The 72,089-nt window shown below is 45.0% G+C and overlaps 2 protein-coding genes and 1 non-coding gene across 3 annotated transcripts; 1 reads left to right on the forward strand and 2 right to left on the reverse strand.

Annotated features, from left to right (window-relative positions):
• Positions 1-28,113: 28,113 nt before the first annotated feature.
• On the forward strand, positions 28,114-29,836 carry LOC137376688 (probable G-protein coupled receptor 139). The gene is made up of 2 exons (XM_068045662.1): positions 28,114-28,183; positions 28,941-29,836. The coding sequence occupies exons 1-2, from the start codon at positions 28,114-28,116 to the stop codon at positions 29,834-29,836; spliced, it is 966 nt and encodes a 321-aa protein (XP_067901763.1).
• A 7,318-nt stretch (positions 29,837-37,154) lies between these two features.
• LOC137376812 (U5 spliceosomal RNA) lies at positions 37,155-37,267 on the reverse strand. Its single transcript, XR_010976309.1, has one exon. It is a non-coding gene; the product is annotated as a U5 spliceosomal RNA (small nuclear RNA).
• A 24,504-nt stretch (positions 37,268-61,771) lies between these two features.
• Positions 61,772-66,227, reverse strand: LOC137376689 (probable G-protein coupled receptor 139). Its single transcript, XM_068045663.1, has 3 exons — positions 66,095-66,227; positions 62,733-63,600; positions 61,772-61,889 (listed from the first exon to the last, which is right to left on the reverse strand). Exons 1-3 carry the CDS (start codon positions 66,225-66,227, stop codon positions 61,772-61,774), a joined length of 1,119 nt encoding a protein of 372 aa, XP_067901764.1.
• Between the last annotated feature and the right edge of the window lie 5,862 nt (positions 66,228-72,089).

The raw sequence follows: 72,089 nt of genomic DNA on the forward strand, positions 1-72,089 counted from the left end.
GACATCTATTGTTCTGCTTTACACATGGGGCTATGTCCGCTTAGGATCACTTAAAGCCGTCCCTCATTTAAAGGTCATTTTCCTGCTCTATACTTAGTTACTAGTTAATTCATGGCTTTCCCCTTTAAATTTGAGTGTGTTTTTTTATTCTTTATGTGGGCCCACCCAAGAATTCAAATTCTGTAATCCTTATTGTTTTGAAACACTCACTCAAGCTTATCGTTTGTTTTGATCTGCGAATTACACAATAACAAATTGATGACTCATCAGAAGTTGTTATACTTTGTGGATTATGCTTTATTTGTGCCCACAATTACAGATTTGAAACAGGCAAAAATTTAAAATGATTACAGAAAATGATTACGGATTTAACAGGTTGAGAAATAGAAAAGAAAATAATTTTAAAAATGCATTTTTACTCTGCCCCCAGCAAATAAATGCTTCAACAATATCTAGTATCAGAATGCTCAAATATATTTCCAGTAATTAATCATACAATCACCTCGAAGGGGCCAGCTCCTGATGATTGCAGATCTCCTTCCGACACATGTTGGGATCCTGCCTGTTGACTGCAGTAAAGGTCTCTGATGTGTTCACTCTTTTATGTCCCTTCTCAGGGTATGGACCTGGGTTACTATAGTGACAGACCATACTATGAAGCTTCTCTTCAAAACACAATGCCCAGCCATATTCTGATTTTTTATTGTTTAGACCATAGGGTATGAATCCACCCAGAATGTTGTCCATCTTTCTTTAGCTTTCTTTCAGCAATTTTCCATCATGTGTAACCCCTGTAGTCAACCTTCTAGAAAAAGATGTTTATTAGGAAAATACTAGCTTCCATCATATCGAAGTTGTATAGCCTACAAGGTCTATTCCTCATATCCAAATACTAACGTCTCTCTTCGCCTGATCTATCTTTGTTCCTTCCCAATAACATTTGTTTAGTTTCACTGCCTTACCACAGCTCAGCAAGTTTAATTTTAAAAGACTGAAAAACTAGAATTTCTTTCGTCAGCACTGTTTCCAGCTTCCCAAGGCATGCTGGTTGAATGTTTGGCTAATAATTTTGTCAAATTGTTTCCTTTCCTTCGCCTTTCTGTGAGTCAGGAAACTGTTTGAAATTTGCTGATAGTCTAAGTAATGCACAAGAAAGGAGTGGGCTCCTTTCTAAAGACCCTAACTGAAGGGAACCCAGGCCAAAGCATGAAAAGGACATGTCTTAAATTTCACTGCACAGAGTCACCATCTCTACCTCAACCAACGGGCCTGCAAGACCTCTCCCTCCTGCTCCCACCCCTCACCATCTGAGCCTGCTGTTCTTACATGTTGAGCTATTTTCTCAGCAGTTTGGAATCCTGCAAAAAAATGAGCCATAATCCAGTGTTCGATTACAAAGATCTTCACAGTTTATTTAGAATCATTGACGCACCATGTTAAAAAAAGACTTGTCTTTCTATAGTATCTTTCATGCCCTCAGCACGTCCAAGGTGTTTTACAGCCAATTAAGGACTCTTGAACAGTAGTCACTGTTGCAGTGTAGGAAATGCAGTAGCCAAGTTGTGCACAGCAAGCTCCCAGAAACACCAATGAGAGACATGACTAGATACATTGTTTCGGGTGGTGTTGGTAGAGGGATAAATATTGGCCAGGACACTGGGAACAACATCCCTGCTCTTCTTGAAAAGTAAAATTGGATCTTTTACATTAACTTGAATGGGCAGGTGGGATCTCGGTTTAATGTCTCATCTGAATGATGGGACCTCCAACTGTGCTGCATTCTCTCAGTACAGCACTGATTGTCAGCCTGGATTATGTCATGTGTTCAAATTTCTCTAGCCACACCTTCTGATTCAGAGGTGAGCTCGCTGCCATTGAGTGAAGACTGACACCCATGTAAGCTAGAACATATGGGAAGACACTTGAAACAAGAATATCGCTCACTTATCTTATTCCACAACAGTAACTGGAATGCACCATTCACCATCATTCATGTGAATTGGACAGAGGGTTTAAGTGAACACTAGTGAATGTGAGAGGTGGAAAATGGGTCTAAGGGGAGACTTCAGCCAACCTAAAGTACACTGGGAATATCCAAGTGACTTTGAGTCAGAGTTGACTAATGTGGTACATGACTGCTTCTTGACCCAGTATGTCAAGGGAACCACGAGAAGCAATTGCTAATAACGCAAAAAATATACAGCAAACGGAAGTGGGTGATAGCAACCACAGAGTGATGAGGGTTCACATGATCTGTGAAGTCAGAAATACCTAAGACCAAAACATAGGTACATAATTTTAGACCTCGGAGCCTGTGAGCTGAATTTTCCTTCTGGGAGCAGGAAACATAAGTCGGGACTGTTCCCGGGTCCCAAAACCACCCCCCGAGGGAGGCAGTCAATCATTGGGAATTTCACAGGTAGCCCCCTTAATTGGCATAGAGGCAGGTTTTCTGTCCAATTAAGCACAGTGGGCGGGTTCCCAACTCTGGAGGGCCAATCACAAGCCCTCCAGCTTGAGAGCAATGGAAGGTAAGTAAGAGAGAGGTCGCTTCAATATGGAGGCACCCTTTATCCAACATTTTTAAACCTTTCGTTCAAAAATAGATTCAGCAACCAGGCTACTGTAGGTGGTGGGTGGTAGGGAATTCCTCTACAGTGCAGCCTATGGTTGCTTTTGCACCCAGGCAGGCAGGGGCAGCCTCTAATCCTGCGTGAATTGCTGACATTGTGGCCTGTGTCCTGGTACCTGCCTGTCGATAAGTAAACTGGACCCCGTTGGAGTGAAAACCTTGAGGCTGATTGGAAAATCCCAGTCGACTTTCTTTAATTGGCTTAATTTATGCCTTTAATGAGTCTAATCAGCTACCTGCTGTGTGTGGGTGGGTAGCCCTGCCAGCCATGATCTCGCCTCCGCATAAATGGCCTTTCGGCGGGATGGAGCAGGGGAACTGGCACGTTAGCTAACGAAGCAAATTTTTTGCCCTGTCCATCTCCAATCCCAGCCCTGGTGGGGCCCAAAAGTCCAGCCGGTAGACTCAACGCCAAATATCTCTAAACAACGCAGAGCAACAATCAATAAAGACAATAGGATATTACACTACAATAGTCATACCAGTAGAATATGAGTTAACGAAACAAATGATCAAACTGTCTGGTGTTCTTTTCAGACTGCACCATGAATATTGTGTCCATTTCTGGTCACCTTCAAACAAGCGTAAAATGGGAATTACTTTCAGTGGAGCTGGAGATTGGGAAGTGAGCACATTGGAACACCTCGGATATGACACTATCATAAGATCACAATACCTCCAAAGAAGGAAGTCTTTCCTTTTGTGATTTATCCCAGGAAAATAACAGACACTCACTTGGTAAAAGCTTGTGTACTCTATCTTCAAACAGTTGCATTGAACAATGTTACTGTATTACATAAATATATATTGGTCAGGAGACTGGGGAGAATGCCATTGCTGCTCCTCAAACTACTGCCATGGGATACTTTCCGCCCTCAGTTATTATCTCATCTGAAAGTACACCTCTAACAGTAGAGCTCCAGCCTCTGTTGTGATTATTTTTAAATTCAATCCTGGGATGTGGGCAGGTGGTCGTGCCACCAGGTGACTGCCACCCTTGCTCTAGGTGGTAGAGGTTGCAGGTTTGGAACGTGCTGTCAAAGGAGCCTTGGTGAGTGGCTGCAGTGCATTTTGTTGATGGTACACACTGCTACCACAGGGAGTGAACATTTAAGATACTAGTCCTGGATGGTGCTGAACTTGGTGAGTGTTGAAGCTGCAACAGTCTGGCAAGTGGGGAGTATTCCATCACACACCTAACCTGTGCCTTATAGATGTTGGACAAGATTTGGGGAGTCAGGAGATGAATTACTGCCTGCAGAATTTCCAGCCTGCTCTTGCAGCCACAGTATTTATGTGGCTGTTCCTGTTCAGTTTCTGGTCAATGGTGACCGCCCAGGATATTGATGGTGGGGATTCAGCAATCATAATCCTGTTGAACATCAAGGTGAGATGTTTAGATTCTCTCTTGTTAGAGATAGTCATTGCCTGGCACTTGTGTGGTGCAAATGTTTCTTGCTCCTTATCAACCCAAGCCTGAATGTTGTCCAGGACTTTCTGCATGTGGGCAGGGATTGCTTCAGTACCTGAGTAGTGAATGGAACAGAACACTGCTTGAACACATGTCCTTCTGACACAGAGGTGAGAGTACGACCACTGATCCAAAACTGTTACTTGAGAAATAAGTATCATGTTTCGAGGACAAAATTCAAGGTAGAATTCAGTAGAACACTATGATTGTTGTGCTGCTTTGTTTCCAGTTTTGATTTATTTGGTATATTTAATAACAGAAAAAAATGGATACAATATTGCATTTCTCAACTTTTCTCTGAATTTAGTCTGTGCCAGTGCATAAATACACGTGTTTGTACAGGAGCTCAGCAGCTGAAACATATCTCCGGTGTACTCTGCGATAAGAAAGGGATCTGTGTATTCATTTGGCTCGTACTGACTGTCTGTAATTCTGGAAACAAGGAAAAATACAACTTAAGACATCCACAGCACTATAAAAGTGCCGCAAATGGAGAACAGTAAAATGATGGATTTCCTTCGGCTCTGCATCTCTGGATCATCGCTGTTCTGGTTGTTGCGTTGACCTTGCAGTGCTCTGCGGGTTCGATTAGCCATCACAATGTGTCTAACAGTCAGAGTGTTGAGCAATAAAATCAGAAAGTACGGCAACAATGGGTTTAAAATTGTTCCAAGCCAGTCAAAAGTGACCCATCCTGGCAAGGTGTAATAGGTTGGTTTGAACTGAGCGCCCCACTCCACATTGTTAATTATATAGATAGGGTCAAAAGCAAAATACAGGGGGATGTTTTTGAAGCAGAACACGACACACACAGTCACTATAACCAAAGCTGCAGTTTTCTCCCTGCAATACTTCTCTCTGAACTTTGGAGAGCAAATGAGGACAAAGCGATTGACAGTGAAAGCAACCGTCAACCAGACAGAGCAGTCAATAAACATGTTGTTGATAACCTCATTAATGCTAGTTATGGAAGTGTAGTCTAGAGGTGAAAATGGTAAGTACTAACAAAGCATGTAATAGATTATCATGTTGAAAATAACGACCAGTAGGTCTGCTATCGTCATACCCACCAGGTAAAGAGTGACCCCTTTGGACAGACCACAGCCTCCTCGGGACAGAAGGACAATTGTCAGGTAGTTAGCTACAAAGGAAAGAACAACATCTCCAAATTATTTACTCAGCATTACTTGGAAATTACAGCACAGAATCAGGTCATTCTTCCAATGGGTCTATGCCGCTATGATCACTGGGAAATGCTCATCAAACCACAAACTGGAACTGTTCAACTTTCAGAGGAACAAAGGTCACCCATTGGTGGAAAAGGCTGATAGTGTCAGTAATTGCACATTTAGTGAGCCATGTTATAGCTAGGGAACACTAGTGAGCAGGAGAGTCACAACTACACGTGCATCACAGGGGGAACAGGTTTGTTTGTGGGGGAGGGGGTTGCTGGGGGTGGTGGTGGTGTTCACATCCTATCATGTGCTTTCTCTGTCCTGTCTTTGTGTCAGTCCTGGCTCAGTTGGTAGCACTCTCCCCTATGAATCACAAGGTTCTGGATTTATGTCCCACTCCAGGCCCCCAGCAGATAAATCAAGGCTGACACTCCAGTACATTACTGATGGAGTGCTGCAGTGTTGGAAGTGCCATTCTTCAGATGAGGCGTTAAACCGAGGCCCCATCTGCCTGCATACATGGATGTAAAAGATCCAATGGCACAATTTCAATGAAGAACAGTTATCTCTTGTGTACTGGCCAATATTTATCCCACAATCAACATCACTGTAATGTAGTCTAGTGGTAACTTCACCTTTAAGAAATCATACCTTTAAGAGACAAGGCCACTGATGCAACTGATGACATCATCATACATGCAGACGGAGGAGACACCATTATGAGACACACTGAACACATAGCTGGCAGACAAAACACACACACCAGCGAGAAAAAGACATGGACCTCAGCAATGTGTACAGCTGATGAAATGTAGATAAGTAAGACAATAAAAAATGTTTGTGTTGAATACAGATATAAAGCCTGCAGTTATCATTTAATGAAGATTGCAAAAACACAGAAAAAAAAACAGTCACGAATAGAGGTTGTCTGGTCATTATGACATTTCTGTTTGTAGGAGTTTACTGTGCGCAACTTGGCTGCTGTATTTTCTACATTATGTTATGACCAAGGTGGGAGTAATGCACAGTTAATTTAGTCCCACCACTCCGCAGGTCACAGCATATTAATTAAGTTTCCCACCTACAGGAAATTAGCCAAATTAAACACTTTATTTATCCCCGGGATAAAGCACATCAAACCAGGTTTCTTTAAACAACAACAAAATTAACTATTTATTTAATAAACTAAAATCTGAAACAAGAATGGTATAAATCTATTTCTGAAAAAATTTTACAACTCCTTATTCTTCCTAACCCTCATGCACAAACACATACTTTCAAAGATTGGTTAATGGGGGAAAAAGGGTGTTTTGAGTTGCCATGGTTTCTGTGGAGTAATAAAATAATTGGATGTCACAGTCTGGTAGGATATTTCCAGATCGGTGAGGTGTCCCAGAGTTGAATAGTCGGATGCCACTCAAAGTCTCTCCAGGCGTGTTTGATGAACAGTCTGTGATCGGTAGGCATTCAAGGCAATTCATCTGCAGCAGGCTTCACAGAGATCTTTCAGCAAAAGGGTGTAGCGGGTCTACCTGGCATTTGAAATAACAGTCAAACAATAGAAGCTTTCTTGAGATTTCAGGCTCTCTCAAAAACACAAAAGGCAACAGGAATCACTTTTGAGGCAGAGATTTTCTCGGACATTGGAGACAATAGGAATTTGCTACCTTTAACAATGTAGCGCCTCCTCTCAGCAAAGGAGCCTTTCTCCACAGAGAGCAGCAACTGCTCTTTCTCTGGGTCTTTTGTGCTCCAGGTGCTTTATTCTCTCTCCAGGCAGAACACAGCCACAACTCAAATATAGAATTTCATTTTACAAGAGAGGCAATCTTTCTTTTCCAGGGAGAAGTCGTTTTATCTGGTCTGCAAAATGCACAGGTCCCAGCCAGTGTGTTCTGCCTCCTGCCTGCCCAGACTGGTCTTTCACAAAGCAAAAGTGAAACTGAACTCTTAACAATAAGTCATGTGACCCGTCATTTCCCTTGCTATTGTTTGGAAACGGGTTGCCTTGCAGTCTGTGCCCCACCCAGTTCAGCATTCAATGTTCTGAGAGAAAAATCCTTTCTTCTCAATCTTTCATAACACTGAACTCCAAGTTTTCTTTTTGAAAACAAAGCACTTAAAACAATTACAACAGTGACTGCGCTTCAATGGAGTACTTAATTGGCTGTAAAGAGCTTTGAGATGTCTGGTAGTCATGAAAAGTGCTAGATAAATGCAAGTTGCTCTTTCTATATTTATTTTTCACAAGGGCCTCCTCCTACTTCATCCCACCATATCAAGCTTTCCTTCTATTCCTTCCTCATGTTTTTATTGAGCTTCCCCTAACTGACAAACTGACAATATCAGTGAGGATGTGATACTACTGCACAGATCGAAAGGAAGCAAATTCCTCTCTCAAACCAGAAAATGTTGGGAACATGACCTGAGTGCAGAGGAATTGATTGAGGAAAAAAGAGCAAACTCTATCTAGTTTACCTTCTACCATCCTGGTATTCACTTGATGCAAGGATAATGGACTTGTTGATGAACCATAGCATTCAATCTCTATGAATGAATCTACATATGAACGTACAAGGCATGTGAATTAGGAGCAGGAGTAGGCTACTCAGTCCCTCGAGCCTGCTCCGCCATTCAATAAGATCATGGCTGATCTGATTGTAACCTCAACAAACCCAGAGTGAGACAAGGAAAACCCCCAGTGGTGGAGAGCTTTGGGAACCATAGGTGTGAAAACTCCTGTTCCTCCCAAACATGGAACATTTCCCACATGTCATGTCTCAAATTACTCATGTACTGTATCCCAAGAAGTTTTCTGAAAGAACATAAACTTAATAAATAGCAGAAAGTGCTGTTTATTGAAGGAACACCTGAAAGTGGATTCAGCATGATGAGAGACAGTCCGAGGTTTCAGATGTCGAGAGATAAATCAAGAGCAAGAACAGAGTTAAAGAGTGATCAAAAAAACAAAAACAACCAGCTTCAGCTTCTTACCGAAAACTCCGAAGATTGCAAGAAAATGATAGTAAATGAAAGCTGTCTGTTCAATTGTTGATAGTTCCATTTTCAGAGAGAGGAGACGACACCAATCAGAGATAACAGAACTGAAACACCAGACGTTCTTCATTCATGACAACCCCTTATATAAAGCAACTCAATCCCCCTGTGATTCAATTAGGTTGCAGAGGGAGTGGAATTAGTTTACGGTCTTTGAACAAACAGGTGTAATTAATTTTATCAGTTATTAGACGATACAATTTTTTCAAACACAGGAACATTGAAGCCAAACAATTCAATTGAAGAATATTGTTCTGAAAACATTAATACAGTGAATTAATATCTGTTTATCCATACTAAATGGGAGTTTTATGAATTGGAAGAGGAAAGTTCGGTCTTTAGCACGGCAAGGGTTAAAATCTATCTGTTCTTGGGAATACATTAACCTATTAAAGCTGGAATTTTAAGCAGAGAATAATTGATGTTCTTGGCAGGTATTGGGGGTAATTGTGTCCTGTATCAATATAAATTCTCAGAGAAATTAACAACAAATACAACCATTAGGGATAGATTTTATTGAGAGTGTCATTAGCATTTTGCTTGAGATGACCAATTAGTGGATCGCCTCTGCGATATCTATCCAATTACGGATGGCAAGTGAAATCAGGGGACGGAAGCTGCAAGTGGCGCCTGTCAGCCTTCAAAATAGATGCTACCAGATAGTGTCAGCTCTGAGGGAGCAGGCTTTCAGAGTATTAACATGGCAGTGTGTCGTGGTAGGGCAGCCCCAGGGTTCAGCAACACCTCCCTGGAGGTCATGCTAGAGACAGTGAGAGCCAGAAAGAATATTTCATTTCCAGAAAGTGGCAGGAAGAGGCCAGTGAGGCAGACTAAACAGACATGGCCGGAGAGTGCCAGAGAGATCAGCAGCCACAGTGTGGTTAGCAGGATGTGGGTCCAGTGCAGGAAGCGTTTCAATGTCCCTCTGTGGTGTGGTAAGGTGAGTAACATGCAAAACCAAACCAGCAGCCAGGAGGGTTTTAATGGGACTGCACACCTCTGAGCAGCAGGACCTCATGGTAGGCAGTATATAGGAACACTGAGGTGAAGTGTGTCCAGTGCTGCCCCTCATCTGAGGGAAAGGCTCAAACCAACCTAGATTTGGGAGGATGGTGATGAAGCCCAGTGACAGCACATTGCCAGGATCATCACATGTGAATGTGGATCATGATGGTCAGATGAGAAGGTTAACTGGAGCTGAACTCTTCATCCTCACATTACGGGAGAAACGATCACACAACGTCAGTGAAGGGAGTCATTCTGGGGTGGAACGGCCAAGTTGGCAACTTTAATGCCCATGGAGGAGAAACCCTTGACCTTGGCAGGGTGGCCGCACTGCGGGCAGTCGATGACGGTGAGATTGGTGTCCGGTGGAGAGAGGGTGAAAGTTTATTGAATGCTCCATGAATGCGCCTTGGAGCAACTTCCTACTTTGTGAAGTCGTATCCAGTAGATCCCATTTGATATGCTGCCAGGTTCTGAAGAAGCAGCTGCTGAGCTGAAGGAGGGCGATCAGCAATGGGAGCAGCATTTAAACAGACAAAAAAAATGCAAATTAATGTCTTAAATACTGAGCCGCTCCCGCCATCCCTTCCGGTGCCATTATTGGTGGCGGCGGCCAACACTCCCGCGTCTTCGGATCTCCCTTGTGAACTTTGGTGGGGGACAGGTCAGATACAGAATTTAAGTATTTTGCGGGGGGAAGAGGGCAAGGAATTAAATATACAAAGTGATTCCTGACAACAGAGCGGCCTGCTGACGTCATCAGAGTGCGCCAAGCTACATCTTGCCTGGACTACGTGGCGCATGTGCGGGATGATGTCATGACGTAGCGCCAACATCATCGCATGCGCGATAAAGAGTCATCGGCTACCCAGCCCCCAACTTGGCTGCAGGAAGCATCTGAATGGGGAACTTTGAGGCTGGAGCTCGATCCCCATTTCTTGCTCCTGCCCCACTGGCTGCTCTCCCTCTCGGCAACTCGCTCCAGGCCTTGACGCCTCCTCACCTCAGCCGCTTGCTCCAGACCTTGCTGCTCCCACCACCCCCCCACTCCCCTGGACGATTGTTCTTCACTTCATGCCACCTTGCTCTCCGGCTGCTCGCTCCTCACTTCCCCCCCCGCGCCCCCCTCCAGTCACTAGCTCTACGTTGCGCTGCTTCCCTCCACTCGGCCACTCGCTCCTATGTCTCCCCGTTACCCCGCGCGGCCTGAGAGGAGGGAAGTGGTGTGGCCTAGAACTAGCATCTGGGCAGGGTGGGGGGAAGCGAGCGACCGACCAGAGAGCGGGGTGGTGCGAACGTAGAGCAATCAGCCAGGGGAGTAGGGGGGAGCAGTGAGGTCTGGAGCGAGCGGCTGAGGGGGGAGAAGCGGCCAGTGGGGAGATGGGGGAGAATGCGAGTTGTTGAGGGGTGAGAGCAGCCAGTGGGGCAGGAGCTAGTAGCTGCGTTCGGGTGAAATCAGTCCTGATCAGTCCCATAAATGAATCACGATAACGAATTGGCAGCACATTTTATACTCTGCCCGATTTTCTCTTCCATCGATCGGGTTGCCAATTCACTGTCTTCCAATGGAAATGCAATCATAAAATTCCTTTTGTATTTAATAGGATTACTGGGATATTAAACGGAACTGAGGATTACAGTTAATATCCTATAACTACACAGTAGCATATTCCTGGGCTTCCATCCAACTTAATGTCAGGTTAGTTTGCTAGAACGATGCAACCATAAGCATTTCCTGTGATAAATTGGCAGGTGCTTGAACATCGCAGACACTGACGTTCCAGTTGAAGAGTCTGCATTCGTGCATGTGCAAGTACTGCGCCACCTAGTGGTTGCCTTGTCATGCTTGTTGCTTGGCGGTGGGAGAGGGACTAGATCAGTAAATTTTATCTTTTCAAAAAATGTCCCTTTAAAAATTCAAATTGTAATGTCGGACTCAAAGCCCTTTAAAAATGGCTGTGCAATGGCACTGGATGCCATTGCCGGGGATGGACCACCTACCCCCTCCGTCTCATTGGGGGTTGGGGAGGATAATCTGCCCCGGGGAGATTAAATCAGCCGCCATGAGATCGGCGGCGAGCTTGTAAAATTCAGCCCTACATGTGATCAGGAGCAGGTGATGGAGGTTGAGGCAGCTGTGGGCATTCCCCAATGGAGGACGAAGGGCAGCTCTAGCCATGCTTACCCAGCTGGAGGTGCTGAACCTTGGGGGTCTTATACAAAGCTGTGTGGAGATGGAGATGTGTGTGCATCTGTCAGAGTTTCCTGAGGCAATGCAGATATTTACACAGAAATGAAGGAGTTCCTTCATGGCACAAGCACCGCGATTTCTCAGGCATATGAGCGCATGAGCTCCTCCATTGAAAGAGTGACCACTCTCACGGTCAGTCATAAGATACAGAACCCCGAGTAGAAGCAGGATCACTGAACTGGCATGAACAGGAAGTATGATGCATTCTATGTCGTTGACCAGTCCATTACAGTGCTAGTGCACAGATACGTGCATTCCCAATCAGGTGCTCTCCCTCTCCTGATAAGAGCACATGTGCAGGTGAGCCATGAAAGGGCTGAGGCAGGAAGGGATGATGTCGAGGGCACCTCTCCTCATGGGGCCCCATCTTCTGACGCTGAACCCCTGCTGCTCTGACTGAGACACACATAAGCCTCACGTCCCCATGACCGAGGCCATCCCTGCACAAATGCAGCTGGCACTGCGACCCCAAGGAAGGGTGTCATGGGCATCTCAGCCACCTGGACACCCTGTTGAGTAGCCTCCCTCCACATCACTCCAGACGCAGGGGGAGCACCATGTAGGAACTTGCATAAGAGAGCAGAGAAGCACCGGTAGCATCACATTGGGTTTCAACTTGGTGCATATTTTAAAGTTTTTGTTCAATGCATGCACTTTAACGTAATGAAAAGGGCTGTGGTCGATACCAACATGTGTCATGAGGTTTTTTTTTGAGGAAATTGCCAACTCGTCATTAGATCCTACTTGTGTGTGAGGTCTGAGAGGGTCATGTGACAATGTGCAGGAGACTTGCTGCATCAGGAGTGTTAAACCCCATGAGAAGTGGATCTGACGCTGGATTCTGAATAGGGGCCGCTATATATAAACTGGATGTCTGGATTAGATGCTTCCATCAGAGGATCTGCTCTCATCAGGAGAATTGTTCCTGGATCAGGGCGTTTCGGGATTCCCTGCCACCCTGCTCAATGTGTTGCCACAGGATGCTGAGTTCTGGATAGTGATGTGAGCTGCTGGCTGGTCCTCTTCAAAATCCTCATCCTCTGACGAGGTGGCACACTTTTCCCCAGGGACCTCCTCCGGGTCTGCCCCTCTCTGTAAGGGCATGTTGTGCAGAGTGTAGCAGACCAAAATGATGCAGGAAATCCTTGAATGAGGATATTGGAGGGTGGCCCTCCCCACTGCACCCTCCTCCCCCAACTGGTCAAGGCACTGGAACTGCATCTTCAGGAGGCTAATGGCCTGGTCTTGTGGAGCTAGTTGTGAGATGGCCGTGTTTGTATCGCTCCAGTGCCTCAGTTGTGGGTTTCCCACCAGATTCAGCAGCCATCTCTTCACCGAGTATCCCTTGTCGTCAGGAGCCATCCATGGAGTCTGTCTGATAGGATAAGGAGCTGTGGTACCTGCGACTGCCTCAGGGTGAAAGAATTATGGCAGCTGCCAGGAAACCTAGTTCCACCTGCAGGAACCGCTTACAATGGTCACACAACAGCTGCATGTTCAATGAACGAAAACCCTTCCTGTTGATGAATGATCCGGCCTGAGACAATGGGGCTTTGATGGTCACATGGGTGTAGTCGATCACTCCCTGCACCTGAGGGAATCCTGGCATTGAGGCAAACCCCATGTCCCCCTGTGCCTGAATGGCCGCATCTGTGTTGAAGGCGGCAAATTCCAACGCCCTCTCAAAAAGTGCATCTGTCACCTGAGAAATGCAGCTGTGGGCGGCCGATTGCGAGATTCCACAGAGTTCCACTGCTGACCCCTGAAATGACTAGAAAGTTCAAGGTTATTGTCAGTTTGATAGCTACTGGTAGAGGCTGCCCCTCTGTGCCTTGAGGCCTAAGGCTGTCCTCCAGGAGTACGCACAACTCCACCACCATCTGCCTCGATAGGCACAGCCGCCAGCACCACTGCTGCTCCGAAATGCTCAGGAAGCTGATCCTCTGGCTATACACTCGATTCTGCGGGTATCACCTTCTGCCCCTCCTGCCCCTCAGCCAGCACCTCTGTGTCCCTCTGCACCAGGTGCTGTCTGTGTTGCTGCACATGCTGTTCCTCATCACTGCTCCAGTCCAGTTCTGAGTAGGTGGCCCCCATCTCCTGATACAGCCACAATCACAAGCTCCTTAGATGCAGAAATAACCTGGCACCTTATTGTGACCACGATTAAGCACAACTGCAATTACCCCGCTCTCTTTCAGCACACTCAATAGGACAGCTCCACCTCCTCAGTGCTAAGTCTGTTGCTATCCGTGGGCTTCTCATTACCTCTTCACCTTATTAAAAAAAAATCTCGCACAACTCAATGGCCTCTTGCTCTGCAGCCGCCTCATCTACTTGGACAAGTCTCTGATACAGTGTGGGCTCCGTGCACATTTGGAAAAATTGCAGATGAGAGGAATTAGACCAGTTAATTGAATTAATAATGAGTCTAATTGATGTTCCGTCACTTCCCAGTGGGCATCCCTCATCCCCGAGATGCCACCTCTGGAAAAATCACATGGAGGCGACAACATGTTGGGCAACTGGCACACTGTTCTCCAACACAAATTTTCCAGCTCCCCCACCTCCTAACTGGCCTCTGCTTCTGTGGCAAAATCCAGCCCCAGGTTTCTGTTCCCCCAAAGCAGTTGTTCAACTTCAAAACTGAAGCATCGTGCCAGAAATTCTTATCTGCCACAAATGTAGTGTATTATTCATTTATTGTTCATTTGATATGTAGTGTATTGTTCATTTGAGGTCACCGGACATGCTTGGTGTAGCTTGTGCAGTGAGCCACTAGTGGGAGTTGATAATAAAGTTTCAGTTTTCAGCAACAATCCAGAAGGTAGGGCTGTGTTTCTTCCAGAGATTTACAACAGCAGAGCCACAATGTGAGATCTTACAATGGTGACAAGGACAGAATCTGCATTTACTTGATAGCCAGGTATAATTCACTGTGCTTTTAGTCATGAACTCCAGGTAATACAGATTGTCAAATACAGACAGTGTTGAGGTTTGTGCAAAGCAGGTCTTGTATCTTTGTGCAACTAATGCAGGATTATTATTTTGTCTCATACACCAATGCAGCGGTCGTTTGGTCAGCTTAAACCTTAGAGAAGAATTTATTGCAGGATTGTGGTCTTCCACGAAATGTGCATTTGTTTCTTCCACCTGCCATTATTACTTTGACGATGACTGGGTTATTGAGCCTGTGGAACGCTATCCTGGATCCTTAATCACTGCACTGACCATCAAGATGGTGATGGCTATGCCCAACCTATCACATTTTGACGTGCACTCCGAGCCCTTATCTGTATTCCTGTTATGCTGGGCCCCAACCTGCCAAGAATGAGGCATATTAATTTTGTCAAGAACATTGATTTTAAACTGTTACTGGAGTGAGGAAAGGATCTGTTAAACAGATCAGCCATGACTGGAAAAGATATTTGCATATTAACAGACAGTGATTGGAAAGGCATAGGACCATTCCCTGACGTATTCAATGGACACAATGGACCTTGATCACCAGGTATTGTGTGCAAGAGGAGCATTCCAGAGACTGCTAAACTGATGCAATCCAAGATGTGGTCAGACCAGATAGTCATATGACAAACCTGCTTGGCAACCAGGGGTTTTCTGAATTGTACAAACAGTTTGAACTCAGAAAGATTGTTTGCTCCTGGATTGAGAAGATCTCTCCTGCCTATTCCCATCTCTCTCTCAAAAGCCTCTGAATCCACTGAAGACACATGAACCCCAAAAGAGAAAAGTCTCCAACAGTGAACAAGGTCTCAGAAGAATACTGGGCCCCAATGAAAAGCAAGATCTACCTGCAATCAAGGACTCTACAGTGAGCTCGAAGAACCGTAACAAAACTCTTCAGACAGTGCCTCAAGCTTGTCCACTTTATTTCTTCTACTCTTTTCTGTCTCCATCTGCATGTGTGTATCGCATGTGCATGGTAGCGTGGGCATGTCTTGTATATGTAGGTGTTAACCAAATTAGAGTTTAAGTTTAAATTTAATAAATTTCAAACTTTTCCTGTTTAAACCTAAGAAAACCTGGTTCTGCTGGTTTCTTTGCCTTATAATTGGAAAGTGGTTAACAAGGATTCAGAAAGAGGGAGCTAAAAACATGGAGTATTTAAAACGTAAACCTTGTTACAGCAAGACCTGGTGAAGACTGACAGGGACCCCCACACAATTTTCTCAACTGGTCATAACATTTCCCATATTGGCAGAAGTGGCTGCGATGATTCGAGGGCACAATGGTGGACTTTGGTATTCACCGATGTTATGAGAAAACAAACTTAGTTCTCCACTCTGGAGGTGACAAATTGGAAAATATTTTTGAGACATGTACGCTTGCACAGGATGTCTATGGCTCAGCAAAAAATGCACTTACAACTTATTTCACACCCAAGAAAAATGCAACATACAAACAAAATACTTTCCGACAAACCAAGCAAGAAGCAAGTGATACAATTGATCAATATTGTACACGATTGAGATAACTGGTAGCCAAATGTGACTTTTGTAACATTGAACATATCGAATGGGAAATCAAAACACAAATAATCGAAGCTGCCTCTCGAGTCAAGTACACAGAAAAGCACTTGAGAAAACAGAAAGTTGTCAGAGCTGCTGGAGTTAGTAAGATCACTATCTCTTTCAGAGTCCATAGCTGCTGAAGTTGAGGCTTCCAACTGCAACTGCTACACTTGAAACTCAACTCCTGTGAACAGTGTTCACTGCTCATCTGCCAGGCAACCACCTTCAAAGCAACAACAGCAATCTTACAAACAGGACCATGACTTGTCCATGCAATGCTTCCACTGTGGTGATACTTATCCACACCAGACAGTATGCCCTGCTGCTGGTAAGTAGTGTAAAGCTCATGGGAAACTTAACCATTTTGCTCTTTCGGGGAGCCAGCGCAGACACAATGGGCCAAATAGCCATCATCTCTCCTGTAACAGTTCTGTTATTCTGTTTGCTGCTTGTCAGCAAAATCAACTGTCAGACCAATACTACTAAAAGGGTGCCATGTACACGTACCACACCAAAAGGGCAATAGAATGTAGCCAATGTTGAGACAGATCACCCTGAATATACTCTTGTACTCTCCTCCAGGCACAGCAATCAACCACATGTGACAGTGACAATTGGCTGCATGAAAGTAAATGCTCACAAAGGAGCATCTGTCAAAGTCATGGAAGATAAAACGTCAGGACTGCCCCATCCTTTGCAAAACAGGGAATACAAAAATCTTCCCTTCTTTGGCCTCCTTGTCTCGAGAGACAATGGGTAAGCTCCTGGAGCTGGTCAGTGGTTTATGCAGCAGCTCCTGGAGTGGCAAAAAAGGCCAATACCAGAGTGACACACTCTTCCACAGGTGCTGCGGATGCAATTGGTTGTTGGGGCTGTTACACAGTTGGCTCTCTCCTTGCGCTTCTGTCTTTTTTCCTGCCAACTGCTAAGTCTCTTCGACTCGCCACACTTTAGCCCCGCCTTTATGGTTGCCCGCCAGCTTTGGCAATCGCTGGCAACTGACTCCCACGACTTTTGATCAATGTCACAGGACTTCATGTCGCGTTTGCAGACATCTTTAAAGCAGAGACATGGACGGCTGGTGGGTTTGATACCAGTGACGAGCTCGCTGTACAATGTGTCCTTTGGGATCCTGCCATCTTCCATGCGGCTCACATGGCCAAGCCATCTCAGGCGCCGCTGGCTCAGTAGGGTGTATATGCTGGGGATGTTGGCCGCCTCAAGGACTTCTGCGTTGGAGATACGGTCCTGCCACCTGATACCAAGGATTCTCCGGAGGCAGTGAAGATGGAATGAATTGAGACGTCGCTCTTGGCTGACATACGTTGTCCAGGCCTCGCTGCCAAAGAGCAAGGTACTGAGGACACAGCTTGATACACTTGGACTTTTGTGTTCCGTGTCAGTGCGCCATTTTCCCACACTCTCTTGGCCAGTCTGGACATAGCAGAGGAAGCATTTCCCATGTGCTTGTTTAATTCTGCATTGAGAGACAGGTTACTGGTGATAGTTGAGCTGAGGTAGGTGAACTCTTGAACCACTTCCAGAGTGTGGTCGCCAATATTGATAGATGGGGCATATCTGACGTCCTGTCCCATGATGTTCGTTTTCTTGACGCTGATGGTTAGGCCAAATTCGTTGCAGGCAGCCGCAAACCTGTCGATGAGTCTCTGCAGACATTCTTCAGTGTGAGATGTTAATGCGGCATCGTCAGCAAAGAGGAGTTCCCTGATGAAGACTTTCCGTACTTTGGTCTTCGTTTTTAGACGGGCAAGGTTGAACAGCCTGCCACCTGATCTTGTGTGGAGGAAAATTCCTTCTCCTGAAGACTTGAACGCATGTGAGAGCAGCAGGGAGAAGAAGATCCCAAACAGTGTAGGTGTGAGAACACAGCCCTGTTTCACCCCACTCAGGATAGGAAAGGGGTCTGATGAGGCGCCGCTATGCTGAATTGTGCCTTTCATATTGTCATGGAATGAGGTGATGATACTTAGTAGCTTTGGTGGGCATCCAATCTTTTCTAGTAGTCTGAAGAGACCACTTCTGCTGACTAGGTCAAAGGCTTTGGTGAGATCAATGAAAGCAACGTAGAGGGGCATCTGTTGTTCGCGGCATTTCTCCTGTAGCTGGCGATGGGAGAACAGCATGTCAATGTGGATCTCTCTGCTCGAAAGCCACACTGTGCCTCAGGATAGACACGCTCAGCCAGCTTCTGGAGCCTGTTTAAAGCGACACGAGCAAAGACTTTCCCCACTATGTTGAGCAGGGAGATTCCACGGTAGTTGTTGCAGTCACCGCGGTCACCCTTGTTCTTTTTGAGGGTGATGATATTGGCATCGTGCATGTCCTGAGGTACTGCTCCCTCATTCCAGCACAGGCAAAGCCGTTCGTGCAGAGCTGGAAGGATAGCAGACTCGGCACTCTTGATGATTTCAGGGGTAATGCCGTCCTTCCCAGGGGCTTTTCCGCTGGCTAGAGAATCAATGGCATCACTGAGTTCCGATTTTGTTGGCTGTACGTCCAGCTCATCCAAGACTGGCAGAGACAGGGTTGCATTGAGGGTGGTCTCAGTGACAACATTTTCCCTGGAGTACATTTCTAGGTAGTGTTCCACCCAGCGGTCCATTTGCTTGCGTTGGTCAGTGATTGTGTCCCCTGATTTAGATTTGAGGGGGGCAGTCTTCTTGACGGCAGGCTCAAAAGCTCTCTTAATGCCATCATACATTCCTCTGATATTTCCTGTGTCAGCGGCCAGCTGAATATGACTGCATAGGTATTGCCAGTAGTCATTTGCGCAGCGCCTGGCTGTTCTTTGTGCAGTGCTTCTGGCAGCTTTAAGTGCTACGGATGTGAACTTGCTGGGGGCTTTCTTGTAGTTCAGCAGTGCAATGCGCTTAGCGGCTATGACAGGTTCCAGCTCTTCAATGTGAGATTGAAACCAGTCTGCATTCCGCTTCACACAATTGCCATAGGTGGTCATTGCTGAGTCATAGATAGCATCTCTGATGTGGATCCACTTGGTCCCTGCATCCCCTGTGGGAGTATTTTGGAGGGATTTTTCAAGTGAATTCAGAAACTTGCGTAACAGCTGTGGATGAGAAATTCTGCTAGTGTTGATGCGCGGGTGGCCCTTCTGCTTGGAGTAATGCAGCTTCTTTGGTTTGAGGCTAACCTTGCTGCACACCAGGGAGTGGTCGGTTTCGCAGTCCGCACTGTGGAAGCTGCGTGTGACTTGAACACTGTTTAAAGAGGCTCGCCTTGTGACGATGAGGTCCAGCTGGTGCCAACGAAGTGATCTTGGGTGCCTCCAAGAAACCTGGTGACAGGGTTGAGTGTGAAAGAATGAGTTGGTGATGCAGAGGTTATGATAGGTACACAACTCAAGCAGTCTCTGCCCATTCTCATTCATCCTTCCAATGTCATAGCGCCCAACGCAGGAAGGCCATGAGTCATGGTCGGCCCCAACCCTGGCATTAAAGTCCCCCAGCAGGAATTGGTGTTCGGTGTTGGGGATGCTACTAATGATATTATGGAGTTCCTCATAGAACTGGTCTTTAGCTTCATGTGGGGAGCAGAGTGTTGGAGCATAGATGTAGGTGTACTGGACCAGAGGCGGTGAACATTCGGATGGACAGTATGCGTTCCGAGCCATTTGAGGCTCTATCATGCTGAGCAAAGAGTTTCTGATGGTGAAGCCCACTCCATGCTGTCTTGGTTCTTCAGGATCCCTACCCTGCCAGAAGAAGGTGTAGTCTTGCTCTGTTAGAGATCCGCTCGCAGGGAGGCGTGTCTCCAGAAGTGCTGCAATATCCACATTGAGTCTACTGAGCTCGTTGTTGATGATGGCGGTCTACCGAGAATCGTTGATTTGTGTAAAGTCTTTTGACAGGCCAGGACGCATAGTTCTGACGTTCCAGCTTCACAATCCAACAAAGGGCTGGTACCTTCTTTCCTTTTTTGGTCATGCTGTTTGGTGCGGTGTTACAGTCCACTTGTCGGGCAATGACCCTGAGCTCCAAGCACCCATTGAAGCAGGTGGACTGTGGCGGGACAGAACCTTACTGACTGGGGGCTTCCCGGTTTGAAGCGGGCGGTAGCTGTCCAGTGAAATGCGGTGACCTCTCCCACCGACGAAGGCAACTTGTGGTGCCCAATCTCTTTGCCAACTGAGCTGGGCTTATAACTCGTAACTGCTGCCTTCCGTGTTGATTTGGTTGCTGTGAGGCGACTATGGAGTGACTTGTCCATGGTTCATGCCTGGGCGGAGGTTATGAGTTGCCCAAGCGTTAAAACCCCCCCTCTCGGCCTTCCTGGTGAGGTCCAAAGGAATGCAGAGCACGACGTTTGGCACCAGTATGGCTGCAGGAACTGCCAGAAACATGCCAAAGGTGACACATGACCGCCTTCGGGGTTCTGCTCCAGATTTTCTGTTAGGGTTTACTCCCTTAGCCTTGGTCTCTTCCGAGACGCCCAAAAGGCAGTGTGGTTGTTGGGGCCCCTACACAGGGGTAGGTGGATGCCGGTGGGAGGAGGTGGAGGGAAGGGGGTGCGGGGGAGTGGGTGCAAGGAACTTCTGCATTGCCAGTCACATTCAAAGACACCAGAATGAATGTTGTATTAGATTAGATTAGATTAGAGATACAGCACTGAAACAGGCCCTTCGGCCCACCGAGTCTGTGCCGACCATCAACCACCCATTTATACTAATCCTACACTAATCCCATATTCCTACCAAACATCCCCACCTGTCCCTATATTTCCCTACCTCCTACCTATACTAGTGACAATTTATAATGGCCAATTTACCTACCAACCTGCAAGTCTTTTGGCTTGTGGGAGGAAACCGGAGCACCCGGAGAAAACCCACGCAGACACAGGGAAAACTTGCAAACTCCACACAGGCAGTACCCAGAATCGAACCCGGGTCCCTGGAGCTGTGAGGCTGCAGTGCTAACCACTGCGCCGCCCCTTTAGCAATAATAGTTGTATTCAATGTCATATCTGTAGAAAGTGACCCTCGCATCAGTTTCCACACAGCAACAGATCTGCGCATGATTGCAGTCACATGCACAGTTTCTACATGTATCAACAACGTTCGCAAATTGTATGACTTGGATACAAGGTACTATAGCCACATTTGCAGATGACACTAAAGTAGTTGGGATAGTAAGTTGCAATAAAGAAATAAGAAATGGATAGGTGAGGTGAATGGACCAAAATTTTGCAGATGGAGTCTAACAATGATAAATGTGAGGTTATCCATTTTGGTCGGAAGAATAGAAAGGCAAATTATTATCTAAATAGAGAGAAACTTCAGAGTGCTTCAGTGCAGAGGGATCTGGGTGTCCTTGTGCATGAATCACTGAAAACTAGTATGCTGGTGCAGCAGGTAATAAGGAAGGCAAATGGAATTTTGGCATTTATTGCTAAAGGAATAGAGTATAAAAGTAGGGAAGTGTTGCTGCAACTGTACAAGACATTAGTGAAACCGCACCTGGAGTATTGCGTACAGTTTTGGTCCCCTTACTTGAGGAGGGATGTAGTTGAATTGGAGGCTGTTCAGAGGAGGTTCACTAGATTGATTCCAGAGATGAGGGGTTTGTCTTATGAAGAGAGATTGAGCAGTTTCGGCCTTTACTCTCTAGACTTTAGAAGAATGAGAGGAGATCTAATTGAGGTATATGAGATGATTAAGGGGATTGACAAAGTAGACGTAGAGAGGATGTTTCCTCTAGTGGGGCAATCTAGAATGAGAGGTCATAATTTTAGGATAAGGGGTAGCAGATTTAAAACAGAGATGAGGAGAAATTACTTCTCTCAAAAGGGTCGTGAGTCTGTGGAATTCACTACCCCAGAATGCGGTGAATGCTGGGACATTGAGCAAGTTGCACAAATGACTACTTCCACCCAGAGAAAACCACCCAGCTAGTCGTGGATACGGGCTCGGTTCGCTTAGGTGCAGTTCTCGTTCAGAAAGACAAAGCAAGTCACCCATCAATTATCACAATGGTAAGCAGATCATTAATGCCCATAGAACAACAATATTTGCAAACTGAGAGAGAAGCACTCTCAATCACATGGAGTATCCTACACTTTCATTTTTAATTATATGGAAGTAAGTTTGAAGTGATAACTGATCATAGGCCATTAATGAGCCTGTTCAACAATCCACATAGCAAGCCAGCTACTCGAATAGAGCATTGGATACTCAAACTACAAGAATAGGAGTCCATGTTAAGTATCAGCCAGGCAAGCTTAACCAACAGACTACCTTTTGCAGCAGGTTAAGGTATCAAGGGATATGGCATGAGGTGAGTAAATGGAGTTGAGGTACGGATCAGCTATGAGGAGCTAAGGGGAGCTAAGGGACTCATCCTTTTCCAACAAAAGTGTGGTGACTATCCAAATGTTTCAATAAGATCCCGTCTCATCCTTCTAAACTCCAATGAATAGAGAACCAAACTGTCCAACCTTTCCTCAAAAGATAATCCTCTCATCCCAGGAATCAGTCGAGTAAACCTTCCCTGAACTTCTTCCAATGCCATTATATCCTTCCTTAAGTAAGGAGACCAAAACTGTACCAATAGTCTAGCTGTGTCTCACCAATGCCCTGTACAACTGTAGCAAAACATCTCTTTTATATTCCATTCCTCTTGCAATAAACGACAACATTTCATTTGCCTTCTTAATCACGTGCTGTGCCTGCACACTAACTTTTTGTGTTTCATGTACTAGGACACCCAGATCCTTCTGCATTTCAGAGCTCTGCAATCTCTCTCCATTTAAATTATATGTTGCATTTCTATTTTACTGGCCACAGTGGACAATTTCACACATTATACTCCATCTGCCAAATCTTTTCCCACTCATTTAACCTATCTATAGACCTTTTCAGACGCCTTATGTCCTCTTCACAACTTTCTCTCCTGCCTATCCTTGTGTCATCAACAAATTTAGCGACCATACATTCTGTCCCTTCATCCGAGTCATTGAAATAGGTCGTAAATAGTTGAGGCCCGAGCGCTGAACCCTGTAACACTTCACTAGTTCCAGCTTGTCAACCTGAAATCGACCCATTTATGCCTACTCTCTGTTTCCTGTTCACGCGACAATCCTCCATCCATTTTAGGGCTCTTATTTTATTTAATAACTTTTGATGTGACACCTTGTCTAATGCCTTCTGGAAATCCAAGTACACCACCTCCACAAGTTCCCCTTTACGCACATTCCTTGTTGCTTCCTCAAAGAGCGCTAATATATTAGTGAAACAATTTCCCTTACACAAAATCATGTTGACTCGGCCTGATTACATTGGGATTTTTAAATGACCTGCTATAGCCTCCTTAACAATCGATTCTAGTAATTTCCCTTTGACAGATATTAGGCAAACTAGCCTATAGTTTCCTGCTTTCTGTCTTCCTCCTTTCTTGAATAGTGGAGATACATTTGCAATCTTCCAATCTGATGAGACCTTTCCAGAATCTGGGGTATTTTGGAAAATTACAACCAATGCATCCACTATGTCAGCAGCCACTTCTTTAAGACCCTAAGATGCAGTCCATCAGGACCTGGAGACTTGTCAGCTTTTAGCTCTAATAATTTTCTCATGGCAGATATGCACCACGATGCTTGCGCAGCCTGTAATGGCAACGTGGACTTTTCTAGACTTCTACTTTTGTTTTTGATGGTAAGTTTCGTGACCTTTCTCAGCCTGAATTCCAGACGGTGTCCATTTCCCTTGCTTGCGATTGATCCGGCTGCCCCTTTACCTGAGCACTGACCCGCGCAATGCCTCTCACGCGTTGTTCCAATTTTTGAAACTTACAGAACTTGCTGCATAGTGGTCTTCAGTTTTTACACCAGACTCAGTTTATCGACTGAGTGGTTTTGACTCCAAACTTCATTATTGTTTACCAGGCGCTTCCAGTTTCTCCACCGCCAGTGGTTCCCTGGTGCACATGGTGAACTTAGATTTTGAGAAACTTTGATGCCTCAAATCTTTACCACAGCTGGCTGATGTTGTATTTGGTGGGCTCTAAAATTAGAAAATCTCCACTGCTGTCACCATATTATGTTTTCTTTTCCTTGTGCATACGAAGATATCAGACATCAAGACAAAACCACACATCTGGGGTCAGTTAATACTTAAATAGTGGGTTCCTTTATTGAGGGTTGTAGCATGGCATTACATTACAAGAGAACATCTGTACATGTCTGGTCGCTTTGGTGATCAGCTGAGGATGAGACGCGGTCACATGGTATGTTACATCATTTCCTCTCTATCAAGGTGGACTGAATATTAATCGACATGGACTTAAAGGTTTAGCACAACAAGAGGCAATGCGTGACCATGAGTGGATGATGGAGGAGTCTATCTATGTTATGACTACTGCCAAATGTCATATGTGTGAGCGCATGGCTTCCTCCATTGAGAGGCTGGTGACCCTCATGGAGAGCCAGATCCCACGGATGCATGCAGACCTGTACACCATCGCCTTGACCATGAGCAGTGGCAAGGTGAGAAAAGGACGAGGCACCTGGAGTCTTCTCTGGGTCCTTGTTCTTCTATGGTCACCAGGGAGGTTCAAGTGAGTGTTGAAAGAGAAGAGGAGAGGTGAACCTCCACATCTTGGAACTCCCTTCAGGGCTCTCTGAGTGTGGACAGTGGCTCCTCGGCCCCTCTGCCAATGAGCCAGCTCCAGTAGCTGCGACAATTGAGGTGACTCCTGCAGCCAGCCAGGGCCCTCAAGGCCTCAGGCAGCCAGAGGACGGCCGCCAAAGTTATTCCATGTTAAGGGACAGCCTGGTCAGCAGCCTGCCTCCATCTCAGCTGCTAGCAGAGGGGTCGCACTGTGTAGAAGCAAACAAAAGCATATAAAGTAGAGCACCTGGACGCACTTGGGGCTTCACGGGTGTATTAATTGTGGCCTTTGCATTGGTTCCTGCAATTGAGATAATTAATAGATGTCAGATTCATTGTCGCAAATGCTGACAAAATCTGGAAACAACATCATGACGTCGAGTTTCTGGACAAGCACATGCACCCTGATTTTTTGCCCGCCGCCCCCCACACCTCCCCTCATGCTCCTGCTGGCCGCATATAATCCATCCCCTCATTGTGGAGCTCCATGTCACCAGTAGTGGACACATGAACAATATGCCTTGTGTTCGCCACAGGCTCTTTCGTCCAGCCATTATGTCACTCGCTCTCTTGTGGCTCCACTCCAGTCTCACCATCAGCAATAGACTGACTGTCATACTGATCACATTCACGTCTAGTCACATGCAAAGCTGTAGGTTAAGCACTGAGTGCGACACTCACCTTGGAGATCATATAATATCATTAACCCTTTTGCGGCACTGAAACCAAGTTCGAGATGACCCCACAGCCACTGACCTCCTCTGCGATCTCTGTCCAGACTTGGTTGGTCTGCCGGGCTGATTTGCTCCCCCCCTCCTGTGGGAAAAGGACCTCTCTCCTTGCCTGAACAGCCTGGATGAGAACCTGTAGGGAGGCATCAGTAAACCATGGGACCACACTTGATTGTCCTTCATTCATTGCACGTGTTGCCTTGTTCTTCGGGCTCCAATATGTGCTGTTTGTGTCAATGAGTCGCCCTTTAAATATGGCACCAGTGCCTCCAGCAGCGTGATCTCACCTGAGTGGACGGCTCCACCTCCCAGCAGATAATTGGTTGGCTGTGGTGTAATAGCTAACTTCAGCCCACCTGCTGCCACGCTGCAATGGCTTCCGCTCTGGTCCCGGCAGCAGGACTTCGGGCCTTCCCATAAAATACAGCCCTAGGCTGTCCTCTGTGATCACCGTGGCCTCCACAGTCAGTTGCTGCTGATGCTCCGGCTTTAGCCCTGTGTAAGACAGAAAGCATCAGTAACTCGCCCTCCTTCAGCTCAGCAACAGTTTCATTAGGAACCTGGCAGCATATCAAGTGGGATCTACTGGATACTACTTCACAAAGTAGGATGTTGTTCCAAGGTGCATTCATGGAACATTCAATAAACTTTCACCCTCTCTCTCTGCCGGACTCCAATCTCACCGTCACTGACTGCCGGCACTGAGCGATCCTGCCAAGGTCAAGGGTCTCCTCCTCCATGGGCGTCAATATTGCCAGATTGTCCACTCCACCCTCTGAACGACTCATCTCATGGATGTTGTGTGATCTTTTCTCCTGTAATGTGAGGTTGAAGAGTTCAGCTACGGTTAACCTTCCCATCCGACTATCATGATCCACATTCAGCTGTTTGGATCCTGGCATTGTACTGCCCCTGGGCTAACATGAGCATCTTCCCAAACCTACATTGCTTTGAGTCCCTCTCTCAGGTAAGCATTGGCACTGGACACACTTCTCCTCAGTGTTCTTTTCTTTTATTCAGCCATGGGATGTGGGCATTGTTGGCGAATGCAGCTTTTATTGCCCATCCTGAATTGCCCTTGAGAAGGTGGTGGTGAGCTGCCTTCTTGAACCACTGAAGTCCATGAGGGGTAGGTACATCCACAGTGCTGTTAGGAAGGGAGTTCCAGGATTTTGACCCAATGACAGTGAAGGAACGGCGATATAGTTATAGTCAGGATAGTGTGTGGCTTGGAGGGGAAGTTGCAGGTGGTGGTGTTCCCATGCATTTGCTGCCCTTGTCCCTCTAGGTGGTAGAGGTCGTGGGTTTGGAAGGTGCTGCCTAAGGAGCCTTGGTGCGTTGCTGCAGTGCATCTTGTAGATGGTAGACAATGCTGCCACTGTGCGTCGATGGTGGAGGGAGTGAATGTTGAAGGTTGTGCATGGGGTGCCAATCAAGCAGGCTGCTTTGTCCTGGATGGTGTTGAGCTTTTTGAGCGCTTGTTGGAACTGCGTCTATCCAGGCATGTATTCCAAGTGTTCCTATACACTGCCTGCTGTGAGGCCCTCTTGCTCAGAGGTGCACAGTTCTTTTAAGAACGTCATGGCTGCCAGTTTGGTTTTGCACGTTAATCACCTTGCCAGATGTTAGGAGGTCAGAGAAGCACTTCGTGCAATGAGCCCACATCCTCCTAACAACACAATGGCTGCTGACCTCTTGAGCACTCTCCAGCCATGCCTGCTTTGTTTGCCCGGCGGGCCTCCTCCTGCTGCTCTCTGGAAATAAATTTTCCTCCTGGTTCTCAGCATCTCTACATGACCTCCAGGGAGGCGTTGCTGAACCATGGGGCTGCCCTGTCACGACACACTGTCATGTTAATGCTCTGAAAGCCTGCTCCCTCAGGGCTGACACTCACTGGCTGCATCCACTTTGTAGGCTGATGGATGTCCTTTAAATGGGGTCTGCAACTTCCAGCTCCTGTCTCTTGATCACGCCTGCTGTCTGTAATTGGACAGTCATCATGGAGGTGATCCACTAATCAGTTGCCTTTCACAAAATGCTAACACACATCGCACTCCGACTTCGAGCGGGGCCATGACCTGGAAATGATCCGGACGTCGGGGTCCTGAAGATCTCGTCAAAATCCAGCAATAGTTGTATCTGCTGTTCATTTCTCTGGGTATTTATATTGAAACACAATTACCCCAATACCTGTCAAGATCATCAATTATTCTCTTCTTAAAAGTGCAGCTTTAATAGATGAATAAACTCCCAATGACAGAGAGATTTTAACCCTTGCCGTGCTAAAAACTGAACTTTCCTCTCCCAATTCATGAACCCCATTTAGTAATATATGGATAAACAGATATTAATTCCCTGTATTAATGTCTTCAGAACAATATTTTTCAACTGAAATTGTTTGGCTTCAATCTTCCTGTGTTTGGAAAAATTGTATTGCCTAATACCTGATAAAATTAATTATGCCTGTTTGTTCAAATACCTCAAACAAATTCCACTCCCTCCGCAACCTAATTGAATCACAGGGGAATTGAGTTGCTTTATATAAGGGGTTGTCATGAATGAAGGACGTCTGGTGTTTCAGCTCTGTCATCACTGATTGGTGTTGTCTCCTCTCTCCAAAAATGGAACTATCAACAATTGAACAGACAGCTTTCATTTACTATCATTTTCTTGCAATCTTTGGAGTTCCTGGTAAGAAGCTGAAGCTGGTTGTTTTTGTTTTTTTAATCACTCTTAAACTCTGTTGTTCCTCTTGATGTATCTCTCAACATCTGAAACCTCGTACTGTCTCTCTTCATGCTGAATCCAGTCTCAGGTATTCCTTCAATAAACAGCACTTTCTGCTATTCATTAAGTTCACCTTCTTTCAGAAAACATCTTGGGATACAGTACATGAGTAATTTGAGACGTGACATGTGGGAAATGTTCCATGTTTGGGAGGAACAGGAGTTTTCATGCCTATGGTTCCCAAAGATCTCCACCACTGGGGGTTTTCCTTGTCTCACTCTGGTCTGTTGTAGACTCACTGATAGAGATTGATTGCTATGGTTAATCAACAACTCCATTATCCTTGTATTATGTGAATATCAGATGGTAGAAGGCAAACTAGACGGAGTTTGTTCTTTTTCCCTCCATTAATTCCTCTGCCCTCAGGTCATGTTCCCAACATTTTCTGGTTTGAGAGAGGAATTTACTTCCTTTTGATCTGTGCATATTATCACATCCTCACAGCTATTGTGAGTTTGTCAGTTCGGGAAGCTCATTAAGTGCATGAGGAAGAAAGGAATAGAGGATACCTAGATATGCTGAGATGAAGTAGGGTGGAAGGAGGACCTTGTAGAATATAAACACTGACATAGACCTGTTGGACCAAATGACCTGATTCTGTGCTGTAATTTCCAAGTAATGCTATGTCATGAATTTGGAGATTTTGTTCTTTTCTTTGTAGCTAACTTCCTGACAATTGTCCTCCTGTCCCGAGGAGGCTGTGGTCTGTCCAAAGGGATCACACTATACCTGGTGAGTATGACGACAGTGGACCTCCTAGTTATTATTTTCAACGTGATAATCTATTACATGCTTTGTTACTACTTACCATTTTCACTTCTAAACTACACTTCTATAGCGAGCATTAATGAGGTTATCAACTACGTGGCTGTTGACTGCTCTGTCTGGTTGACGGTCGCTTTCACTGTCGATCGCTTTGTCCTCATTTGTTGTCCAAAGTTCAGAGAGAAGTATTGCAGGGAGAAAACTGCATCTGTGGTTATAGTGACTGTGTGTGTCGTGTTCTGCTTCAAAAACATCCCCCTGTATTTTGCTTTAGAACCTATCGATATAATTAACAATGTGGAGTGGGGCGCTTATTTCAAACCAACCTTGCCAGGATGGGTCGCTTTTGACTGGCTTGATACAATTTTAAACCCATTATTGCCGTACTTTCTGATTTTATTGCTCAACACTCTGACTGTCAGACACATTGTGATGGCTAATCGAACCCGCAGAGCACTGCAAGGTCAACGCAACAACCAGAACAGCGATGATCCAGAGATGCAGAGCCGAAGGAAATCCATCATTTTACTATTCTCCATTTCTGGCACTTTTATAGTGCTGTGGATGCCATATGTTGTATTTTTCCTCGTTTCCAGAATTACAGACAATCATTACGAGCCAGATCAATACACAGATCCCTTTTTTATCGCAGAGTACACCGGTGATATGTTTCAGCTGCTGAGCTCCTGTACAAACACGTGTATTTATGCAGTGGCACAGACTAAATTCAGAGAAAAGTTGAGAAATGCAATAATGTATCCATTGTTTTTAATTATTAAATATGCCAAATAATGAAAATAACTGGAAACAAAACAACGCATCATTCATAGCTTTCTACTGAATTCTACCTTAAATTCTGTCCTCGAACATACGAACATATTACATCAGAACAGAGGAGGCCATTCAGCCCCTCGGCCTGCTCTGTCATTCTATAAGGTCATGGCTGATCTGTTTGTGGGCACAGCTTCACTTTCCTGCCCACTCCGATACCCTTTGACTCCCTTGTTTGTCAAGAATCTGTTTACCTCTGCTTTAAAAACATTCAATGACCCTGCCTTCACCGCTGTCCAGGGAAGAGAGTTCCACAGTCTCACGACCCTCTGAGAGAAAATAAATTCTCTTCATCTCTGTCTTAAATGGGAGACCCCTTATTTTTAAACTCTGCCCCCTAATTTTACTCTCTCCCACAAGGGGAAACATCTTTTCAACATCCACCCTGTCAAGTCCCCTCAGGATCTTATATGTTTCAATAAGATCACCTCTCATCCTTCTAAATTCCAATGATTGCAGAGCCAACCTGTCCAACCTTTCCTCATAAGATAACGCTCTCATCCTGGGAATCAGTCGAGTGAACCTTCTTTGAACTGCTTTCAATGCAATTATATCCTTTCTGAAGTGAGGAGACCAAAACTGTACTCAATACTATAGATGTGGTCTCACCAATGCCCTGTACAACTGTAGCAAAGCATCTCTACTTTTATATTCCATTCCCTTTGCAATAAACGGCAACATTGCATTTGCCTTCTTAATCACTTGCTGTACCTGCACACTAACTTTTTGTGTTTCATATACTAGGACACCCAGATCACTCTGCATCTCAGAGCTCTGCAATCTCTCTCTATTTAAATAATATGTTGCTTTTCTATTTTACTGGCCACAGTGGACAATTTCCCACTTTCCCACATTATAATCCATCTGCCAAATCTTTGCCCACTCACTTATCCTATCTATATCCGTTTGCAGATTCCATATGTCCTCTTCACAAATTATTCTCTTACCTATCTTTGTGACATCAGCAAATTAACCAACCATATATTCTGTCCCTTTATCCAAGTCACTGATATAGATTGTTAATCACTGAGGTCCCCGTACTGATCCTTGTGGCACTCCACTAGTTACAGCTTGCCAAGCTGATAATGACCCATTTATGCCTCCTCTGTTTCCTGTTAGCTAACCAATTCTCTATCCATGCTAATATGCTAGCTCCTATACTATGGGCTCTTATTTTGTTTAGTAATCTTTGATGTTGCACCTTGTCAAATGCCTTCTGGAAATCCAAGTTCACCACATCTACAGGTTCCCCTTTATCCATGTTGCTGTTATTTCCTCAAAGAACTGTAATAAATTAGTCAAACACGGTTTCCCTTTCAAAAAACCATGTTGACTCTGCCTGATTACATTGAGATTTTCGAAATGACCATCTGTAACCTCCTTAATAATAGATTCCAGCATTTCCCCTATGACAGATGTTAAGCTAACTGGCCTGTAATTTCCTGCTTTCTGTCTTCCTCCTTTCTTGAATGGAGAAGTCACATTCACAATTTTCCAATCTGATGGAACCTTTACAGAATCTAGGGAATTTTGGAAAATTAAAACCAAAGCATCTACTATCTCAGCAGCCACTTCTTTTAAGACCCTAGAGTGAAGTCCATCAGGACCTGGGAACTTGTCAGCTTTTAGTTTTAATAATTTTCTCAGTACCCATCCCCTGGTGATGGTAATTGCTTTAAGGTCCTCCCTCCCTTTCAACTCTTTATTCGCAATTAGTTCTGGGATGTTCAATACTTCCACCATATCCTTATTTTCCATTATTAACTCCCCTTTGCTCCATGACCTTTTGGTCAGCTATGTGGCCTTGTCCAATTTACACCTTCTTCTTTGTTATCTCTTGCCCCACCCCCGCCTCACTTGCTTATAACCTTTGACATTTCTAATATTTGCCAGTTCTGAAAAAGGGTCACTGACCCAAAACGTTAAATCTGCTTCTCTTTCCACAGATGCTGCCAGACCTGCTGAGTATTTCCCAGCATTTCTTGTTTTTATTTGCTGATCCTTCGTATGTCAGACTGCGCTGACGTTACTGAGCCATCCTCTTCCTTCAGGCTGCTGATCACAGAGCTCTCTGTGTGTACCTTTAGGAAGAAGAAACGCGTGCACATCTCATCCTGCTCAATGGAGTGGACTCTGGACTGAAAGATGATCTTGGAACCTTCCGTGGCAAAGAGTAAGGCCTGCTGGCTCTTCACCTCTTGGAGATCCTCCTTGACCTTGACCCCCATTGACTGCAGCAGGAGCAGATTTTGCATTATTTTCTGGAGTCAGGACATTTCCTTCTGTCTCTCTCTTGCCCTCTGAACACTTTTGAGGATAAATAATCTCTTGATGTTCACCTTGATCGCTTCCCACCAGTGCACCGGAAACTCAAAGGTTTCACGGTTCTCCAACCTTTGTAATCCCTTTTGACTTCCTCAATGCTATCTGGGGTCAGCAGTGTTGCATTCAGCTTCCATGTCCCCCTGCCAACCCGCTGTAGGTGACAGTCGGCCAGCAGGAGGCAGCGGTCAGAGAAGATCACTGACTTGACGTTGGTGGATCTCACTGTGAAAGCACGGGACACAAACAGGAAGTCAATCCTGGAATGGGCAGACCCAGCCAGTCTTGACCAGGTGTCTCTACACTGCGCTCCGTCTGCAGGGTTGCTGAAGACGTCGTGCAGCTTGGCATCTTTTATTGTTTCCATTAGGAATTTGAACGCAGCATCCAGTTTGCTGTCATCACTGCTGATCGTCCAGCTGCATGAAAGATGCAGTTGAAGTCACCGCCTAGAATGACTGGTCTGGACGTCGCCAGCAGCAGTGGGAGCTTCTGGAGGGCGGTCAGCCGCTCGCTGTATTGGACCGGAGCATACACGTTGACTAACTGGAGCAGAGTATTGTTGTACATTACGTCTGCTACGAGGAGGCGACTGCTCACAACCTCCTTAACTTCAGAGATGGTGAAGTTGCCTCCATGCAGCAGAATACCCAGGCCGGAGGAACGGGAATCATTTCCCCCTGACCAGATCGATGGCCCACGGACCACCATCACGACCATTGCCTGTAAATGCTGAGGTGCAGTATCCCACACTCCTGCAGAAACAGTAGGTCAGCTTTGACCTTGGCAATGTAACCCAAGGTCGAAACACATCGCGTAGTGGATTTAACGCTATGCGCATTAATAGAAGCAATCTTTATACCCATTTAAAAATGGATGTTGCTTGCTGCACCAGGTGTCCTTACTAGTCCCAGTCCTTGGGTATGTTCCTGCATACCCATAGAGTGCACAAGCTGTTGCACATGCATTTGGCTCAGAAAGCCCTTCTGGTCACTCACGGGGGTTTGTTCCACTGGGGTGACAACGGTTGGGTCTTGTAGGCAGCAAAGTTTGGATTGTCCCCTGCTGGTGGTGTCTTTCCACTCTGTTCCTCTTTGAGGACGTTTCTGCTCCCGGCTTCCTGGAGCTGGGGTGTGCTGGGCATCTCATTGGGTTCAGAGGTTTGGGGTTGGGGCGCATTGGGCCCATCGCTGCTTTCAGTGCCACGGAGCTGGGGGGCTTTCTCTTCCAGCTCCTTTGCATTCTGCTGCTTCGTTTGCAGGTGCCCTCGTTGCAGTCCTTCCTCGGAGCAGCTTCCGTAGTCCGTCTCAGACAGTATCCTCCTCTTGCCACTGGTTTGGGTGGTGACCTATTCCTTTTTTGGGGCTTCTTCTTTGTGGTTTTTCTTTTGATCACTTGCCACTCATCTGATTGTCCCACTGCTGCCTCCTCCTCCATGGATTCTGTCTGTAGAGGAGGAGTTTCCAGGCACGGGGTAGGTGTTGGATCGCTGTTTGCAGTTGCCTTCCCTTTCCTCTCCTTCTCAAACGGATTTTCCTTGCTTTGGGGAGGGTTGCTGGTCTCCTTTGCAGCACGAGGCGTGTTCACTGTTCCCTCCCCCAGCCTGTCCTTGGACCTTGCTGCCTGTGCATAACTGAGGCAGCATTTGGGGCAGGTCTTGTGGAGGTGGCCTGCTCCACCACACAGTTTGCAGCACTTAGTCTGTTTACAGTCCTTGGTCTGATGGCCTTCCTGCTTGCAGTTCTTGCAGACGACTGTGCTGTAGTTAGCCTTCAAGGTGACCTTGACCTGCCGCTTGCTGGTCCAAATCCCAAACGAGTCCTTGACCTTGGTGCTGCTGCCGGCCACCTCGATGTACCTGGCGAGAAAGGTGAGCACGTCGGCGACAGGAACATGGGAGTTGTAGAGGTGGATTATCACCAGCCAATTGTGTCGTGATGGCAGCGTGAAGACTGGCTCCACCGTGAGGATGGACAGCGGCACCTGGTTTCCCTTCTCCTGGAACAGCTTCAGGAACTTGATGCATCCCACCACATTCTTGAACGTCACATCGAAATATCCACTGATGGGGAAGTCCTGCAGGCAGAAGATGTCCACAGCTTGGAATCCACAGCATTCGATCAGGATTTTTTTAATGAAGAAGGCACGGTTGATGGGTGCACCTCCTTCTCTATCTTTCACCGCCACCCTAACGGTGTTGCGCACCCCCTGACCTGGAGCTCTGGTGTTGGTTGCAGCCATTGTTTGCTTGAAGCTTTCCTGGGACAGGCATAAAAACCCCAATCAACAGGAAAACAACAACAAAGGTAGATCTCCCGTCCCAAAGGGTGAAATACTGTAAAAACTGTGCTGAAACCCCCCATAAAACTCAAAAACAAAATCTCTGCTGCCCTCTGACCTATCACACACCTTCCCTTTAGTTCTCTTCCCCACTAATCCACCCTCTCACCCCACCACCGCTCCCCTTAACTTGCTTGGAACCTAATTCTTTTCTAACCTTTGCCAGTTCTGATGAAAGGTCACAGATCTGAAACATTAACTCTGCTTCTCTCTCCACAGATGCTGCCTGACCTGCGGAGTATTTCCAGCACTTTCTGTTTTCAAAACTGAGAGCAACCCTGAATGCCTCCAGGGTCAATTCAAACAATTTCCGATTCATACATCTTCCTGTCCTGGATTAGACAATTGAATCTCCAATAACTGCAAGACAAGTCACAGATTTTCCTTGAAGTGAGAGCACAGATCTATTCTGCATGAATCACTGTCTCAAGTGAACACACTTGCCAATGGCTATAAACAGCAGTGAAGTCAATGACGGGTTTGGCAGCTGGACCAGTAAGCAGCAGGTAAAGGTGATATTGAAAGTGGACGCCAAAGGAGTCATCCTCCACCCTCCTTACAACTTCACCATTGGAGGAAGTTGAGGCTATTTGATCTATCCAGGGGAGCCCAGAGTTTGTCGCACCTGCAAGCAGGAAGGCCACCAGACAAAGAACTGCAGACAGAGTAAAAGCTGCAACCTGTGTGGTGAGGCTGGCCATCTGTACAAGGCCTGCCCACAGTGCAACCTCAGCTATGCACACGAGCATGCATCAAGGCGGTACAGGAGGAGAGAACAGCGAATGTGGCTGTTGTAAAGGAGATCAACAACCCTCCCACCACCAAGAACCCTGGTGAAGAAACCCCGAGAACGGAGGGCCGGGAGAAGGAAAAGGGTCTGCAGTAAACTGCCAAGCCCCAACACTCAGTCCTGATCTTCCAACAGATCTGACAGAGTCTATGGAAGATGAAGAGGCAGCAGAGGAACAACCGGGAGACTGGCAGGTGGTGAAGAGGAAAGCCAGGAAAAGGAAACCACAAAATAATGTGAAAGCAGCTGCCAATTCTGAACTGAATGGCGAAAGTCCATTCCTGTCCCAGATGACAACAGCAGCTGCTGCTCGTCAGATAACGGAGAACAGGACAAAACAAACTGAGATCATCTTCAAAACAAATGGCAAAATGCCAAAAGCTGACAGGAACGCAGAAAGGCCACCTCAGCTTCGGTACACCGGGAGCGGCATCCTGACCATCACATCCCAGCTCCAGGAAACCGGGAATGTTGTAGCGCCCAGTGCACTCCTGCTTCGGGGGTCTGGGAGCAGCAACCTGACCAGTGTACCCTAGCTCAGGAAAACCAGGAGCAGCAAAGTTCCAGAAAAAGAACTGAGGGACAGGACAGCACCAACAGAGGACAGTCCAAATCTCCCTGTTTACACAATTCCCCGCCAATATGACCCTGGTGGAACAGCCCCCCATGAGTGACCAGGATGGGTTTGGTTGAACCATTCGTGAACAGTATGGTATGCAGGAACATACCCAAGGACTGGGTATAGCATATACAATTGGACTGGTAAACTATACATAGTTTCAGTGGGATTAACAATTGCCTCTATTAACGTGCACAGTGTTAAGGCCACTACGCAATGCATTTCAACCTTGGGGTACCTCACAAAGGTCAAAGTCCACCTGCTGTTTCTGAGTAGTAAGGCACTTAATGTATTGAAAGAAATTGATCAGTATTGTACTTTATGTGAAGGCAAAAGAACCAAGAGCAGTACAGCACAGGAACAGGCCATTCGGCCCGCCAAGCCTGCGCTGATCATGATGCCTGCCTAAACTAAAACCTTCTGCACTTCTGGGGTCCCTATCCCTCTATTCCCATCCTATTCATTTATTATGAAGATGCCTCTTAAACGTTGCTATCGTACCTGCTTCCACCACCTCCCCTGGCAGCAAGTTCCAGGCACTCACCACCCTCTGTGTAAAACATTTGCCTCACACATCCCCTCTAAACTTTGCCCCTCGCACCTTAATCCTATGGCCCCTAGTAACTGACTCTTCCACCCTGGGAAAAAGCTTGCCGACTATCCACTCTGTCCATGCCATTCATAACTTTGTAAACCTCTATCAGGTGGCTCCTCCACCTCCATCGTTCCAGTGAAAACAATCCGAGTTTATCCAACCTCTCCTCATAGCTAATACCCTCCAGACCGGGCAACATCCTGGTAAACCTCTTCTGTACCGTCTCCAAAGCCTCCACATCCTTCTGGTAGTGTGGTGACCAGAATTGCATGCAATATTCCAAGTGTGGCCTAACTTTGAACTATTATGTAACATACTTTTATAAATTGTATGAACATTTTTTTTTGGAAAAAGAAATGACTGAGGATTTTGCCAGAGCAATCACTGTTCTTGCAGCTTTAATATCATGGCTGAGGAAATGGACAAGGCCATTCGACCATCACAACACATGTAAAGAACTCTCCGCTCAGGGTGATGGAAGCACATGTGGAGCCTCTAAAGGAGTAAACCGGCAACTCTCACTACAGGACTTTCACTTATCGCAAAACCATACAATGAAGGTCGAAGGTACATAATTAATCACAAGAATACAAGTGTCAATGATTCAAATAGAAACCCCACTAAAAGCAGGGCCACAAAAAATTATTTAAAACTCTGAGTGGTCTTCTCCACGGAAATCTTGAGTAAAAGGCGAAAGTTTTTTTCCTCAAAAATATACTTTATTCTTAAAAATCTGTAAAAAAATACTTTACAACACAATTCAAAACAGCACCAAGTTGACATTCCAAAAAGTGTAAAGGAAATCAGTTTTCTTCAATACAGGAGTGAGTTGCCTCACAACCCTTCCATTCCATTTTACATGCCATGTACACTTGACAGCAGACCCATATTTGGTGTATACAGCCCAATGGGTTTCCCATGGGTCCAGCCCCTCAGTTCACTATGACGAGGGGACCTTACACTGTGGTCTTTCCCCAGTGAGCCTTTGCAATGGCTGCCCCAAGCTTTAGTGCATCGCTCAGCACGTAGTCCTGGACCTTGGAATGTGCCAGTCTGCAACACTCGGTCGTGGACAACTCTTTGCCCTGAAAGACCAGCACATTTCGGGTAGACCAAAGAGCGTCTTTCACCGAATTGATAGTTTTCCAGCAGGAGTTGATGTTTAGCTTGGTGTGCGTCCCGGGGAACAGCCCGTAGAGCACAGACTCTTGTGTTACAGTGCGGCTTGGGATGAACCTTGAGAAAAACCACTGCATCTCTTTCCGCACCTGCTTTGCAAAGACACATTCCAGAAGGAGGTGGGCAACAGAATCTTTCCCATCACAGCCACCTCGAGGGCAGGGTGAGGAGGGGGTGAGACTCCGGGCGTACAGGAAGGATCTCATGGGGAGGGCCCTTCTCACCACCAGCCAAGCTACGCTTTGGTGCTCGTTTGAAAGTTCAGGTGATGAGGCATTCTGCCAAATGACTTTGACAGTCGGCTCGGGGAACCACCTGACAGGATCCACCATCTCCATTTCCCGTAGGCCTTGAGGACATTCAGTGCAGACCACTGCCTGATGAATTGGTGGTCAAAGGTGTTTCTGCACAAAACCTTTTCCACGAAGGATAGGTGGTATGGCACGGTCCAAGTGGATGGACCATTCCGTGGCAATGTGACCAGACCCATCCTTCGCAACACCAGGGACAGATAGAACCTCAGCATGCAGTGACACTTGGTGTTTGTGTACTGGGTCTCGACGCACAGCTTGATGCAGCCGCACACGAAGGTGGTCATCAGGATGAGGGCGACGTTGTATATTTAATCCAAATATATTTTAAGATAATAAACTAACCACAAACTGTTAACATTCCACAGAAAGAGGCATAACCATTGACCTTTTGCACACAATTCTGGTTATGTAGATTAGTGGGCGGAGCCTATCTGTCTGCACCTTCGGTCCACGGGAAGGAGATGTTGCAGATTGTGGGCACTGCGCTGCTCAGTGACTGCCCAGGGAGGTTATCATTGATTCTCTCACACTTTGTGCTCACCCAGTGATTTTTTTAATGCAGGTTCTCATGAAAAGTGAGGAAATGAAGCCCGAAGTCTGGTATCATGAGCCCTGCATTCTGGCATTTGCAGTTTAACCCCAACTTTGAATGTACAGAAACGGTCAGCATTCATCACCATTACACCACTGAAACTGACAGAAACTTCTGGAGGAAGACAACAGCAAAATAGCGCAGAAGTTGGGAATCTGAAATAAAAACAGAAAGTGCTTGTAATACTCAGTAGGTCTGGCGCATCTTTGGAGAGAGAAACAGAGTTAACGTTTCAGGTCGATGACCTTTCTGGAGTCCACACATGGGCAAAAATAATATGGAAATCTAGAAGGTGTTGTTAGTGATTCTACACTTCTCCAGAGGCTGCACTGTCGAGGTCCCCCAGACTGCATCAATTGCAAATGTATGAACTCACGAGAGCTTCCACTCTTATGGGGTGCACCTGGAGTGCGACCTAGTTTCGGGACCGGTGATCGTAGGCAATGTCCCCAGTTTGCCTGTGGATGGGGTTGACTTGCTCCGAGTTAATGATCTGGTGGGGGTGAAGGTGGTAGCACCCCCCAGTCGTGAAAGAAAGACCGCAGGAGGTCAGAGAGACAGGGCTGTGGCGGGAGATGAACCGCTGCAGTGTCCCTGAATGTGTAGTGGGTCAAGCCATGATAAAACCAGCTCCCCCAGAGCAGACTACATTGGCACTTCAGGCAGATGACCATGAGATCTGCCTGTCCGAGACTTTCTTTGGAAAGTTAGGAGACCCAGGGAATGAATTAAATTGATTTTCCCTCGGTGAGGCTCAGCGAAGCGACCCAGTATTGCAAGAGTTAGCAGAGGCTGCCCAGTCTGAAAGTGAAGCAGAGGAAGTCCCTGACTGTGACTATTTAAAGAAGGAGGGATTGATGAGGAAATGGAGTTCTCCTCGCAGACCTGAGGGCAAAGAGTGCACAGTAGTTCACCAGTTAGTGGTGCCACAGATGTACCAGGGAGAAATATTAAGAAGGGCCCACGAGATGACAGTGTCTGTAATGCCAGTATACGAAAGACCAGAGCCCGCATAAGACAACGGTTTGATTGGCCTAAACTCCACAAAGATGTGGTGGAGTATTGCAGGAGTTGCCACATGTGCCAGGTTGAGGGGAAATCCCAATCTACAGTGAAACCTGCACCCCGAAGTCCAGTATCAGTGTTAGGAGGACCCTCCAGCAGAGGGCTGGTGAACGGTAAGGGACCCCTGCTGAGAACAAAAGGGGACAGGCAGGCACAAGGCTGGCAAAAAGTTGGACAGGGAAGGGGAAAAGTGACTAAATGGGCACGTTTAAGGAAGTCCAGGAGAAATTCCAGATGGAAACCCCAACACTGAAAAATGTGAAAGGTTAGACCCCACATCCTCCTATGTAAATGCAGACAGTAGAACCACCCCACCAGAGTTGATAACAGGATTTACAGGATCTGCAGAGACAAAGAAAGACCTCTGGGGGGCAGAAAACCATGAGGGTGATGCCTCATCCAGTCAAAGTGCCACAGGGGAGTGCAGTAGAGTCTGCACAAATACCTGCAAGCAGGAGTGTCCTCTGGGACAAAGGGCAGATTAGCAAAGAATCCTCCCCCACAGGTAGAACCAAAGAGAACCCACCCATCCCCCTTTTCAGACCTCAACAGGAACAAAGACCCTGGGCAGCCACGGAAATGGGAAAACAGAAGAGAAACGTCCCCCCAAAAAAAGAACTGCATGTTTATTGGGATGCCAAAATGGGGCGATTTTACGAAGTTAGGATTTATGAACGAATGGGAATGAATGAGAGAAGTGCATGTTTTTTTCTTATCTTACATTTTTCTCTGGACCCTATTAATGAAATGTACCTTTTCTCAAATCGCATTTTTCATTCCACTTGGTGTGGAGCTGTCATGCTGGACCCACACCTCCAAGAATGAGGCGCATTAATTTTGTCACAAACATTGATTTTAATCTTTTACTGGAGTGAAGAAAGGATTTGTTAAACAGAACAGCTGTGGCTGGAAAATATATTTGCAAATTAACAGACAGTGTTTGGAAGGACAAAGCAGCCATTTCCAGGCACATTCAACCCACAATGGACTTTTGATCACCAGATGTTGAAAGTAGGGGAGCTCGCATTCGAGATCCAGGTTGACTGCTAAGATGGCCGAATACACAAATGGACATGGTCAAACCAGCTAGTCACATGACTAACCTGCTGGGCAACCTGTGTTTTTGAATTTGTACAAACAGTTTGGGTAGAGTGTCTGTTTGCTCCTGGACTGAGAAGATTTCTCCTCTCTGTCTGCTCCCATCTCTTTCTCACAAGCCTCTGAATCCACGGAAGACACATGAACCCCAAGAGAGAAACGTCTCCTACAGCAAACAAGTTTTAAGAAGAATACTGGGCCCCAACGAAAAGCAAGATCTATCTACAAACAAGGAATCTACAGTGAGATCGAAAAACCATAACAAATACTTTTCAGATATTGCCTCAAACTTTTCCACTTATTTTTCATCTGCTCTTTTCTGTCTCTGTTTGCACGTGTGTATCACGTATGTATGCTGGCGTGGGCGTGTCATGTATCTGTAGGCATTAACTGAATTAGAGTTTAAGTTAAGCTTAATAAATTTCAACTTTTCTTCTTTAAACCTAAGAAAGCCTGTTTATGCTGGTTTCTTTGCCTTGTTATTGGAAAGTGGTGAACAAGGATTCACCAAGGGGGAGTTAAAAACATGGTGTGTTTAAAATTAAACCCTGTTACGGTAAGACCAGATGAAGGCTGAGAGGGACCCCCAGACACCGTTCTCACTTGGTCAGAACACACTCTTCAAGTTTATCATTATCACTATCCTTCCAGTTTCTTCAATGATCACAGTTCCAGTAAGCTACAAAAACGTTACCCAGACAGCTTCACTTTCTTTGTTACTAAAGGCCGAAGCCTGATGGGGGTAAACCTTTTCGATAGGCTTGTCTTCAAATTCACTGACTCCACTGAAGCACATATTAATGGGATGAATAATGCAGATTACACATACTAGTATCCTTCCTTATTTACTGGATGTGGGAGATCAAAGGATACTGTCATGCTCCTCACGTCGACACATCAATTCGACCAGTTTCACAAATTTTGAGACAGCTGCCATGTGCAATCAGTGCTGAAGTGTCACAGAAGATGAAACAACTAGAAGCAGGAGGTATCATTGAACGAATTGGCTCATCGCCATGGATATCAAATCTCGTCATTGCACAACGGAAAAATGATGAACTCCGACTATACATTGACCCAAAAGCAGTCAACAAACCTAAAGGAGCGATCGACAGATTTCTAAATACCAATGACATCAGGGAATATGAGGATAGTGTGGGAAAAAGGCCTTGTAGTGGATGATCAGCCATGATTGTATTGAATGGCAGGACAGGCTCGATGGGCTAAATGGCCTACTCCTGCTCCTATGTTCCGATGTTCTATACCAGACAAGAATCCACTTCCTATGATTCAAGAACTGTCAGCATCATTTCATGACTCCACAGTCTTTACAAAGCTTGCTATGTGACCGAGTTATCTTCAGATACCTCGAGCAGAACAAAGCTGAAATCTTACAGCTTTTGTTACTCATGACGGTGTGTTTCAGTCCTGACAAATGCCATTTGGACTAAGTTCAGCACCTAGCTCATTCCAGAAATCGTTTCTTCAGTCTTGTCGGATGTTGACACGACACTCAACCGACTTGAGGACATCGTTGTCCATGGATGGGACAAAGCTGAACATGATCAACGATTATCAGCAGTGCTCACTTGACTTGTAAAACACAATTTGACGCTCAACAAGGACAAATGCATATTTGCGGCACCTGAGATTGACTTTCTAGGTTACAAAGTGACAGCAGCTGAAGTAAAGCCTACACACGACAACGTCAAGGACCTTCATGCCCCCAACACTGTCTAATGTGAAAGAATTGGCATTGTTTCTAGGTACTGCCAACTTCTATCATAACCTCATTCCTAATTACGCAGAGATTGCGGAGCCTCTTCGGAAGCTACTTCACAAAGAGGCTCAATGCGAATGGACTGTCACACAGCAATCAACATTTGAAACGGTAAAGGCAAAGATAGCATCTCCACCAGTCCTCACACATTTCAGCTCACACGTGGAAATGGATGTCATGACAGATGTGTCGGGAACTGCGATTGGTGCCGTACTCTCACAGTCCATTGATGGATGCGGACAACCAATCGCTAATGCATCATGCCCGTTGTCGGACACTGAATGTAAATATTCTACTGGAGAGCGGGAAGCACTAGCCTGTATCTATGCATGTGAACATTGGCACATGTATCATTTTGGTAGAAAGTTTACTGTTTGCATCGATCACCAAGCGTTAACTACATTATTAGCCATGTCAGCATCAGCTCATCGACCTCTACACATCTACAGATGGTCAGATTGTCTACATCAGAATAACTTTGAGGTTGTGTAACTTGCAGGTTCACGCAACCGAGTAGTGGATATGCTTAGCTGTAATTCTGTCGCAGATAGTGTTAGCAACAGCAAAGCAACTTACGACATTGAAGACTATGTGATCGCACTGATTTCGTGCGTGACCGTGAATCTTGTTACATGAGAGGAGTTGGAGACAGAGTCAGCAGCAGTCGACATACTGATGCAAGTTAGTCAGTGCCTCAGATCTGAGTGGCCTCGTGGTATAGGCGAAGAACTGATCCCGTTTTACAGAGTATGCAACCAACTCTCATTGTTTGGCGATAACTGTATTGCACGTGGAACCCGGGCAGTTATCCCAAAGGCATTACAGCAACATGTATTACATCTTGCCCATGAAGGACATCCGGGTGTTGTTAAGATGAAACAACGATCCCATGAAGCAGTCTGGTGGCCAGGAATAGATCGTTGTATAGAAGAGTTCATTGTGCACTCAATGAAAAATCTGTTAAACCATGTCTGGCTCCTCTAAAATCAACCGCATGGCCAACAAAACCATGGCAACAACTTCAAGTTGATATTTTTTGGAGAAGTGCAAGCAGCCCCCCGGAATCAACATTTTTTGCTTGTTGTTCACGATCTCCACAACAGATGGTTGGAAATTGCTGCAACAGGTTCCATGACAACCACTTCAGTCATTGACATCCTGGACAAATTATTTACAAAATAGGGTTTGATTGAGACCATCACTACAGACAATGGACCACAGTTTGTTTCTAGTCAATTCACAGAATTTCGAGCCAGTTACAGAATCCATCACCAGCTGATGTCACACTACAACTCGTAATTGAATGGTGGTGTTGAACGATTCAACAGGGTGATAAAGGAAAGTCTGAAAGTTAGTATGTCGAAGAGGAGAGCATTCGAACAGTCTGTTCACATCCTACTCCACACAGACCAATTCACTCCACACTCTCTGCCCGGCAAGACACCAGCCGAACTTATGATAGGTCCCAACTTTCACATGCCACCGACCATTCTTCAGCCACCACTACCAGTTAACAAGGATGTCAGAGCGAAAGCAGATGAAATCACAAAGCGACAAGATAAAACAAATGCATACTTTGACAAATGTACAGGAGCAAGGGAACCACAGTTTAAAGTTGGAGATTGGGTTTGAATCAGATGGCTAAATCGTGACCACAAACTTACTTCATCAGTATCAGATCCAAAGCAGATTAAATGTTTACTCAGTACAAATGCTTATCTGTTGGCTGACAACAGCAAGTGGAATGCAAGACATTTGATAGGGAGCAGACCAGGATATTTTGAGGATAGTGGTTCTGAGGATTCATTTCCTTTTCCTATGAATGATATTGATAATCTGCCTTATCAAGCTGATCAAACAGATCCACAATCCCAAATTTGTAAATTTAATCGAAGACCTAAGAGACCTCCCTATCTCAAAGACTCTTTCTGTACTTAGAGAGAACAGAAAGGTTAAACACTAAGAAATAACTTGATGTATATATGTTTGATGTTTAGAATACTTTAATTTACAAATAATGTCTTTAGTCAAAAGGGGAAAAATGTAGTATTTTATCAATCAGGATTTGTTGTATCAGTCTGTCCACGATCTGTGTTCAATGTGTTTGATTGCTTAAGCCTCCGGGTGGAGCTGCAGAGTGAAAGTGAAACCAAGAGAGTGCTTGGAGCTTCCACAGAATACTGGCTACTCTAAAAGACATGCACTGAAATCCTGTAAGAACTTTTATAGTTAATGTTTTGTAAATAAACCAGTTGGTTATTTAAAACAAGTGTGATATCTGCATTGCTCTATGATTAAATCAGATATTACAAGCTAAACCCAGTAACCCAGCATAGACATAACACTCTGAAAGCCTGCTCCCTCAGGGCTGACAATCTTTGGCTGCATCCACTTTGAAGGCTGGCAGATGTCCTTTAAATGGGTTCTACCACTTCCCGCTCCTGTCTCCTGATAATACATGCTGTCTGTAATTGAATGGTTATCATGTAGGCGATCCACTAATTGGTTAGATTCATAGAGTCACAGTGTCATCGAGTTATACAGCACAGAAACAGGCCCTTTGGCCCATCGTGTCTGTGCTGGCCATCAAGCACCTAACTATTCTAATCCCACGTTCCAGCACTTGGCCCGTAACCTTGTATGCGATGGCATTTCAAGTGCTCATCTAAATGCTTCTTAAATGTTGTGAGAGTTCCTGCCTCTACCACCTCTTCAGGTAGTGCATTCCAGATTCCAACCACCCTTTGGGTGAAAACCTTTTTCCTCAAATCCACTCTTCAACCTCCTGTCCTTTACCTTAAGTCTATGCCCCCGAGTTATTGGCACCTCTGCTAAGGGAAAAAGTTTCTTCCTATCTACCATATCTATGCCTCTCATAATTTTGTATACCTCAATCAGGTCCCCCCCTCAGCCTTCTCTACTCTAAAGAAAACAACCCTAGCCTTTCCAGTCTCTCTTCATAGCTGAAATCCTTCAGCCCAGGCAACATCTTGGTGAATCTCCTCTGCACCCTCTCCAGTGCAATCACATCCTTCCTATAGTGTGGTTCCCAGAACTGTACACAGTACTCCAGCTGTGGCCGAACTAGCATTTTACACAGCTCCATCATAACCTCCCTGCTCTTATATGCCTCGGCTAATAAAGGCAAGTATCCCATATGCCTTCCTAACTACCTTATCTACCTGTGCTGCTGCCTTCAGTGATCTATGGACAAGTACACCAAGGTCCCTCCGATCCTCTGTACTTCCTAGGGTCCTACCATCCATTGTATATTCCCTTCCCCTGTTCGTCCTCCCAAAATGCATCACCTCACACTTCTGAGGATTAAATTCCATTTTCCACAGCTCCTCCCATCTTGCCAGCCCATCTATATCGTCCTGTAATCTAAGGCTTTCCTCCTCACTATTTACGACACCACCAATTTTCGTGTCATCTGCGAACTTACTGATCATACCTCCTATATTCATGTCTAAAACATTAATGTACACTACAAAGAGCAAGGGTCCCAGCACAGATCCCTGGGTTACACCACTGATCACAGTCTTCCACTCGCAGAAACAACCCTCGACCATCCCCATCTACCTCCTGCCACTAAGCCAATTTTGGATCCAATTTGCCAAATTGCCCTAGATGCCATGAGCTCTTACCTTCTTAACTAATCTCCCAGGCGGGACCTTATCAAAAGCCTTAATGAAGACCATGTAGACTACATCACCTGCTTTACCCTACACATCTACACATCTAGTCACTGCCTCGAAAAAGTCAATCAAGTTAGTTAGACACAATCTCCCCCTGACAAAGCCACGTTGACTATCCCTGATTAATCCCTGCCTCTTCAAGTGGAGATTAACCTGTCCCTCAGAATTTTTTCCAGTAGTTTCCCAATCACTGATGTTGGACTCATTGGCCTGTAATTACTTGGTTTATCCCTGCTACCCTTCTACAAAATGCTAACACACGTTGGACTCAGACTTCCAGCGGCGTCGAGTTCTGGAAATGATCCGGACGTTGGGGTCCCGATGATCTCATCAAAATCCAGCAATAGTTCTATTTGCTCTTAATTTCTCTGAGTATTTATATTGAAACACAATTACCCCAATATCTGTCAAGATCTCTACTTAAAAGTGCAGCTTTAATAGATTCATGTATTCCCAATGACAGAGAGATTTTAACCCCTGCCATGCTAAAAACTGAACTTTCCTCTCCCAATTCATGAACCCCCAATTTGGTAATATATGGATTAAAAGATATTAATTCACTGTATTAATGTCTTCAGTACAATATTTTTCAACTGAAATTGTTTGGCTTCAATCTTCCTGTGTTTGGAAAAATTGTATTGCCTAATACCTGATAAAATTAATTATGCCTGTTTGTTCAAATACCTCAAACTAATTCCACTCCCTCTGCAACCTAATTGAATAACAGGGGGATTGAGTTGCTTTATTTTAGGGGTTGTTATGAATGAAGGACGTCTGGTGTTTCAGCTCTGTCACCACCGATTGGTGTCGTCTCCTCTCTCTGAAAATGGAACTATCAACAATTGAAGAGACAGCTTTCATTTACTATCATTTTCTTGCAATCTTTGGAGTTCCCGGTAAGAAGCTGAAACTGGTTGTTTTTGTTTCTTTAATCACTCTTTAAGTCTGTTGTTACTCTTGATATATCTCTAAACATCTGAAACCTCGGACTGTCTCTCTTCATGCTGAATCCAGTTTCAGGTATTTCTTCAATAAAAAGAACTTTCTGCTACTTATTAAGTTCACTTTCTTTCAGAAAACATCTTGGGATATAATACATGAGTAATTTGAGACATGACATGTGGGAAATGTTCCATGTTTGGGAGGAACAGGAGTTTTCACACTTATGGTTCCCAAAGATCTCCACCACTGGGGGTTTTCCTTGTCTCACTCTGGTCTGCTATGGTTAATTAACAGCTCCATTATCCTTGTATCATGTGAATACCAGATGGTAGAAGGCAAACTAGATGGAGTTTGCTCTTTTCCCCTCTTTCAATTCCTATGCCCTCGGATCATATTCCCAACATTTTCTGGTTTGAGAGAGGAATTTACTTCCTTTTGATCTGTGCAGTATTATCACATCCTCACAGCTATTGTGAGTTTGTCAGTTGGGGAAGCTCATTAAGTACATGAGGAAGAAAGGAATAGAGGATAGCTAGATATGCTGAGATGAAGTAGGATGGGAGGAGGACCTTGTAGAACATAAACACTGACATCGACCTATTGGACCGAATGACCTGATTCTGTGCTGTAATTTCCAAGTAATGTTATGTCATTAATTTGGAGGTTTTGCTTTTTTCTTTGCAGCTAATATCCTGACAATTGTCCTTCTGTCCCGAGGAGACTGTGGTCTATCCAAAGGGATCACTCTTTACCTGGTGGGTATGACGACAGCGGACCTACTGGTCATTATCTTCAACGTGATAATCTATTACATGTTTAGCTATTATATACCATTTTCGCCTCTAGACTACACTTCCATAACGAGCATGAATGAGGTTATCAACTACATGGCTATTGACTGCTCTGTCTGGTTGACGGTTGCTTTCACTGTCGATCGCTTTGTCCTCATTTGTTGTCCAAAGTTCAGAGAGAAGTATTGCAGAGAGAAAACTGCAGCTGTGGTTATAGTGACTGTGTGTGTCGCGTTCTGCTTCAAAACCATCCCCCTGTATTTTGCTTTTGAGCCCATCTATATAATTAACAATGTGGAGTGGGGCGCTCAGTTCAAACCAACCTATTACACCTTGCCAGGATGGGTCACTTTTGACTGGCTTGGAACAATTTTAAACCCATTGTTGCCGTACTTTCTGATTTTATTGCTCAACGCTCTGACTGTTAGACACATTGTGATGGCTAATCGAACCCGCAGAGCACTGCAAGGTCAACGCAACAACCAGAACAGCGATGATCCAGAGATGAAGAGCCGAAGGAAATCCATCATTTTACTATTCTCCATTTCTGGCACTTTTATAGTGCTGTGGATGCCATATGTTGTATTTTTCCTCGTTTCCAGAATTACAGACAGTCAGTACGAGCCAGATCAATACACAGATCCCTTACTTATCGCAGACTACACTGCAGATATGGTTCAACTGCTGAGCTCCTGTACAAACACTTGCATTTACGCACTGGCCCAGACTAAATTCAGAGAAAAGTTGAGAAATGCACTAACATATCCATTTTCTGCAACGATTAAATATGCAAAAAAATCAAAATAACTGGAAACAAAGGAGCACAACATTCAGAGCATTCTATTGAATTCTACCTTAATTTTTGTCCCTGAAATTTGATACTTCTGGTAAGTGTCTTCCTTGATTCAGTGGCAGTACATTTGCCTTTGCATCTGAAGGTCATGTTTTCAAGCAGATAAGTGAGGCTGACGCTGCAATATCAGACGTGCACTTTCAGATGAGCTAATAAGCCAAGGCTTGTCTCCCCTCTCTGGCGGATGTAAAAGATTCCACGCACGCCCCCCCACCCCCCACCCCCCCGTTTGAAGAAAAGGAATGGAGTTCTCATGGCCAATATTTATCCCATAAACAACACCACTAAAATCAGATTGTCTGATCATTTCTCTTATTGTTGTGTGTGAGGCCTTGCTATGTACAAATTGGCTGCTACGTTTCCCACATTCCAACAGTATCTGCACTCCAAGGTACTTCATTGGCTGTGAAGTGAATTGGAATGTACTCTGTTGTGAAAGGTGCTACATAAATGCAAGCTGGCTCTTTGTTTAAACTTCAATTAACTTTACAAAATAAATTATTGCATTAATTAAAACATTTCACGTGTGTTATTTTGAAAATTCACATAATGGCAACTAATAACTACAATGTAAAGGTGTGGCAAGCCTGTGAAAATATGTTTAAGGAATACAATAACATTGTTCGATACAACTGTTTGAAGAGAGAGCACACAAGCATGAACACAAGTGAGTTTCTACCTTGTTATTTTCATGGGGTAAATGAGAAAAGGAAAGACTTCCTCCTTAAGAGGTGGTGTTATAATATGATAATATCACATCCGAGGTGTTCCAATGTGCTCACTCCCACTCTCCAGCTCTACTTAAAGTAATTCTCATTTCTTGCTTGTTTGAAGATGACCAGAACTGGACACAATATTTATGGTGTGATTTGAAAAGAACACCACACATTTTGATCATTCATTCCTTTAACTCATATTCTACTGGTTTGACTATTGTAGTTTAATATCCTATTGGCTTTGCTGATTGCTGCTCTGCATTGTGATATTTAGCATTGAGTCTACTAAGACTCCTTGGTCTCTTTCAGCTTTATCCTTATCTATTTGCAGATCACTGATTGAGTACTTGTTGCCTAGATTTCCTTCCTATCTGCAGCATTTTACACTGTCTCCATTAAATTTCACTGACCATTGTTTTGTTGACTGAAATATCTTGTTCAACTCATTCAGTAAATTGAGCTGCCTCTTCTGATTCCAGGGTCTGTCCCAGTTTAGTATCTTCTGCAAATCTGACCACTTCATATTGAGCTTCTGCCTGTAGGTGATTTATCTGAATTACAAATATTAGTGACTCCAGCACCAAGCCCTGAGGTTACCCCGTACTCAGTAACTTCCTCCTACTCTGACATGCTCAGCATTATACCTTTAAAGGTGTTCTACTTCACTTTTACTGAACCTTCTGTGAGAATCCTGGCAAATGGCTACATTGTTTTTTTGCTAACTTAAGTACTATGACTGATTGCAAATTAGAAATTTCACTAGTTGTGATATGATAATGTTAATACTGAATTATGTGTTAATCCTTGTGATACACTCTGGGCAAAGACAGTTGAAAGGTGACATGATGGGAACTGTGGTTTGGACTTTCATTGAACAAATGTTTTATTGACCCAAAAGGTGTAAAAGGAACAAAATGGTATAAAAATAAACCAGCAGAAATCTAGCAGAGTGTGAAAACAGACAGCTTGCTGTGTGGGAACTAGGGGATAAACACCTTTGTAGGATCTCAGAAGGCCAGGTGTGAGTTAGAGCCAAGATACAATAATTGGGTATCAAGGCCACCATGTTTTTCTTGCTTTGACCACACTCTGGCGTGGAAATGTTTACAAGATGATAAGTGTCGGAGCACGGGAAGCCAGAGATCTTGAAAGTTTGACCTGGCTGGGTGGACAGATGGTTCAATGACATCTTCTGTAATTAGGCCGTTCAAACAATAAAGAGATATTGATTGGGTTAAATCAGTCTCCATAGCCTTTGCTGTGAAAAGAAAGTATAAAGAGAGATCCCCTGGGCAGGGATAGAGAGATATTTAGCCAAAGGAGGTTTGGGACCATCCCGCAAACTGACCCTCACAGAAGAATGGGGCTGGCAGAATGACCACACGTGTATGTGCAGCATTAACTGGTGCGACATGGAGTGAGTACATAGAGATCACGCTTCTACCCAGAGCATAATGGTAATGCTGCTGTGCTTTGACATTACTCCTTAGATATTAGCAGGTGTCAAGTTATACTGAATAAAATATAACCACTGTCACCAATCATGGTTATCACTTTGAATCATTTCAGAACTTGAGAATAAGAGTTAATTGATTCTGATCCCCAAGTTCTAACACTTGTCCAATTTATTTGCTTGCTTTAATTGTTTCTTCATTGCATCACATTTATCCCTTCTAAAATTATGCACCTGTCTTCTGTCTATGTATTTCTGACAGTTCAGATCATGTGAACCTTTATCTGTGGTTGCTGTCACCCACTTCCATTTCTTGTTCATTTTTTGGGTCATTAATGAACACCGGGTCCAGATCAGCATTCCTTCTCATGGCTCCCTTGACATGCTGGTTCAAGAGGCAGTCGTGTATCACATTAGACAATCCTGACTCAAAACCACTTGGACAATCCCAGTTGACTGAAGTCTTCCATTCGACAGACTTTCCATCTCTCACATTCACTTAAACCTGGTGTCCAGTTCACATAAATGATGGTGACTGGTGCCTTCCTGTTACTGTTGTGGAATAAGATGAATGGAAGATATTCTTGTTGTAAATGTGTTCCCATATGTTCCAGCTTATATATGTGTCAGCCTTGGCTCAGTGGTCGCACACTCCCCTCTGAGGTTGTAGGTTCAGGTCCTGATATAGAGATTTAAACACATAATCCAAACTAATATTCAGTGCAGTTCTGTGAAAGTGCAGCACTGTTGCTGGTCCCATCATTTGGATAAGACATTACCCGTCCATTCAAGTTGATGTAAAAGATCCCATGGTACTTTTCCTCCACCAACACCAGCTAAAGCAGAGTATGTGGTCATTTATCTCATTGATGTTTCTGGGAGCTTGTTGTGCACAATTTGATTGCTGTGTTTTCTGCAGTAAAGTAATTCATTCTGTGAAGCACTTTGGGATATGGAAGGTGCTATATAAATGCAAGTTTATTTTTGTTTAGCATGGTACTTCTATGATTTTAATAAACTGTGAGGATTTTCTGGGAGCTTGCTGTGCACAGCTTGGCTGCGACATTTTCTACATTGCAACAGTGACTACTGTTCAAAAGTACTTAATTGGCTGTAAAACACCTTGGGACATGTTTTTTTTATTCATTTGTGGGATGTGGGTGTCACTGGCTAGGCCAGCATTTATTGTCCATCCTTAATTGCCCTTGAGAAGGTGGTGGTGAGCTGTCTTCCTGAACTGCTGCAGTCCTTGGGGTGTAGGTACACCTGCAGTGCTGTTACAAAAGGAGTTCCAGAATTTTGACCCAGTGACAGTGAAGGAATGGCGATATATATCCAAGTCAGGATGATATGTGGCGTGGAGAGGAACTTGCAAGTGGTGGTGGTTCCATGTGTCTGCTGCTCTTGTCCTTCCAGCTAGTAGAGTTTGTGGGTTTGGAAGGTGCTGTTGAAGGAGTCTTGGTGAGTTGCTGCATGTGCATCTTGTAGATGCTACACACTGCTGTCATTGTGTGTCAGTAATGGAGGGTGTGAATGTTGAAGGTTGTGGATGGGGTGCCAATCAAGCAGGCTGCTTTGTCCTGAATGGTGTCGAGCTTCTTGAGTGTTGTTGGAGCTGCACCCATCCAAGTGGAGAATATTCAATCACACTCCTGACTTGAACCTTGTAGATGGTGGACAGGCATTGAGGAGTCAGGAGGTGAGTTACTTGCCACAGAATTCCCAGCCTCTGACCTGCTCTTGTAGCCTTAGCATTTATGTGGCTGGTCCAGTTCAGTTTCTGGTCAATGGTAACCCCCAGGATGTTGATAGTGGGGGATTCATCGATTGTAATGTGATTGGACATCAAAGGGAGATGGTTAGATTCTCTCTTGTTTGAGATGGTCATTGCCTGGCACATGTGTGGCTTGAATATTACTTGCCACTTATCATCCCAAGCATGAATGTTGTCCAGGTTTTGCTGCATATGGACATGGGCTGCTTCAGTATATGAGGAGTCACGAATGGTGTTGAACATTGTGCAATCATCAATGAACATCCCCACTTCTGACCTTATGATGGAGGGAAGGTCATTGATGAAACAGCTGAAGATGGTTGGGCCTAGGACACTACCTTGAGGAACTCCTGCAGTGATGTCCTGAGACTGAAATGATTGAGCCTAAAAAATCACAACCATCTTCCTTTGTGCTGTGTATGACTCCAACCAGTGGAGCGTTTTCCCCCTGAGGACATGAAAGGCGCTTTATAAATACAAATGTTGTTTAACATGGTACTTCTATGATTCTGAATAAACTATGAGGATCTTTTTCATCTGAACACTGGGTTATGGCTCATTTATTTGTGGGATTCCAAACTATTGAGGACATGTCTCAACATGTAAGACCAGCAGGCTCAGATGATGTTGGGTGGGAGCAGAAGTGAGAGGTCTTGTAGGCCAGTTGGTTGGGGTAGAGATGGTGACTCTTAGCAGTGAAGGGAATTTAAGACATGTCCATTTAATGATTGGTCTTGGGTTCCCTTCAGTTAGTGGCTTGGGGCAGCTGGGCTGCAGGGTCTTTAGAAAGGAGGCCACTGCTTTCTTGTGCATCACTTACAAAGTTCAAACAGATTCCTTCTTCATAGGAAGGTGAAGGAAAAGGAGCAAATTGACATCATTTTTAGCCTTACATTTAACCAACTTGGCTTGGGAAGTTGAAAGCAGTGCTAATAGAAGAAATGTTTGTTTCTCCGTCTTTTAAAATTAAACTTTCTGAGCTGTGGTAAGGCAGTGAAACTGAACAAATGCTATTGGGAAAGAACAGGGATAATGCAGATGAAGAAAGATATTGGTATTTAGTTTTATAAGCAGACTCTACAACTTAGATAAGATGGGGGATAGTATTCCGCTAACAAACATTCCACAAACATCTTTAACTGGAAGGTTGAATATGGGGCTTCACATGATGGAACATTACTGAAAGAAAGCTAAAGAAAGATGGGCAACTTTCTGGGTGGGTTCAATCCCTATGGTTGACACAAAGAACTCAGAATAAGATTGGGCATTGTTTGTTTAAGAGAAGCTTCATTGGATTGTGTGGCCCTGTCAGTACAGTAACCAAGGTCCATTCCGAAGGGATCATTCCCTCTATGACACCCTGGTTCACTCCTCCATTACCCCCAACACCTCGTCCCCTTCCCACAGCACCTTCCCATGCAATCACAGAAGGTGTAATACTTGCCCTTTTACCTTCTCTCTCCTCACTATCCAAGACCCCAAACACTCCTTTCAGGTGAAGCAGTGATTTACTTGTACTTTGTTCAATTTAGTATAGTGTATTCGCTGCTCACAATGCAGTTTCCTCTACACCGGGGAGATCAAATGCAGATTGTGTGACCGCTTTGCGGAACACCTTCGCTCAATATGAAAACATGACTCCGAGCTTCTTGTCACTTGCCATTTCAACACTCCCCTCCACCGCCCCCGCTGCTCTCATGCCCACGTTTCTGTCCTGGGCTTGCTGCAGCGTTCCAGTGAACATCAACGCAAGCTCGAGGAACAGCATCTCATTTACCAGTTAGGCACACTATAGCCTATCGGATTGAACATTGATTTCAATGATTTCTGAGCATGACTGGCCCCCCTTTTTTATTTTTATTTTTTATTTTTATTTTATTTTAGTTTGTTTTATCATTCAGTTTTTTTTCCTATGTGCCTGCCCACTTTTTTTTTCATGTTTGTGCTTTTGGCCACGTCTGTTCATTATTAGGTCATTAAACACCCTCTCTGCACTAACGCTTTGCCTTTCACCACACGATTAACACACCCTTTGCCTTTGCTCCATGACCTTCTGACCAGTTATTCTCTGTGACCCTCTGTCCTACCAACACCTTTCCTTTTGTTATCTTTTGCCCCACCCCCACTTTATTTACTTAAAACCTATTACATTTCCAACCTTTGCCAGTTCTGATGAAAGGTCACTGACCTGAAACTTTGAACTCTGCTTTTCTCTCCACAGATGCTGCCAGACCTGCTGAGTATTTCCAGCATTTTTTGTTTTTAACCAGGGTCTATCCCCTGAAAAGGGATATAAAAAATTGAACACATCGAAGATCTTCACTCGAGTCAACAGGCGGCATCCTGACATGTTTCAGAAGGAGATCTGCAATTAAGAAGAGCTGGTCACTTCGAGGTGATGGTGTGACTAAATTACTGCAAACAAAATTGAGCTTTCTGATGCCAGATATTGTTGAAGCATTTATTTGCTGTATAGTGACAAAGCATTTTTGCTTATTTTTATTATTTTCCTTCCTCTTCTTTCTCAACCTGTAAAATCTGCAATCATTTTCTGTAATCATTTTAAATCTGTGCCCATTTCAAATTTGTAATTGGTGCACAAATAAACCGTAATCCCATGATGTATAACAATCTTTTGTGTAAGTCATCAATTTGTTCTCTTGTAATTTGTGCTTCAAAATGAACGAGAAGCCAAGTGAGTGTTTTAAAACAAAAAGGATGATAGAATTGACGTCTTGAGGCAGGCCCGTGTAAAGAAGAATAAAATGACACACTCAAATTTAAAGGATAAAACCACTGATGAACTTTTTTTTTATTCTTCCTGGGATGTGGGCCTTGTTGCCCAACTCTAATTGCCCTTGACAACTGAGTAGCTTGCTCGGCCATTTCAGAAGGCAGTTAAGAGTTAACCACATTGCTGTGGGTCAGGAGTTACATGCAGGCCAGACTAGGTAAGGATAGTGAAGCAGATGGATTTTTAGGACAAGTGGTGATAGTTTCATAGAACCATTGCTGAAAAAAATTTTCAATTAATAATTTAAATTGAAATTCTACCAGCTGTCATGGTGGGATCTGAATCCACATTCTCACAATTTAACTGGATTATTAACATAGTGACATTACCATTACACCAATGTGTCAGGCAAGGCACCCCCAACCTTCCCAGAATGAGACACATATTTTGCCACATGAACATTAAAACTTAAAATGGGTGCTGGGAAGAAAGGAGGGCCTATCACAAGGAATTGCCAGGCCCCTCGCCAGAAAAATCTTTTCTGTTTGCCAACAGACAGTGTTGGAACAAGGGACCCAATCCTTGCTTCCCCAATACAAAGAAGAAGTGGTCGGACCAGTTTAGTCACATGACTAACTGGCTGTTGGTTTTTTCAATTTGAACTGGCCACAGAGCTTTGAACTGATCAGAAATCTGTTTGCTCCTGGACCGAGGACATCTCTCTCCTGTCTGTTCCCATCTCTTTCTCATGGAACTCAAGACCCATTGAAGACATGTGAACACAAAGAGAAAAAAGTCTCCTACGTGAATAAGGTTTAAGAAGAATACTGGGCCCCAATGAAAAGTAAGAGCTGTCTACAATCAAAGATTCTACGGTGAGCTGGAAACACAGAAACAGTAACAAGAAACCCCCTTCAGAGACTGCCTCAGACCTCTCTACTTTATTTTTCTTCTGCTCTTTTCTGTCTCTATTTGCATGTGTGTATCCTGTGTGCATGCTAGCGTGGGCATGTCATATATTCGTAGACGTTAACCGAATTAGAGTTTAAGTACATTTTTAATAAATTTCACTTTTCTTCTTTAAACCTAAGAAAACCTGTTTAAGCTAATTTCTTTGCCTTATAATTGAAAAGTGGTGAACAAGGATTCGCCAAGGGGGAGGTCAAAACACAGTGTGTTTAAAATTAAGTCCTGTTACAATAAGACCAGGTGAAGACAGTAAAAGACCTCAGACACCTTTCTCACCTGTTTGTAACAATTGTCTCCACCTAAGTCTGCAACAGGGAATGAGGGGTGGGTTTCAATGATCCTAAATGGAGATAGCCCAGTGTGTAAAGCAGAACAATGGATGAAATGTACAAGCTGCCACCCTGGTATTCGAAAGGCCGTTTAGCTTATGACATACCAGACACTGTTGTCATGCAGACCCCCACCTGCCAAGAATGAGGCATATTGATTTTGTCCTCTGAACATTGATTTTTAACCTGTTGCTGGAGTGAAGAAATGACTTGTTAAAGAGATCACCAGACCTCTGGGCTGGAAGGACATTTGCAAACTAAGCGACAATCCCTGGGCAAATTAACTCAAATGAATTTTGATCACCAGACATTGAATGTGTAAGGCAGCGCATTCCAGGGACTGCTAAGATGATACAATCCACAAAAGACAGGGCTGGTTAAACCAGCTGGTCACATGACTAACCGGCTAATCCAGGTTTTTGAATGTTTCATAGAGTCACAGGGGAGAATTTTATGCCGGGCAGCTGGGAGCTGGCCAACAACGTAAAAGTCGGTGGCAAACTCACTTCTGTCTGGCCCGAGGATCCGACCGGCTTTTCATGGGTCCCAGGGCTCTGAGGCGGGACTTCCCCCCACTTGAGGGAGGAAGTACATCTCATTGCGCTGCCAGCCAATCGTCAGGCCGGCAGCTCTGAGTCCCAGCAGTGCCACTGGGAGCGGTGGCCACTGCTGGGACTGCAGCCCAGCCGAGAACATGGAGGCAAGATTATAGGTAAGTTTGGTTTGCCTCGCCGGTGTGATCAGTCGCGTCCCAGCGAGGTAAGAGTGGTCTTGCAGGGTGCGTCTCGGGTCCTGGGGGTGGTTGGGGAAGTGGGGTTGTCCCTCATAAGGGCACACTGTGCCTGTTTGTCAGGGCCCACCCCGGGGGCGCTGAGAGGCCACCAGCATTCACTGGGCTGCCTTTCATGTCTCCCGGATGCCCGCTTGCCACAGGTAAAATCCCCGTGGAGGTGAGCGAAGGCCCTTATGTGACCATTAAGTGGCCATTTAAGAGCCTTGATTGGCCTGGGGCAGGCGGCCCATTTCTTGCCGCCCCACCCCGGCCCACAAGTATTGGGGTGGAGGCAGGAGTGGGTTGGGAAGGCCTCCCGGAGCCTCCCCCTCAATTTTACACACCCGCCGCACCACACCTCCACCCAGCCACTATTTGGCTTGCTGGGGTGGTGGAAAATTCCGGGCATCGAGTCAAAGAGTCCCTCTGACCTTCTGTACTTCCCAGGGACCTACCATCCATTGTATCTTTCTGTGCTTTGCTAGACCTCCCAAAATACATCACATCACACTTCTCAGGATTAAATTCCATTTGCCACTGCTCCGCCCATCTTACCAACCCATCTATATTGTCCTGTAATCTAAGGCTTTCCTCCTCACTATTTACAACACCACCAATTTTCTTCTCATCTGCGAACTTACTAAATTATACCTCCTAAATGCACGTTCACATCATTAACGTTCACTACAAACAGCAAGGATCCCTGCACCGATCCCTGCGGTACACCACTGGTCACAGGTTTCCAATCGCGAAAACAACCCTCGACCATCACCATCTGCCTCTTGCCACGAAGCCAATTTTGGATCCAATTTGCCAAATTGCCCTGGATCCCATGGGCTCTTACCTTCTTGACCAATCTCCCATTTGGGACATTATCAAAAGCCTTACTGAGGTCCATGTAGACTACACCAACTGCTTTACCCTCATCTACACATCAAGTCACCTCCTCAAAAAATTCAATCACATTTGTTAGACATGATCTCCCCCTCTCAAAGCCATGCTGGCTATCATTGATTAATTCCTGCCTCTCCAAGTGGAGATTAATCCTGTCCCTCAGAATTTTTTCCAATAGTTTCCCTACCACTGATGTTAGACTCACTGGCCTGTAATTACCTGGTTTATCCCTGCTATCCTTCTTGAATAATGGTACCACATTCGCTGTCCTCCAATCCTCTGGTACCTCTCCTGTGGCCAGAGAGGATTTGAAAATTTGTGTCAGAGCCCCTGCAATCTCCTCCCTTGCCTCACATAACAGCCTGGGATACATCTCATCTGGGTCTGGGGATTTATCCACTTTTCAGCCTGCTAAAACGGCTAATACCTCCTCCCTTTCAATGCTCATTTGTTCGAGTAGATCCCAATCCCCCTCCCTGATCTCTAAACCACACCGCCCTTCTCCATAGTGAACACAGATGAAAAGTAATCATTTAAAACCTCACCTATATCCTCCGGCTCCACACACAGATTGCCACTTTGGTCTCCTATGGGCCCTACTCTTTCACTGGATATCCTCTTGCCCTTAATATACTTATAAAACACCTTGGGATTTTCCTTTATCTTGCCTGCTAGTGTTTTTTCATGCCCCCCATTCACTCTCCTAATTGCTTTTTAAAGTACCCCTCTACACTTTCTATACACCTCGAGGGCCTCCGCTGTTTTCAGACCTCTGAATCTGCCATAAGCCTCCTTTTTTTTCCTTATCCAAACCTCTACATCCCTTGACATTCAGGATTCCCTGGACATGTTGGTCCTACCCTTCACCTTTACGGGAACATGTTGGCTCTGAACTCTCACTATTTCCTTTTTGAATGACTCCCACTGGTCTGATGTAGACTTTCTTACAAGTCGCTGCTCCCAGTCCACTTTGGCCAGATCCTGTTTTTTGATATTGAAATCAGCCTTCCCCCAATTCAGGGCCTTTATTTACGGTCCATCTTTGCCCTTTTCCATGACTACCTTAAATCTAACAGTGTTATAGCCACTATTCCCGAAATGCTCCTCCAGTGACACCTCTACCAATTGTCTGGCTTCATTCCCTAAGATTAGGTCCAGTACCACCCCTGCTCTTGTAGGATTTTCTACGTGCTGGCTCAAAAAGCTCTCCTGGATGCACTTTAAGAATTCTGCCCCCTTTAAGTCTTTTGCACTGAGACCGTCCCAGTTAATATTGGGGAAGTTGAAATCCCCGACTATTATTACCCTATTATTTTTACACCTCTCTGAGATTTGCCTACATATCTGTTCCTCTATCCCTCCCTGACTGTTTGGAGGCCAAGTGATTGCCTCCTTTTTGTTTTTAAGTTCGACCCAAATGGACTCATTTGAGGAACCTTCCAAGATATCATCCCTCCTTACTGCAGTAATGACTCCTTGATCAATAGTGCAATGCCACCTTCTCTTTTATACTGCCCCACACCCACGTCACCCCTGTAGATTCTATGCCCTGGAATATTGAGCTGCCAGTCCTGCCCTTCCCTCAACCATGTCTCTGTGATAGCAATAATATTATATAATCAGACACAGGACAGTTTCAAGTGAGAAGGAAGTTTGCAACTCAAGGAAGTATCTCTCCTGGCCGTCCCACGCCGATTTTACGGCCGCTGGCCGCAACTCTCACTCGCCTTCAGAACTCCGTATGGGGGGGAGGCCAAAAACCTCACTGTTAATGCATTGGGGCAGGTGGGAGAGCAGCTTCCAGCTTTTATTTAATTTATTAAAGTTAAGATGACATGCATTTCACTTTAAACATGTAAATTCAATTGAAGGACTTGAAGCCTTTAAAAATGGAGCCGGTGCCTGCATGGTGGCACCAGACACCGTTACCAGGGATTCGACGTCTGCTCCCTCCACATCATTGGGGACGGCTGCTCTGACTCCTCCGTTTAAATGAGCCCCCGTGCATAATATCACGGGGGCTCGACGGGGGCGCTGCTGGGTCGGAAGGCCCCCGACATCACTGTGCTGCCGCGGAGCGCAGCGCGCTGATAAAATTCAGGCCTTACTGGCTGTTTTCCAAGTGAAGTTAAGCAGCAAACATCAGGATTTGAAAATTGGAGTAAGGGAGAAAAAGGATAAATAAAGGAGCTATGGGAAAGATCTGTCCCCTTTTCTACTGTTAAAAAACTGCAAGGTTGTAGTGTTGTCTCTTTAAAACACTGTGTGAATGCTTGAAGCCTTTAATCTGTCGGAAGCCCCACACTCTAACTCTTTTTTGGTGTAAGAATTTTTAATGTTTTATTGAACAGTGAAAGCAAACTTTTCCATTTGTTTTCTTTTTTCGATAGTTTTATTACAGTCATTTGGAAAGGCTCCTGAAGAAAGAACCGGAAAAATGATGTAATTTATCTTTTCTTTTTGAAGCACGTGCTATTCTGTTCTGTGTTTAGTTAATAATTGTTGGTTTGAATTAAATTGGGAAAAGTGAGGTTAAGTTGTGAAAACTTGAATTTCTTTGAGGCCACAATAAAATTCTAGTTATTACGTCAAAGGATGTGGGTTCTTTAGATCTAGATATACAAAATTGTCAGTTTTGAGTTTTCTATTTGTTGAATCATGTGAATTGAAATTTGGGATATTTGAGCTGCTTCTGCTAGTTTAATCATCTTGGCTGTACCAAGAAAATCTTGGGTTGGAAACCTCTTACAAAAAAATTGCTAAAATGTTTGGAAACAATTGGAGATTAATCTACAATGCTGCCTTTCCTGATGGGAATGTTTTCCTTCAAAGTTGATAATGTTACTCCTCATTTCTGTCCTTTCTGATCCCCAAGGGTAACAGTTGGACAAGTTGAAGAAAAGATACCAAACAACTTGGAAAAATAAAAGTTTAAGATAGTGTTTCGTTCGTCTTCGATCGGAAAATTTTTCAAAAATGATTTCGTAAAATGACCCAATTGCGTGCAAGTGAGGGTTCTTCAGCCCTTTTGCAAACAAACAGAGGAGTTAATCCTTTCTGCTGACAGCTTTTTAAAATTTAATTCACCACACAACTTTTGTATTGCCGAGTGTAAATTTATATATAAGGCATTTTTACATTTTAAGTTTCTAAATTGACAGATATGTTTGGACATATTAACCCTTTGGGCTCTTGTTTGTTTTAAACAGGTGATGATGGTTTCCAGGGTACATGAGTACTGATACCGCAGAGATCGAGCAGCTTTTACCTGCAAGCATCAAATGTCAAAGCATGATGACTTGGATGAAAGGCTTTGCCTTTCAAAGACTTGGTCTAGATTTTCACAGTGGCCTTTCGCATACAAGTGCAGCAGGTTGCACCTGACATCTATTGTTCTGCTTTACACATGGGGCTATGTCCACTTAGGGTCAATTAAATTCAGCCTCTGTTGTGATTTTTTTAAAATTCAATCCTGGGATGTGGGCAGGTGGTCGTGTCACCAGGTGACTGCCACCCTTGCTCTAGGTGGTAGAGGTTGCAGGTTTGGAACGTGCTGTCAAAGGAGCCTTGGTGAGTGGCTGCAGTGCATTTTGTTGATGGTACACACTGCTACCACAGGGAGTGAACATTTAAGATACTAGTCCTGGATGGTGTTGAACTTGGTGAGTGTTGGAGCTGCAACAGCCTGGCAAGTGGGGAGTATTCCATCACACACCTGACCTTTGCCTTATAGATGTTGGACAAGATTTGGGGAGTCAGGAGATGAGTTACTGGCTGCAGAATTTCCAGCCTGCTCTTGCAGCCAATGTATTTATGTAGCTGTTCCTGTTCAGTTTCTGGTCAATGGTGACCACCCAGGATATTGATGGTGGGGTATTCAGCAATCATAAATTCTTTCTTGTTAGACACAGTCATTGCCTGGCACTTGTGTGGTGCAAATGTTACTTGCTACTTATCAGCCCAAGCCTGAATGTTGTCTAGGACTTGCTTCATGTGGGCAGGGACTGCTTCAGGACCTGAGGAGTAGCGAATGGAACAGAACACTGCTTTAACACATGTCCTTCTGATACAGAGGTGAGAGTACGACCACTGATCCAAAACTGATACTTGAAATAAATATCAAGTTTCGAGGACAAAATTCAAGGTAGAATTCAGTAGAACACTCTGAATGATGTGCTGCTTTGTTTCCAGTTGTTTTGATTTATTTGGTATATTTAATAACTGAAAAAAATGGATACAATATTGCATTTCTCAACTTTTCTCTGAATTTAGTCTGTGCCAGTGCATAAATACACGTGTTTGTACAGGAGCTCAGCAGTTGAAACATATCTCCGGTGTACTCTGCGATAAGAAAGGGATCTGTGTATTGATCTGGCTCGTACTGACTGTCTGTAATTCTGGAAACAAGGAAAAATACAACATATGGCATCCACAGCACTATAAAAGTGCCACAAATGGAGAATAGTAAAATGATGGATTTCCTTCGGCTCTGCATCTCTGGATCATCGCTGTTCTGGTTGTTGCGTTGACCTTGCAGTGCTCTACGGGTTCGATTAGCCATCACAATGTGTCTAACAGTCAGAGTGTTGAGCAATAAAATCAGAAAGTACGGCAACAATGGGTTTAAAATTGTATCAAGCCAGTCAAAAGTGACCCATCCTGGCAAGGTGTAATAAGTTGGTTTGAACTGAGCGCCCCACTCCACATTATTAATTATGTAGATAGGGTCAAAAGCAAAATACAGGGGGATGTTTTTGAAGCAGAACACGACACACACAGTCACTATAACCACAGCTGCAGTTTTCTCCCTGCAATACTTCTCTCTGAACTTTGGAGAGCAAATGAGGACAAAGCGATCGACAGTGAAAGCAATCGTCAACCAGACAGAGCAGTCAACAGCCAGGTAGTTGATAACCTCATTCATACTAGTTATGGAAGTGTGGTACAAAACTGAGTCTGGGAAATATTCAGTAAGCGTGTAATAGATTATCACGTTGAAAATAATGACCAGTAGGTCCGCTGTCGTCATACCCACCAGGTAAAGAGTGACCCCTTTGGACAGACCACAGCCTCCTCGGGACAGAAGGACAATTGTCAGGAAGTTAGCTATGAAGGAAAGAACAACATCTCCAAATTATTTGCCAGCATTACTTGGAAATTACAGCACAGAATCAGTTCATTCTTCCAATGGGTCACCCATTGGTCGAAAAGGTTGATGGTGTCGGTAATTGCACAGTTATTGAGCAACGTTACAGCAGGGGAACACGAGTGAGCAGGAGAGTCACAACTATACATGCATCTCAGGGGGAACAGGTTTGTTTTGGGGGGGCGTGGGGGGTGGTGGTCGTGTGCTTTCTCTTTCCTGTCTTTGTGTCAGTCCTGGCTCCAGGGCCCCAGCACAAAATCAAGGCTGTCACTCCAGTGCTTTACTGATGGAGTGCTGCAGTGTTGGAGGTGCCATTCTTCAGATGAGGCGTCAAACCGAGGCCCCCTCTGCCTGCATACGTGGATGTAAAAGATCCAATGGCACAATTTCAATGAAGAACAGAGTTATCCCTTGTGTCCTGGCCAATATTTATCCCACAATCAGCATCACTGTAATGTCGTCTAGTGGAAACTTCACCTTTAAGAAATCATACCTTTAAGAGACAAGGTCACTGATGCAACTGATGACATCATCATACATGCAGAAGGAGAAGACACCATTATGAGACACACTGAACACATAGCTGCAGACAGAACACACACACCAGCGAGAAAAAGACATGGACCTCAGCAATGTGTACAGCTCATGAAGTGCAGATAAGTAAGACAATAAAAAATGTTTGTGTTGAATACAGATATAAAGCCTGCAGTTATCATTTAATGAAGATTGCAAAATCACAGAAAAAAACAGTCACAAAGAGAGGTTTTCTGGTCATTATGACATTTCTGTTTGTTGGAGTTTACTGTGCACAACTTGGCTGCTGTATTTTCTACATTATGTTACGACCAAGGTGGGAGTAATACACAGTTAATTTAGTCCCACCACTCCGCAGGTCACAGCATATTAATTAAGTTTCCCACCTACTGCAAATTAGTCAAATTAAACACATTAATTATCCCCAGAATAAAGCACACCAAACCAGGTTTCTTTAAACAACAACAAAATTAACTATTTATTTAATAAACTAAAATATGAAACAATAATGGGATAAATCTATTTATATGAAAAGATTTTATAACTCCTTAGTCAGATGCCACTTGAAGTCTCTCCAGGCAAGTTAGAAGAACAGTCTGTAATGTAATTCAAGGCAATTCATCTGCAGCAGGCTTCACACAGATCTTTCAGCAAAAGGGTGCAGCAACAGGTCTACTTGGCATTTTGAAATATCAGTCGAACAGTAGAAGCTTTCTTGAGATTTCAGGATCTCTCAACAACATGAAAGGCAACAAGAATCACTCTTGAGGCAGGGATTTTTTCAGAGACTGGAGGCAATAGGAATTTTCTACCTTTAACAATAGAAAGCTTCCACTCAGAAAGGAGCCGTTCTCCACAGAGAGAACTGAACTCTTAACAATAAGTCATGTGACCCGTCATTTCCCTTGCTGTTGTTTGGAAACGGGTTGCCTTGCAGTCTGTGCCCCACCCAGTTCAGCATTCAATGTTCTGAGAGAAAAATCCTTTTTTCTCAGTCTTACATAACACTGAACTCCAAGTTTTGTTTTTAAAAACAAAGCACTTGAAACAATTACAACAGTGACTGCACTTCAAAAAATATTTAATTGGCTGTAAAGAGCTTTGAGATGTCTGGTAGTCATGAAAAGTGCTATATAAATGCGAGTCTGCTTTCTAGATTTATTTTTCACAAGGGCATCCTCCCACCCGACTTCATCCCACCATATCAAGATATCCTTCTATTCCTTCCTCATATTTTTATTGAGCTTCCCCTAACTGACAAACTCACAATATCAGTGAGCATGTGATACTACTGCACAGATCGAAAGGAAGCAAATTCCTCTTTCGAACCAGAAAATATTGGGAACATGACCTGAGTGCAGAGGAATTGATTGAGGGAAAAAGAGCAAACTCTATCTAGTTTACCTTCTACCATCCTGGTATTCACTTGATACAAGGATAATGGCGTTGTTGATGAACCACAGCATTCAATCTCTATGAATGTGTTTACATTCGAACATACGAGGCATGTGAATTAGGAGCAGGAGTAGGCTACTCAGCCCCTCATGCCTGCTCTGCCATTCAATAAGATCATGGCTGATCTGATTGTCACCTCAACAGACCCAGAGTGAGACAAGGAAAATCTCCAGTGGTGGAGAGCTTTGGGAACCATAGGTGTGAAAACTCCTGTTCCTCCCAAACATAGAACATTTCCCACATGTCATGTCTCAAATTACTCATGTACTGTGTCCCAAAATGTTTTCTGAAAGAAAGTAAAATTAATAAATAGCAGAAAGTGCTGATTATTGAAGGAATACCTGAAACTGGATTCAGCATGAAGAGAGACAGTCCAAGGTTTTAGATGATAAGAGATACATCAAGAGGAACAACAGAGTTAAAGAGTGATTAAAAAAACAAAAAAAAACAGCTTCAGCTTCTTACCAGGAACTCCGAAGATTGCAAGAAAATGATAGTAAATGAAAGCTGTTTGTTCAATTGTTGATAGTTCCATTTTCGGAGAGAGGAGACGAAACCAATCAGTGACGACAGAGCTGAAGCACCGGATGTTCTTCATTCATGACAACCCCTTATATGAAACAACTCAATCCCTCTGTGATTCAATTAGGTTGCAGAGGGAATGGAATTAGTTTGAGGTATTTGAACAAACAGGTATAATTAATTTTATCAGGTATTAGGCAATGCAATTTATCCAAACACAGGAAGATTGAAGCCAAACAATTCAATTGAAGAATATTGTTCTGAAAACATTAATACATAAAATTAATACAGGTTTATCCATATATTACTAAATGGGGGTTTTAGGAATTGGAAGAGGAAAGTTCAGTCTCTCACACGGTTAGGGTTAAAATCTTTTGTTCTTGGGAATACATTAAATTATTAAAGCTGAAATTTTAAACAGCGAATAATTGATGTTAGATTAGAGATACAGCACTGAAACAGGCCCTTCGGCCCACCGAGTCTGTGCCGAACATCAACCACCCATTTATACTAATCCTACACTAACCCATATTCCTACCAAACATCCCCACCTGTCCCTATATTTCCCTACCACCTACCTATACTAGTGACAATTTATAATGGCCAATTTACCTATCAACCTGCAAGTCTTTTGGCTTGTGGGAGGAAACCGGAGCACCCGGAGAAAACCCACGCAGACACAGGGAGAACTTGCAAACTCCACACAGGCAGTACCCGGAATCGAACCCGGGTCCCTGGAGCTGTGAGGCTGCGGTGCTAACCACTGCGCCACTGTTCTTGGCAGGTATTGGGGGTAATTGTGTCCTGTATCAATATAAACTCTCAGAGAAATTAACAACAAATACAACCATTAGGGATAGATTTTATTGAGAGTGTTATTAGCATTTTGCTTGAGATGACCAATTAGTGGATCGCCTCTGCGATATCCATCCAATTACAGATGGCAAGTGAGATCAGGGGACGGAAGCTGCAAGTGGCGCCCGTCAACCTTCAAAGTAGGTGCTATCAGATAGTGTCAGCTCTGAGGCAGCAGGCTTTCAGAGTATTAACATGGCAGTGTGTCGTGGTAGGGCAGCCCCAGGGTTCAGCAACACCTCCCTGGAGGTCATGCTAGAGACAGTGAGAGCCAGAAGGAATATTTCATTTCCAGAAAGTGGCAGGAAGAGGCCATTGAGGCAGACTAAACAGACATGACCGGAGAGTGCCAGAGAGATCAGCAGCCACAGCGTGGTTAGCAGGATGTGGGTCCAGTGCAGGAGGCGTTTCAATGTCCCTCTGTGGTGTGGTAAGGTGAGTAACATGCAAAACCAAACCAGCAGCCAGGAGGGTTTTAATGGGACTGCACACCTCTGAGAAGCAGGGCCTCATGGTAGGCAGTGTATAGGAACACTGAGGTGAAGTGTGTCCAGTGCTGCCCCTCATCTGAAGGAAAGGCTCAAACCAACCTAGATTTGGGAGGATGGTGATGAAGCCCAGTGACAGTACATTGCCAGGATCATCACATGTGAATGTGGATCATGATGGTCAGATGAGAAGGTTAACTGGAGCTGAACTTTTCATCCTCACATTACAGGAGAAACGATCACACAACGTCCGTGATGGGAGTCGCTCCGGGGTGGAACGTCCAAGTTGGCAACATTAATGCCCATGGAGGAGGAGACCCTTGACCTTGGCAGGGTGGCCGCACTGCGGGCAGTCGATGACGGTGAGATTGGTGTCCGGTGGAGAGAGGGTGAAAGTTTATTGAATGCTCCATGAATGCGCCTTGGAGCAACTTCCTACTTTGTGAAGTCGTATCCAGTAGATCCCATTTGATATACTGCCAGGTTCTGATGAAGCAGCTGCTGAGCTGAAGGAGGGAGAGCTACTGATGTTTTTTCTTTTACACAGGGCTGATGGGGGACGATCAGCGATGGGAGCAGCATTTATATAGACAAAAAAAATGAAAATTAATGACTTAAGTACTCACCCACTCCCACCATCCCTTCCGGTGCCATTATTGGTGGTGGCGGCCAGCACTCCCGCGTCTTCGGATCTCCCTTGTGAACTTTGGTGGGGGACGGGTCAAGTACAGAAGGTAAGTATTTTGCGGGGGAGGGGGTAAGGAATTAAATGTACAAAGTGATTCCTGACAACACAGCGGCTTGCTGACGAATTGGCAGCACATTTTGTACACTGCCCGATTTTCGTTCCGTCGATCGGGGTGCCAATTCACTATCTTCCAATGGAAATTCAATCATAAAATTCCTTTTGTATTTAATAGGATTACTGGAATATTAAATGGATCTGAGGATTACAGTTAGTATCCTATAACTACACAGTAGCATATTCCTGGGCTTCCATCCAACAAATGTCAGGTTAGTTTGCTAGAACAATGCAGCCATAAGCATTTCCTGTCATAAATTGAGCAGCGCCATCTTTAATCCTGGCAGGTGCTTGAACGTCGCAGATACTGACGTTCCAGTTGAAGAATCTGCATTTGTGAATGTTCAAGTACTGTTCAAGTCAGCAAACACAGCCTTAAATGCATGCTTGTTGCTCGGGAGTGGGGGAGGGAGTAGATCAGTAAACTTTATTTTTTCAAAAATGTCCCTTTAAAAATTCAAATTGCAATGTCGGACACGAGCCCTTTAAAAATGGTGCGGTGCCTGTGCAATGGGACTGGATGCCATTGCTGGGGATGGACCGTCTACCCTCTCCATGTGATTGGGGGAGTGGGGGGCAGTCTGCACCCGGCCATTTAAATGAGCTGCTACGAGATTGGCGGCGAGCTTGTAAAATCCAGCCCCACATGTGATCAGGAGCAGGTGATGCAGGTAGAGGCAGCTGTGGGCATTCCCCAATGGAGGACGAAGGGCAGATCTAGCCATGCTTACCCAGCTGGAGGTGCTGAACCTTGGGTGTCTTGTGCAGCAGAACGTGGAGATGTGTGTCCATCTGTCAGAGTTTCCTGAGGCAATGCAGATATTTACACAGAAAATGGAGGAGTTCCTTCATGGCACAAGCACCGCGATTTCTCAGGCATCTGAGCATAAGAGCTCCTCCATTGAAAGAGTGACCACTCTCACGGTTAGTCATAAGTTACAGAACCCCGGGTAGAAGCAGGATCAGTGAACTGACATGAACAGGAAGTATGATGCATTCTATGTCGTTGACCAGTCCATTACAGTGCTGGTGCACAGATACGTGCATGCCCAATCAGGTGCTCTCCCTCTCCTGATAAGAGCACAAGTGCAGGTGAGCCATGAAAGGGCTGAGGCAGGAAGGGATGATGTCGAAGGAGTCACTACTCATGGGGCCCCATCTTCTGAAGCCGATCTCTCTGCCTCTCTGACTGAGACACACCATAAGCCTCACTCCCCATGACCAAGGCCATCCCTGCACAAATGTAGCTGGCACTGCGACCCCAAGGAAGGGTGTCATGGGCATCTCAGCCACCTGGACACCCTGTCGAGTAGCCTCCCTCCACATCTCTCCAGCCGCAGGGGGAGCACTATGTTGGAGCTCTTGTCAGAGAACAGAGAAGCACCGGTAGCATCACATTGGGTTTCAACTTGGTGCATATTTTAAATCTTTTGTTCAATGCATGCATTTTAATGTAATGAAAAGGGCTGCAGTCAATGCCTACATGTGTGTTATGTTTTTTTTTAGGAAATTGCCAACTTATCATAAGATCCTACCTGTGTGTGAGGTCTGAGAGGGTCATGTGACAATGTGCACTCGCAGGAGACTTGCTGCATCAGGAGTGTTAAACCCCATGAGAAGTGGATCTGATGCTGGATTCTGGATAGGGGCCGCTATATATAAACTGGATGTCTGGATTAGATGCTTCCATCGGAGGATCTCCTGTCCTCAGGAGAATCGTTCCTGGATCAGGGCGTTCCGGGATTCCCTGCCACCCTGCTCAATGTGTTGCCACAGGATGCTGAGTTCTGGATAGTGATGTGAGCTGCTGGCTGGTCCTCTTCAAAATCCTCATCCTCTGACGAGGTGGCACACTTCTCCCCAGGGACCTCCTCCGGGTCTGCCTCTCTCTGTAAGGACATGTTGTGCAGAGTGTAGCAGACCAAAATGATGCAGGAAATCCTTGGAGGAGGATATTGGAGGGTGGCCCTCCCCACTGCACCCCCCTCCCCCAACTGGTCAAGGCACCGGAACTGCATCTTCAGGAGGCTAATGGCCTGGTCTTGTGGACCTAATTGTGAGATGGCAGTCGTTGTATCACCCCTGTGACTCAGTTGTGGATTTCCTACCGGATTCAGCAGCCATCTCTTCACCGAGTATCCCTTGTCGTCAGGAGCCATCCATGGAGTCTGTCTGATAGGATAAGGAGCTGTGGTACTTGCGACTGCCTCAGGGTGAAAGAATTATGGCAGCTGCCAGGAAACCTAGTTCCACCTGCAGGAACCACTTACAATGGTAACACAACAGCTGCATGTTCAATGAATGAAAACCCTTCCTGTTGATGAATGATCCAGCCTGAGACAATGGGGCTTTGATGGTCACATGGGTGTAGTCGATCACTCCCTGCACCTGAGGGAATCCTGCCATTGAAGCAAACCCCATGTCCCCCTGTGCCTGACTGGCCGCATCTGTGTTGAAGGCGGCAAATTCCAACGCCCTCTCAAAAAGTGCATCTGTCGCCTGAGAAATGCAGCTGTGGGCGGCCGATTGCGAGATTCCACAGAGTTCCACTGCTGACCCCTGAAATGAACCAGACACTATTAAGTTCAAGGTTATTGTCAGTTTGACAGCTACTGGTCGAGGCTGCCCCTCTGTGCCTTGAGGCCTAAGGTTGTCCTCCAGGAGTGCGCACAACTCCACCACCATCTGCCTCGATAGGCACAGCCGCCAGCACCACTACTGCTCCGAAATGCTCAGGAAGCTGATCCTCTGGCTGTACACTCGATTCTGTGGGTATCATCTTCTGCCCCTCCTGCCCCTCAGCCAGCACCTCTGTGTCCCTCTGCACCAGGTGCTGTCTGTGTTGCTGCACATGCTGTTCCTCATCACTGCTCCAGCCCAGTTCTGAGTAGGTGGTCCCCATCTCCTGATACAGCCACAATCACAAGCTCCTTAGATGCAGAAATAACCTGGCACCTTATTGTGACCACGATTAACCACAGCTGCAATTACCCCGCTCTCTTTCAGCACACTCAATATGACAGCTCCACCTCCTCAGTGCTAAGTCTGTCACTCTCCGTGGGCTCCTCATTACATCTTCACCTTATTAAAAAAAAATCTCTCGCACAACTCAATGTCTTCTTGCTGTGCAGCCTCCTCATCTACTTGGACAAGTCTCTGATACAGTGTGGGCTCCGTGCGCATTTGGAAAAATTGCAGATGAGAGGAATTAGACAAGTTAATTGAATTAATAATGAGTCTAATTGATGTTCTGTCACTTCCCAGTGGGCATCCCTCCTCCCCGAGATGCCACCTCTGGAAAAATCGCATGGAGGCGACAACATGTTGGGCAACTGGCACACTGTTCTCCAACACAAATTTGCCAGCTCCCCCACCTCCGAACTGGCCTCTGCCTCTGTGGCAAAATCCAGCCCCAGGTTTCTGTTCCCCCAGAGCAGTTGTTCAACTTCAAATCTGAAGCATCGTGCCAGAAATTCATTTCTGCCACAAATGTAGTGTATTATTCATTTATTATTCATTTGATATGTAGTGTATTGTTCATTTGAGGTCACCGTACATGCTTGGTGTAGCTTGTGCAGTGAGCCACTAGTGGGAGCTGATAATAAAGTTTCAGTTTACAGCAACAATCCAGAAGGTAGGGCTGTGTTTCTTCCAGAGATTTACAACAGCAGAGCCACAATGTGAGATCTTACAATGGTGACAAGGACAGAATCTGCATTGACTTGATAGCCAGGTATAATTCACTGTGCTTTCAGTCATGAACTCCAGGTAATGCAGATTGTCAAATACAGAC

Source organism: Heterodontus francisci, chromosome 13, assembly GCF_036365525.1.
Source record: "Heterodontus francisci isolate sHetFra1 chromosome 13, sHetFra1.hap1, whole genome shotgun sequence".
NCBI lineage: Eukaryota > Metazoa > Chordata > Chondrichthyes > Heterodontiformes > Heterodontidae > Heterodontus > Heterodontus francisci.

What these genes read in the sequence shown, in the direction of transcription:
- LOC137376688 (XM_068045662.1), top strand. Translation starts at nt 28,114, where the DNA reads ATGGAACTATCAACAATTGAACAGACAGCTTTCATTTACTATCATTTT. An exon ending in TGCAATCTTTGGAGTTCCTG is followed by an intron (nt 28,184 to 28,940) that starts GTAAGAAGCTGA and finishes TTTTCTTTGTAG; the next exon opens with CTAACTTCCTGACAATTGTC.
- LOC137376689 (XM_068045663.1), bottom strand. Translation starts at nt 66,227, where the DNA reads ATGAAGAACATCCGGTGCTTCAGCTCTGTCGTCACTGATTGGTTTCGT. An exon ending in TGCAATCTTCGGAGTTCCTG is followed by an intron (nt 63,601 to 66,094) that starts GTAAGAAGCTGA and finishes TTTCCTTCATAG; the next exon opens with CTAACTTCCTGACAATTGTC. An exon ending in AAGTTGAGAAATGCAATATT is followed by an intron (nt 61,890 to 62,732) that starts GTATCCATTTTT and finishes TGTGTAAAGCAG; the next exon opens with AACAATAGATGTCAGGTGCA.